Source organism: Eptesicus fuscus, chromosome 11, assembly GCF_027574615.1.
Source record: "Eptesicus fuscus isolate TK198812 chromosome 11, DD_ASM_mEF_20220401, whole genome shotgun sequence".
Taxonomy (NCBI): domain Eukaryota; kingdom Metazoa; phylum Chordata; class Mammalia; order Chiroptera; family Vespertilionidae; genus Eptesicus; species Eptesicus fuscus.
Genome location: NC_072483.1, coordinates 9,578,778 through 9,649,545, shown reverse-complemented (window position 1 = coordinate 9,649,545; position 70,768 = coordinate 9,578,778). Strand labels below are relative to the sequence as shown.

Here is a 70,768-nt window from a genome sequence, read left to right as displayed (position 1 = left end):
ATACTCAATGGGCAAAAACTAAAACCATTTCCCCTAAGAACAGGAACAAGACAATGCCCACTTTCACCATTCCAGTTCGACATAGTACTAGAAGTACTAGCCATAGCGTCAGACAAGAAGAAGAAATAAAAGGCATCCAAATTGGAAAAGAGGAAGTAAAACTGTCCTTATTCGAACATAGAAAACACCAAAGACTCCATCAAAAAACTACTAGACCTAATAAATGAATTTGGCAATGTAGCAGGATACAAAATTAACACCCAGAAATCTATGGCCATTTTATACACCAATAATGAACTCACAGAAAGAGAAATGAAAAAAAAAATCCTATTTACCATTGCACCAAAAAAATTAAGATACCTAGGAATAAACTTAACTAAGGATGTAAAAGACCTATACTCAGAAAACTACAGGACATTGAAAAAAGAGATAGAGGAAGACATAAACAAATGCAAGAACATACCATGTTCATGGATTGGTAGAATCAACATCATTAAAATGTCCATACTACCTAAAGCAATCTATAGATTCAATGCAATACCTATTAAAATACCAATGGCATATTTCAAAGATCTAGAACAAACTCTCCAAAAATTCATCTGGAATAAAAAAAGACCCCGAAATAGCCACAGCAATCCTGAGAAAGAAGAACAAAGTTGGAGGGATCACAATACCATACATCAATCTATATTACCAAGCCACTGTTCTCAAAACTGCCTGGTAACTGGCACAAGAACAGACATACAGACCACTGGAACAGAACAGAGAACCCAGAATTTGACCCAAGCCATTATACTCAATTAATTTTTAAAAAATATATATTTTATTGATTTTTTACAGAGAGGAAGGAAGAGATAGAAACATCAATGATGAGAGAGAACCATTGACTGGCTGCCTCCTGCACAACCCCTACTGGGGATCAAGCCCACAACCCAGGTATGTGTCCTTGACGGGAATCGAACCCGGGACCTTTCAGTCGCAGGCCAATGCTCTATCCATTGAGCCAAACCAGCTAGGGCTCATCTTTCTTTTCTATGTCTCCCTTTGTGGAGAGGGCCTCCAGTTCCAGGGCAGCTCCATGGGCCACAGCTGAGCAGGGCATCGGGACCCCATCCCGGCAGCTGCCCTTGCTGAAGACCACCCTCCACACCAGTCGTTTTTGATGAATTTGTCCCCATAGCAGCATCAGTCTTGATGTGGCTTCCTCTCTAATTCCCTAAATATAGGACTTCCATTCAGCCAGATTTCCGGCAGTTCTGAATGATGATTGCCCTGAAGCTTAGTTGTGATTTTGATGTGGTTGCTGGGAGAGGCGAGTTCTGCGTTTACCTTCTCCACCCACTTCACCAGAAGTCTGATGTCCCTCCATAGAGATAGAGATAGAGATAGAGATAGAGATAGAGATAGAGATAGAGATAGAGATAGAGATAGAGATAGAGATAGAGATAGAGATAAATTTCAGAGAGGAAGGGAGAGGGAGAGAGAGAGGATCATTGATACAGCTGCCTCCTGCATGTCTCACACTGGGGATCGAGCCTGCAACCTGGGCATGTGCCCTGATCAGGAATTGAACCCATATCTCCTGGTTCATAGGTCGACACTCAACCACTGAGCCACGCCAGCTGGGCTAATGTCCCTCTCTAGCTGCAGCCTCCAGCTGAGCCCACAACTTCAGGGCCATGTGCCCTTGTTGGTTTAAGTGGGATTTCACTTGTCTTACTCTGTGTGGTTTTTTTGTGTTTTTTTTTTTTTTAATCCTCACCTGAGGATATTTTTCCATTGATTTTTAGAGAGAGTGGAAGAGAGAGGGAAAGACAGAGAGAAATATCGATGTGAGAGGAACACATCAATTGGTTGCCTCCTGCACAAGCCCCGACCAGGGCCTGGGCTGGGGAGGAGCCTGCAATCAAGGTATGTGCCCTTGACCTGAATCGAACCCAGGACCCTTAAGTCCACAGGCCAATATGCTATCCACTGAGCCAAACCAGCTAGGGCTCACTTGTCTTACTCTGGACTCCAGCTCGCTAGCACCGCCTGGTGGCAGTCATTACGGTGGGGCAGCTGAGCTGCGCTGGGCACGCCTGAGCCTGTGGTCACAAAGGCATTGCCGCCCTCGGTGCCCTGGAGAGCCGCCGCTCCTCGCCTGTGCTGGTCGTCTGGGTGACCCCACTGAGACAAAGTGGACTGGATGGGCTTGGGGTCCCCTCTCAGTTTTGAAACAACACATTCCTTGCGTCTGTCAGGGAAGCAGCAGGAAGAGGCCATAATTTGTGTTTAGTCCTTGCTGGTTGTCACAGGTCAGGGTCCCCAGAAGCAGGGCCCGAGATGAGGACTCAGGTGAGTGGTTAAGGAGACACGAGAAGCAGTGGGGGTGCAGGACAGAGAAAGGGGAGAAACCAAGATGGCGCTGAGGGCACATGACAGGGTGCTACGACCATTAGTGTGGACACCAAATGCCACCACTGGCCTGCTGTTTGCAGCGATGCCACCTCGGCCAGCAGGAACTCTGACCTGCCCTCCTTCTAGGTGTCCCTCCCTCTAGGACCCAAGTCCATGGTGGGTGCCTCCCATCATCTGAATGGAGGACGCCCATGGCCGTCCAGCCGCCTGGCTCAGGGGAGCAGTCAGGGCCCGCCTGTCCCAGCCAGTCAGTCCTTGTCTCAGGGCTTCCCTAGGAGGTGCCACCACCCCTCGCTGGGTCCTCTGTGCACGTGTGCAGCAGGTGGCTCAGGTGCAGGCCATTCCACGCCAAGTGCTCAGCAAGCAGATATGGTGAAGGGGCCGAGGGGATCAGGACAGTGTCCCCTCCACAGAGGCGGTTACAAGCCTTTGGTTCTGGGCTCACTAACTACTCTGTGTTGCTCAGCCAGTGAAGGTCAGGAGCGGCCCGGGCCGCAGGGAGACAATGACCACCAAGGCTTTTGTTATCTTGTTTCTTTCTTTTTAAGTATATTTTTATTGATTTTAGAGAGAAGAAGGGAGAGGAAGAGAGATAGAAACATCGATGAGAGAGAAACATTGATCTCCTGCCTCCTGCAAACCCCATACTGGGGATGGAGCCCACATCCTGGACATGTGCCCTGACTGGGAATCGAACTGTGACCTCCTGATTCATAGGTCAACAATCAACCACTGAGCCACACCTGCTGGACAGCTTTTGTTTTCGAAGTCTGGGTTCCTGGCATTGACAGAACGGAATTCTCTAGAAGGAAAGGACACCAATGCTTGCAAAGGTTGGACTCCAGAGAGGAAAGGAGGATTCCGTCTTCCCCCGGGCCTAGAAGTGGAAATTTAGAGTTTCTGGGGTGGGTCTCTGAGCTGGCAGGAGTTGGGCCTTTGTCTGAACATCTTCCCAGGCAGACCAACACTTCATACAGGAGGTGCCTGCAGAGGCTGTCCGTAAGCCCTGCCGCTCCAGCCTCCGTAAGAGTCCAGCTTCGGCCGGTGTGGAAGCAGAGGGACACCCTGTGGGAGACCCCCTGAGAGCAGAAGACCAGAAGGCTTTTCCCCAAACACCCCCCGGGTGAAGAGCGCCCAACACAGGACAGACATGGGCTTCTCATCCAGCCTGACAGACGGGGGCTTGCAGCCACTTTAATTAGCTTTACAGCAAATAAAATAATGTGACATTCTTTCACTCCCAGCAAGACCTAACCCCTTTCCTCAGTGTGGAGTATACAGTATTTCCCTAATGTGGGTTCTTCGCATAACTGTCCTTCCTCCCTGGGAGACCCTGGTGTCCTTAGGGGAGAGATGACGATTTCCCACCGTTTCTGCATCCCACATACCTAGCGAGGGCCCGGCACACTGGGAGTCTGCAAGGAGCGCCATCTATTGTAACTGACCTTCCTCCACATCAGCACAAGGGACATCAGAGCTGTTAGTTACTTGCATTTCTACATCCTCTCCCTCCTCCTCACCTCATAGCTCTCTAAGCACAAAGAACAGTGTCTAGCCCAGAGCAGGGGCCCATAAATGTCTTATGAAAGAAGAAATGGATGGATGGATGGATGGATGGATGGCTGGATGGATGGACGGACGGACGGACGGGTCAGTGAGAAGCGAAGGAATGCTTGCTCCAGAATGATCTTTGGGCCTTGGCCACTTCCTGTTGACTGAGCAATGAGCATGCCACAGGGCCCATCAGCTTCACATGCAAGAGAGTGTGGCCAGAGGAACGCTCCCGCTCTCTCTCCTCTGCTCTCACAGCCGTCGCCCTGCAGGCTAACAGAGGCCCTCCACCAATCTGCCGTCAGGGGGGAAAAGCCCTGACAAAACACTTGGCATTCAGAAAACCAACATTTATAACACAGCCAGAGAACTGAGGCACCATCTCCCCAGCCAAGCACCAGGCAATGCCATCTTGCTGGGTCTGACTAGCACTGGCCAACCTGTTCGACCTTTTCTACCTCCCCCGTATCCCAAACACCCAGTACATGCGGCAGATGCTCTCATTCCCATCTGCTGCTCGTGGGAGTGCACACTGACACAGCCGCTACTCAAGAGCAATATGGCAATTTGGGTAACATTTTATTTCTTTATTTGTTTGTTTGTTTGTTTTTGTTAATCCTCACATGAGAACATTTGTTCCATTGCTTTTCAGAGAGAGTGGGAGGGAGTGGGTGGGGGTGAGAGAGAGAGAGAGAGAGAGAGAGAGAGGGGAAGTGAGAGAGAGAGAAACATCCATGTGAGAGAAACACATTGATTGGTTGCCTCCCAAACTCGCCTCTACTAAGGGCGGGGAGCAAACTTCAACCCAGGCACTGCCCTTGACAGGAATTGAACCTGAGACCCTTCGGTGCTCAGGCCAACGCTCTAGCCCAGTGATGGGCAACCTTTTGAGCTTGGTATGTCAAACTTCGCCAAAAAACTGAGCATAACTCGGGTAGTGTGTCACTTTGAGGAAAAAACATTATTTTGCAAATGTTTCATCCTCAGGAGCAGCAAATGTTTCATCCTCGGCATGCGGCCGCCTCAGCGGCCACGTGTCATTAGAAATGGCTACGCGTGTCAGTGCTGACACGCGTGTCATAGGTTCGCCATCACTGCTCTAGCCACTTAGTCACACTGGCTAAGGCATGCAATTGGTGTAACATTTTATTTTTTTAGAAGAAATTTCTTTTTTTAAACATATTTTTATTGATTTCAGAGAGGAAGGGAGAGGGAGAGAGAAATAGAAACATCAATGATGAGAGAAAATCATTGATTGGCTGCCTCCTGCATGCCCCCTATTGGGGATCAAACCCACAACTTGGGCATGTGCCCTTGACCGGAATCGAACCTGGGACTTTTCAGTCCACAGGCTGATGCTCTATTCACTGAGCCAAACTGTCTAGGGCTTGGGTAACATTTTAAATGGGCATTTCATCCAAGCACTCCACTTCAAAGACTTTAGCCTGCAAAAAGTCACATGTATATGTACAGAAACCCACAAACACTGTAAAAGCAAAGCATAGAAACCATCAAACTCTCATCAACAAGGAAATGAATTCATACGGCATGTCCTGCAGCCGTCACAGGAGTGAGCGCTGCGTGCTCTGATGTGGAGTGACCTCCAGATGCTTTGCTGAGCAGGAGCAAGGTGCAGATCTGTCCATCCTCTGCTACCCATTGTGCTGATCGTACCTAGCAGAGAGGCAAGGGAGGGGACGCCCTTGTGTTGTCACTTACTGAATGCAGCTCACGGAGGACGAGGGACGGGAGAGGACCGCACTGCTGTTCAGGTCCCCTTGTTGCCTTGGGACCCACAGTGCTCGATACGTAGCTGATGGGCAAAGTGAGCCCTTGGCCACTTTGCAGCCACATCCTTCTCTCCCGATGAGGTTCTTTTTGGTCCCCGTCTCTTTGTGATGCCTCTGAGCACAAAGATCAGAATGCCCACTGAGATGCCCTCTGGAGATGCTGGGAGACACTGGGCCAACGTCACCTCTCCAGCATTCCGGGAATGGAAGAGGCCAGCCCTGGGTCCAGGCTGGGCCTCCGGGGACTCAGTCTCAAGCTGCCTTCTCATGGGCTGTGGGTTCTTTGAGCTCGGGACCTTGTCCTACACAGAGTGGGTGTGGGAGGCCAGGCAAGTACAGAGCACACAGTCGATGGACCTAGTATGCCTCGGCATGTTTCAGGAATGGGCCACTGGGGAGATGGCCCCGCCTTGCTCTCCTTGGCCTGGGCCACTGGACAGCGCTGGTGCCCTAAGTTTAGATGATGGGAGGCTCCCACCAGTGGCATAAGACTAGAGGGAGGGACTCTGAGAAGCAGGGCAGGTCAGAAGCCAGCCGACTGCGGAGGCAGGAGCAGAGGGCCAGGGTGGCAGCTGGTGTTCACACTCATGGCCATGATGCTGTCACATGCCCTCAGCGGTCGTTTTGGTGGCCTGTGGTTCCTGCCTATTTCCCTTTGGGTTCTACGAGGGCCCATCTCCTGCCCCAGGCAGTCCGAGCCCAGGTCTGCTGTGGGCAACCTGGAAAGGTCACAGAAGACGAGGGAGGGAGGAAGGAGAAAACACGCTGCTGGCAGACCTCTCTGGCATCTGGGGGAGTTTAAGGCTGTTTCCAGCCGAGTTCCCACAGTCCAAAGCGGTGTGGGCAGACTTGCTCATGCCTCTCTGGTTGGCGCTCTGTTCCTGGCCCACTTGCTCCAACACTCATCGCCTCGCGTTGGTTAAACATCTGCCTTCTTCATCTGCTTGTGGGTGTTTGGAGGGCAACTTGTACTTCCTCGATGTGGGCCTCGACTCCCCCATCTTTAAACAAGAAATTAGGTAAGACTGTCCCAACGCTGCGTCCACTGATCGTCCTCTGGGTTGGTTCAGGCATTCGACCAATTAGTCATCAAGCCAGCCTTCTTGGTAGGTTCCAGCTGTGTAAAAAACAGGGGAAACTGAGGCCCAGAGAGAAGAAAGCTGACCTGCCTGAGGTTAGACAGAGCCAGTGCCCGGGAGGGAAGGAGCATTCATATTGCTCAGGACTCCCGTTCTTGCAGAGTGTGTGCCTGTTCTTTGACCAGAGCCTCATCTCTTGCACATAAGCATCTGTTTGCAGGTCAATACCCATCGACAGCGGGGAGGGATGCGCAAAGACTCTAGCAGGTCCCAGGCGTTCCTAGACAGGCAGTCGCCTCCAGGCGTGCCAAGAGTCAGGGAGGTGCGAGGAGCCAGCCTGCGCACCTCCACCCCGTCCCATTCAGGCTCTAGAGCCCCCACCGAACCCTCTAGGACTTAGCAGTGGCACGGGCCCCCTTTAGAACTGACATCACCCCTCTCCCTTTTTACTATAGTGAAATGGGCATCTTGATGACTAATTGGTCGAATGCCTGAACCAACCCAGAGAATGATCAGTGGACGCAGCGTTGGGACAGTCTTACCCAACGTGTTGAACGAAGGAATAAACAAACCTCACTTTCTCATCTCTGAGTCAAGGTTGGACTAGAATTAACAAGAAGCTCCTACTAGCTGCAGCTCTGCCATCTTCATCCATGGCTGTGGGGGGACGATTCTGCGAGGTCCTCCAGCCCCGGGCTGTTTGACGCGGCCCTCTCTTTGTCCCCATCGGCGTAAGGGTGTCTCTGAGGGCAGGGGCTGTGCCCACACTCGCTGGTGTCAGTCTGGGGAAAGTGTGTGGGGGTCTCGCCGTGGCCCACTGGGGCTTTCCCTGGCTATACCAGTTGCCTCCAGTACCCCTTCTGACTGAAGCCATGCCCGCCTGCCCTCTGCAGGCTTCCACTTCCTTTCCTGCCCCAGGGCTTCTCCAACGCTGTGACGCGAGGCGCCTGAAGCACCTGTCCCACCACAGGCCCTCACAGCTTGAAGTGCAGGGCCGTTAGGGGCTCTCCGCGCAGCCCTCCGCCGCAGGATGGGGCGGGACAGAAGCCTCTAGAACAGTGATCACCTCTACAGTACACGCTTGATTTGACTTGCTTTTCTCCACTTCACTCCTCCAGCCCCTCACAGGCTCTGAGCTCGCCTCTCCTCTGCGCTAAACCACACAGGCCGGCGGGGGGCCTGCCCTTACTGGGTCTCCAGGCTGAGGCATGAGCCCCGGGAGCTGGGTCAGGGCCAGAGGCTGGAGGGCACAGGGCTCAGGTGGTGGGCTGCGGCCAAGGAGGGCTTCCTGGGTGCCGAGTGGGATCTCTGGCAGCGGCGCTGGCATGGAGCCAGGAGGAGAAGCGTCAAGGCGAGCACAGCCGGACAGGAGCAGTTCTCCGGGGGGCTCTGCTTAACCCAGGGCTCTCCATCTATTGGCACCGTGGCCTGCACCCTGCTTGGTTGTGGAGGGGCTGTCCTGTGCACTGCAGTATCTCTGGTCCCTACCCACCAGATGCCAGGGGCGCCCTCCCAGCAGAGACAACAAAAAGGTCTCCAGACTTTGCCAGATGTCCCCTGGGGGCAGAGTTGGCCCAGATGAGAACCCCTGGGTTAATCAGAGATGATTTAAGAAATACCCTCATGGGTGATTGGAAAGCTATTCACTAGAGATAGTGGTTAAACCTGTGGAATCTGGGAGTACCTCAGTTTCCTCATCTGTAAAATGGGGCTAATGGTAATGGAACCCATCTATGGGTTTGTGATAGGGGATGGTACTTGTCAGGACATACATGACAGAGCCTGGCACCTGTAAGGGCCATGTGTGACCCCTCATTATTTGTCTTTCAAGAAGAAAGGACCCTAAGGCAAAATAGGAGAGTAGGCGATGAGGAACGGGCGTGGGGGGCCTTGCTATAAGGCGCTGAAGTTGTCGGGATGAAGCGGAGCCTGGGGCAGGCAAGAGCTGCTCAAAAGCAGCAGGATGGCGCTAGCTGGTTTGGCTCAGTGGATAGAGCGTCGGCCTGAGGACTGAAGGGTCTGGGTTCGATTCCCGTCAGGGCACATGCCCAGGTTGTGGGCTCGATGCCCAGTAGGGAGCATGCAGGAAGTAGCCGATCAATGATTCTCTCTCATCATTGATGTTTCTATCTATCTCTTCCTCTCCCTTCCTCTCTGAAATCAATACAAATATATAAAAAAATAAAAAAAAAATAAAAATAAAAATAAAGGCAGCAGGACTGCCAGGTGGCTGATGAGGCGGCCCCATCTGACAGAGGGAGACCACGGCCCTTGGGCCCTGGCCCCGTGTGCTCTCTGCCCCTGCTCTGGCAGGACCCCTGCCTAAGAGAGTTTGAGACTGGAGAACCTGGGCCGTTTTTCAGAGCATGAGCCAGGGTGAAGCCCTCTCGAGTGAGAGGGCAGAGCCTCGGAGGGGGGTCAAGAATGGCATTCCAGACCTGGGACTCCAGGGGGTCCAGGTAAAGATGCCCCGTGCTCAGGGTCACTGCCTCAAATACACTCTTGAGAAAGGCCGTGAGGGGCAGGGTCCATGTCTCTGCGCTCTCCTTTCCCAAGGACCCACAGCCCTGCCCACCCCCGCTTACCCCTCGGTGCAGCTGAGAGCCTGGGGGACGCTCCTCTGCGCCCTGCATTAGCCAGGCGGTGGCTAATGCTTCAGCAGCCGCTCGCCTAACTAATGGCCGGGGGAACGAACCAGCCTCCCCCCAGCTAAGTGCTCTGCCTGCCCACCTCTGCTCGGCTTGGGCAGGAAGCCCGGCATTGCCCCGCAGCCACGCTCACCACACTGCCCTCGGCTCCCATTTGCCCTCTTCAAGGACTTGGGCCTCTGCTGAGGGGCTTGGCATCTTATTTTGCCCATAATTGCACCTGTCCCTGTGTGATAAGCCTAGGGAAGCAAAACGTTGTCTTATTTCACTTGGGGAGCCAGTCAAATTCCGAAGTGAATGCTGCTTGGGAAGAAGCTCCGTGCCCCGAGGTTGAGGGGCGGAGACTGGCTGCTGGGCCTGGAGACCCTGCTCTGGCGCCGGTGCCACCGCACTGCCTGGCCCCTGATGTTGTCTCTCCACACTGTGCCTGGCCGGTTCCCAGGCCGGGGAACAGGTGGGCTATGTGGGTCTCAGAGCCCATCAGCCTGTCACCCCCTAAAAATGTGCCTATGCTTTTGAGGCTGAAATCATTCTAACACAAGCTCCTACACCACCTACCGGAAGGTTCTCGCTCTGGAGAATACCTGCCCCACCCCTACCACCGTTATTTCTGAGTATTTCCCAGAAAACTCTCCAAGTAAGGCCCTTCCTCCAGCCTCTGCCCCCCCCCCCCTTACCAATGACCACACGAGATGGCCACATGCCCACTTGTGTGGGCATAGCTCTCTCCACTGCGGACCACGAATGCCCCCACTTGCTCTAGAGAGGGAATGGGATCCCTGATTGGCCCCAGCATGAGCAGGCCCAGCGAAGACTCAGAGCTAAATATCCCTCAAAGCTCAGAGGCAACCCAAATCCAGAACTCTTAGTTCACACGACCTCAGTCTGACCTTACCCCACTCAGTTCTTGCCTGTGGCCCTCCCTCCCCCCATTCCCTGGAACTGGAGGGTGGACTGGGTGGGGGCTGGGAGGAGGAGGAAGGAAGTCACAGCTCAACTCTCACCAACGGGAACTCTTGCCCCTCCTCTTGCCCCTCCACAGTTGAGCAGTTGGGCCCAGAGGGGACCTCCTTGCCCAGTTCTAAGCCCCACCCCAGGATGCGTGCCTTTCCCCATGATTGGCTAATAGAATATCCATTTCCTGAAATAAAAACTCTACCCCAGCTACCCTCAGAGTGTGGTCTGGCCTAGACAAGGCCAGCTTGGGGAAGGAGCAACCGATGCCCCTGTGGCTAAAACAGACTTTATGTGCTACCACCTTAACGAGTGTTTCCATGCATTCACAAAGCACGTGCCCAGCCCCTCCCAAGTGCCAGGCCCCGGGTCTGGGAATAGAGAGATGGCTCAGAGGTGGCACGTTCAGGGGGCCTGACTCCCACTGCAGGGGCCCGCAGGCTCTAGGCGACATGCCCACATGTACACACACCCGGTATTTAGTTATTAGGTAGCACAGCATCGTAGACAGCGACGATGGCAAAGGGCATGGAATGCGATCAGGCAGGTCTGGACTGAATTCCAGCTCTGTCGCCTCTTGCTGTGTGATGGGCAGTTCACACACCTCTCCACGTCTCACTGGCCTTTCTATGGGTGAGGGTGTTGTCCTGAATCAGGGGTCAGTGCCTGAAATCTTCCTCTCGGGCGTCTCCTCGGTGCCCCTGGTGTTTCCTGCACAGTGAGGCCTACGCAGTGGGCCCTCCATAGTTGCTTGTCTCCTGCGTTAGCCCACTGAGAATGATTCTGACCAAAGGGGCAGGCCTCTCCCTGTGCAGTCCTCCTGGGAAGCAGAGGTGGGAGGCAAGTCAGAAGTAAAAAGGGGGTATCCCATCCCCACCAGCTGCCATCCCAGGGCACCCAGCCTAAGGCCAGCTACATTTGCATGTTATTTACATAAATTTGCATGAGCACAGTATTCATGTGTCTTGTAGCCAATTATTACATTCAGGTATCTCTGCATCCAGGAAAGGGCACCAGCAGAGATGTGGCCCCCTGGGCTTTGTGTCAAGAGGGCATCCAGGGCCCCTACTCAACCCCAACAGGAACTGGTCTCCCTTGGGCCTGCACCTCTCCTCCCCCCCACACATACCTGCTGCCTAAACCCCCCTTAGGAGCTACTGCCACTGCCTTTGACTTCCACCACCAGGGAAGGCTGGGTCTTGGCAACTCCAAACATCCCCCACTCCTGAGCGCCCTAATTTAACCAGATTAGTCTCTTAGATGTGAAGGCCACTTTCAGAATGTCTAACTCAGAGGTGTTCAACCTGATCCCCCTTTAGACAAGTAAGAGCCGTCCTGCTCTAGATGAGTCCTGGCAAAGTCTAGGCCCTCATCACACAGTGGTGTCTGCAGGGACCTCAGGCTCAGCAGAGCATATGAAACACCTCATGTTACATCTGGGGAAACAGAGGCCCAGGGAGGAAAGGGTCTCAGCCTCGGTCGCAGTGGCTGCAGCAGAGCCAGAACCAGACCCAGAGGAGCTGGTGTGCCTGTGCAGCTAGCAGGGGTGGCCAGCATGCCCAGGAGGCTCCAGGCCTCACAGAGCAACTTCCAGAAAAAGAGTAGCCAGATAGGCCCGGAGCACAAAGGGCAAAAGAGGGGTCCCATCCCCCTTCCCCTTCTGGGAGGATGAGGGTTTCTGGAACTCCAAGGAAGACTGAGGCCGAGAGCTGAGGGAAGACTGGCCCTTGCTGTCACCCAAATCAGGCCCTCCAGCCAAGAGGGAGCCATGGGGCAGTTTGCACCCTGGGGTAGGAAATAAGCATCTGTGATTCCTCTTCAGCATAGCCAACGTTTAATGGAGAAGACTAACAGCATGTTGCCAGTCGGTTACTGAATTTTCCCAGGGAAAACAGGATATCAGGAGAAGGGGAAAGAGTATCAGAACAAAGAACTGTGTACGTGAAAAGCAACACATTTTCCAGGAAGATCTGCCCACCACAACTAGACACAGGGAGGTAGAAACAACTAGAAAAGGCCTCAGCCTATATATTTTTAAATAACCCAATAGGAGACAAAAAGACCGAGGCAACATACGGGGAAACTGTTAACCACACAGTACTCAGCCAATGAGGAACTGGGGGAGGGACTCCGCACACTAGGGATAAATTACCTGTGATCACCACTCCGGGTGTGCCTGCTCAACCAGACACCCAATCTTGTAAGCCCGCATTAAAGGTCTCACTTTTACCATACGTTGTATCTCCGAGTCCATTATTTGAATTCGAACAGGTGAGTGTTTTCTCACACTGGGTCCGAGCATTCTCCTTCTGTCTCCTCGGGCTTCTGGAATCCATGGGGTCAGATTGTGGAGCCAAAGGAGTATAGGTGAGGGGAGGTGGGGGATTAATATGTGTCCAAGGCCCAACTGTACCATCTGCACTTGGCTTACTCCTCCTGCTGTCATCATCCCCATTTCACAGATAAGAAAACTGAGGCTCAGGATTTAAGCCTAGGTCCTTGTAACTTCAAAAGCCTTCTTTCCAAGTGTCAGTTAGTAGGTGGCCCAAGGGTCCTGCATTCACTTTCCTTTCTGGATGTCACAGTCAAGAGATATGACCTTGGATAATGGGCCTTTCCGCAGCCTTTCCACCCCAGGTCAGAGGCCTGTGGGCAGGCCTCCCCTGAGCTTGTCAGGTTAGCATGTGGCTCCCTTTTTGTCCACAAACAGAACCTTGAAGACCTACCTGGCATTCCGCAGACCTGCTTCCAGGCTTGAAGAATATCAGGTGACAAACCTGTGTGACAAGAGCAGAGCAAGGGGATGGGCCAGGTACAGAAACGCACCAGGGCGGAAAGCCCCGGATGCTTAGCAAGATACTTACAAAACTGGGAAGACAAGAGCCTGGCCCAGGGCAAGCTATCCGCCCCCAGCACATCACTGGCCATGCGGTTTGGAGCCCTGATCTTTCATATTCCTGGTCATGTGATTTAGACTCTTGATCTTTTCCTCCCTCAAGATAACATCTAGGCCTCAGTTGTATTTCAGCTCCAGGCCCAGAAAAGCAACAGAACCATCCAAGTGATGCTATGGCTGCCTCAGGCCCAGCTACATTGACTAATGACCCTCTGCCCTGGCACTGACCAAGCAGTGGAGACCATGACCCTGAAAGAGCACACCTGGAGAGCTAATGAATATTGATACACTCCCCTAAGATTCCACCTGCAAGAGAGAGATAAATACGCTCAGGGCAAAGGGCCCAGTGCGCACTCCCCTCCTAGGAGCACACCCGTGCCGTTCCCCCACAGGCGCGCATCCCCCAACCTCCAAGGGACCCCATGAGACTTGCAACCAGGAGAGCAATGAGCAGCAGCAGCTGGTCTTGGGCTGACTCCTGCAACCTGTCTCCAAGACCCCCTCTCCTCTGACTTCCCAGTCTCTCTCCACTAGCCCGCTCCTCATTTGGAGTGTACCTTCAACAAATCCCACTTTGCTTTACTTTCATTTTCGTTGACCTTAAGATCTTTGCTGTGTCGGTGAGAGGAACCGAAGTCCCAGCCGGTAACCCCATTAGGAACAAGCTGGTGGGACCTCGGGTAGGCAGGGCAGGGCTGCACTGGGAGAAGCATTTGGGAAAAAGGTCGCCCTGGTTCGTCTGTCACACACAGCACTGCTCAGCCCTTGCACCGAGCTAGCTCCAGTCCTTCACACCAAGCGGGCTGTCCCTGAAGGGATGTTGGCCACTACTCACAGGAGCCCTCCACCTGGTGAGGCAGAGGAGGCAAAAAGTGGAGTCGGGAGGACCGGTTTCAAACCCTAGCTCTGCCACCTCCTCCCTGCGTGATGCGAAGCAAGCACATTCCTCACCTGAAAAATGGGGCTGATCCCATTGCCCTGGCAGGGTCCGGTGGGGCCCAAAGGGGGCGATGTAAACAGGGCACAGTGCTTGCCTCTAGGTGAGACGTCAACAAATGTCACTTCCCTACCCTCACCTCTGTTAGGGAGGGAAAATTATCCTCTACCCTTCAAGGTTCTTCTGGCTGGACTAACGTCAAATTAACACTAGACAGATTAGCAGTAGAGAAACAAATTAACGTTTATGTATGAAACCTGACAAGCTCAGGGGAGGCCTGCGTGGTGGCCTTACAAACTCAGAGGCCTAAAGTAAGCACAAAGTTTAAATTCAAACTTTTTTAACTAAAAGCAGTTTAGGGTGGGTAGTCATGTCCTAGGCTGGTATCTTCCCTGAAAAAGGTCAATCTTTACCTTAACTACTGTCTTTTGCATCTATGACAACATTCCTTTGGAATGTCAGGGTAACCCCCCTTTTTCCAGACCCCCACTGGGTAAATCCTCTCATTGTTTTACCATGTTAATTGTTGACTGGGAACTATCTTGTACCCACCTGTGTAAAAGAGGTATGTGTCTATGTCCCATGCAAGTTCCTCAGCCAGGGACTTGACCCCTCTGGGTGCAGGAAATTGGAAGAACCCATGAATGACCATAGGTAGGTGGGAAGTGCTTTATTACGAACAAAGCAGCAACAACTGGCTGGTCAGCGGCACCTTATACACGCGCTCAAACGAAAGAGGCCTCCTGCCAATTAGTTTCGTCCGTGCTACATTAACATAAGCGAGTTATTTAAGGGTGCGCCTGCGCAGTACGTACAGTGCTACTGCTGAGTCATTGCCTGCACCCAGGCCTATGGCGAGCTGGCCTTTAACCTCCGGCATACTCTCGTCAGGGCCCCCACAGTCTATTGTTTTACTTTTTATCCAATCCCAGAGGTTTCCCCTCGTGGTTTCTCCTGCCTCCCTACTCTATCACCAATGGATTTCATGCAACCCATTTACGTTTCCTCCTTGGATGGAAATTTATAAAACAAGGTGAAAAACTGCCATTCTCTGGGGCATTATCCCAATACACTGAGATTCTGCTTCCCGGCAATTGTGGACAGTTTGGCTCAAATAAACTCACAAAAATTCTTCACATTTCTTAATGTTTCTTACGCTGACAAGTTTAATAACATGTATACCTCCTGTACACATGGGAGTGGCTGTAGCCATCGTCTGAAATGTCTGAAATACCACCTTCAGCTAAAGACAAAAGATGGTGCTGGGGGCGGAGAGTCGGTTGTGGGAGGTAACCAGGAAGAGCACCGTGACCCAGGGTAAGGCTGCCACTGGGTTCCAGTGCAGGCCTGGCTCGGAGGCAGAGCCCCTTACCAGGGAGATTCCCCTTACAAATGTAAGCCTCTCCCACGTCTAAAGATAACATCTCCCTGAAGATGACATCTAGGCCTCAGTGGTATTTCAGCTCCAGATGACGGATGAACCAGGGGACTTTCTTCCCAAATGCTTCTCAAACTTTGTGCTTACTTTAGGCCTTTGATTTTCAGAGCCTCTCCCATGTCTGCTGTTTCTTAAACTAACCAGCCTCAAATAATCACTACCCCCAAAGAGACATATTTTGGGGTGGCAAGCTGCTCCCCTTCACCCCCCCTTGGGAGCCAAGACCCAGGAAACATAATTGAGCAAGTTGAGACATCCCCAGGCCTGGAGGGATGTGTGCGAACCAGTTTGTTTGTACATAGTCTGAGGCCACTGACCCCACCTGTGCTGGGCGATGACATGACCCTCCTGACCTTGAGCAGCCTCAACTGAGTCCACAGTCCACACTCTGCTGAGTGAGCGCCAGCTGCCCAGCTGCAGGCCCAGCGGCAGAAGGAGCGGCATTTGGAGAGATGGCAGCTGAAGGCCCTGGTGAACAGGACCCTGCCCTAGGCTGTGGAGAGTCCCCCAACACGAAGGACTCCCGATCAGGTGAGATGGGCACTGGTGTGCAGAAGGGAAGCTGGGAGGGACACAGAGTAAGCACCCCAAGTTACTGGTGAAGTTGAAACCTTGGTTCTTTTTTTTTTTTTTCTTTAATGTGTTTATTGATTTTAGAGAGAGGAAGGGAGAGGAGGAGAGAGAGAAACATTGATCTGCTGCCTCCTGTACACCCCTTTTTGGGGATCAAACCCACAACCCAGGCATAGGCCCCAACTAGGAATCGAACCAGAAACCTCTGGGTGCATGCGACTACGCTCAAGCAACTGGGGCCAGGGCAAAAGTGTCCTTGGTTAGAGAAGAGAGGATTTGGGGGGTTACTAGTTGGCTGTAAACTGTGTGACCCTTTAACTATTTGTGTTTTCCTATTCTGCTTGTCCCGGCTGATTAGCCCGTCTCAAAGTGACCTCTAGCTGGTTGGGTTTTCTTTTCTCCTAAGTCGGGATAGCAGTTCCAAGACATGTCCTTCTCCCAACCCCTCCATCCTCTTCTCAAACAAAATCCAGCAGAGGACGTGCCCTGACCTGGCCGTGACCATGAAAGGGTGATGGCCACGCAGGCAGGGGAGAGGGTTTGCTGCTGTAGCACACAGCCGTTTCCAAGTCATCTGACTCAAACAATGTGCTGTTTCTAAAAGCAACTTAAGGTCGCTTATAATGGAAAGCTTGACAATAAGGCTAATAGTACACTAGGCACAAAAAGCATAGATCAAAGGAAAATAAAGTAGAATGTAAATACAGTTGACAAGGTGAACACAGTCATGAATATGGGTCTGAGTATCATAGTGGCCATGGTAAAAAGGGAAATAAGATCAGTTATTGGAAAGGAGTAAGCATACTAGTCTTTTATCTTCTCCTTGAAGCTTTGCATAGCAGGCATTGAGTGTTGTGAAGGACAGAGTCATTTACTCCATATTTATAAAAGTTCAGAAGCAGCCTGGCCAGATAGCCCAGTTGGTTGGAGCTTCATACCAATAGCCCAAGGTTGTGGGTTCGATCCCTAGTCAGGTCACATACAAGAATCAAACCAATGAATGCATAAGTAAGTGGAATGGCAAATTGATGTTTTTCTCTCTCTGTAAAATCAATTTAAAAATATTTAAATTCAGAAGCATATTAAACAAGTCTATTTGGCTCACAAGGACCTTTAAGAAAACAAAGGGTACGAACATTATTGAAGTGCGACCCAGTGAGGATGAGTGTGGCCCGGTATCGGCTTTCTGTCTTGGCCTAGGTGTGCAAGGAGTTGGGTATTTCCTCGATTGCACTGTAGACCAGCATTTCTCAAACTTGCATGTGCACAGTCACTGGCAGTTCCTGCTAAAATGTGGTTCTGATTCAGGAGGTCTAGGCTGGGCCTAAGGCTTTGCAATTTAAAATCCTCCCAGGCCATCATGTGCACCACACCCGGAGCAAGGGGCTAAGGCCCAGACTTCTGGAGTTGGTGCCTTTGCACTCTCCCCCAGCTGAAAGGCAACACTAGGCTCCCACACTCACAGGAAGGACCTGCTCCTGGGCTCACTCAATGCTCCCTGGAGGTTCTGGGCCAGCTTCCTACATTCCCGTTGGCCAGCGATGGCCTAGTCACAAGCCAAGACACTTGATCTCACACAAAAAGTTATTAAGTAAGTACTGTGGACAAAAAAAAGGGGGGGGGGGGGGGCGGCGGGGGCGGTTCTGTAGAAAGTAACCCCAAAGGGTGATCTGATCTTACAGGTCATGGTAGGTAAGTCATGCCTTAGGCTTATAACTTCCCTAGTAAAAGGTTATCCTTGCCTTAAGCAAACTCTGCCCATGGTTTGTGCATCTAGTTAAGGCACCTTTGAAAAGCTTCTTTTCAGACCCCTCAAGGAAAACCTCCCTCAAGAGAACACCTAATGTTGTTAACTCTCCGGTAATCCAATCCCTGCCTCACTGCCTCCCATCTTCGGGGAACCTTCCTCAGTTCCAAATGCAGAAGAGCAGCTGCAAGCTGCCCTTCGAGGAAGCATTTTCTCAGTCTGTTCCTGTCTTGTTTCCAGGCATATCCTCTGTGTGGCTCAAATGAATTTTTATAAAAATTCTGTGTAGGTGTGGACTTTCTTATACGGACATACCTACTATGTGCCAGGGAGCAAAACACCCCACCCCCAGGTCTTTACCCACCCTGCCCTTCAGCAGCTGCCTTCAGAGCCTTCTCCACACTTGTGCTGGCCACAGCTACAGCTCCTCGACTGCACTGTAGACCAGCATTTCTCAGACTTCCCTGTGCACACAGTCTCTGGCAATTCCTGTTAAAATGTTGCTTCTAAGATAACATACCTCCGAAATGTCATAGTAATCTTATTTTCCACAGTCCTCAGGGCACAACCTCCCACCAAAACAGGAGACATGGCTCCCCAGTCCGCTGAGCTCAGAGAACATTTCCTCTTGGGAGAGTTCATGTTTCAGCCGAGGACCAGACGGAGGGCAGCCTTATGCCAAGCTAGAGTACCAACCTCAGGTGCAGGGAGATTGATGTAGGGGTGGGTACATCTCAGTCTCGAAATAAGGTGCCATGTGAGAACAGAGCCTGTAGCTAAATCCCAGGCCCCAAGCACACCTGTGCCAGCTTGCCTCCCAGTCAGTGCCCCTCCCTCACAGGCTATGCCCGTTGCTCACATACCTGAGCTCTGGGAGTTTCTGACATGACTTAACCCACTGAGTCATCATGGTGGCAGACAACCCTCCATTTGCCCAAATCACCCTCAAGACCCCTTGAATTTGTGGATGAAAAAGGGGCAACATACTGAACCTGACAAGCTTAGGGGAGGCCTGCATGGTGGCCTTACGAGCTCAGAGACCTAAAATAACCACACAGGATGGTCTGAACATAAAAATTCCTAGCTAAAGGAAAGGGGGTGGGGGAGGTAGAAGAGGGTAAAGGGGGATAAATGGTGACAGAAGGGGACTTGACTTTGTGTGGTAACACAATACAATATACAGATGATGTATTATAGAATTGTACACTTGAAGCCTATATAATTTTATTAACCAACTAGAGGCCCAGTGCAGGAATTCATGCATGGGTGGGGTCTGGCCAGCCTGGCTCCAATTGTCGGATCAGGGCCAGGCCTGTTGGGAGGAGGAGATGGAGGGAGGTTGGCCGGCCGGCCCAGCCCTGATGGATGCATGATCAGGGCCAGCTGGCTGGCTGGAGGGATGGGCCGAGAGCGATTGGTTAGCCATCCCCACCCCTGATTAGAGTGGGGAGGCCAATTGGGTATGGGGCTGCCATGGGGAGGGGCTGTTGGCAGTGGGCCAGCCAGCCCTGCCCCCGAATGGGGTGAGGGGGGGCCGATCGGGGGCCAGCAGCCTGGGGGAGAGACCATGGGTGGTTGGCTGGCCAGCCCTACGCCTGATCAGAGTAGGGGGGCCCATCAGGGATGGAACTGGCTTGAGGGAGGGGCCGTGGGCCAATCAGGGTGGTGGGGGCCCATCTGGGGTGGGGCCAGCCAGGGGGAGGGGCCACGGGAGGTTGGCCTACCGGCCCCACCCCCGATCGGGCTGGTTTGCTGGCCCCAGTGGGTATCATAGTGACCAGTCGTTCCAGTCATTCCAGCATTCTGGTTGCTGGCTTTTTATATATATATAGATGTCACCCCAATAAATTCAATAAAAATTTTAAAATTAATAAACATTTCTAACTAGAAGCAAGCCATGGCAGGGACACATCTTAGGCCTGTAGCTTCCTTGACAAAGGTCAGTCTTGACCTTAACTGAGCCTGCCTATTGTCTTTTTGCATCTAAGATAACATACCTTTGAAATGTCAGAGTAATCTCCTTTTCCAGACTCCTTAGGGCACAACCTCCTACCAAAACAGGAGACCACAGACTCCTCATTGTTATCTGTTCCCTGCATAGCATCTCTATATACTGTGTTACCCAGCCTGTACCCAGCAATGTAGGAGTATGTGTCTCTCTATCTGACTCTTCATCCAATCCCATCGATTTCCCCCTTTGCTTTCTCCCTCCCCCTAATCAACCAGCGATGGATTTCATGTAATCCCCTGCATCTCCTCCTTTGACTCTAATGTATAAAATAAGCTGTAAAACTGCCATTCTCCAGAGTGTTTTCTGTCTGTAACTGCACAGTCAGTGGGTCCGTGCTGCCTGTCACTACTGGAGCCAATTAAGCAGAGACAGGGTCGAATCAAATATGAGCGTTTATTCCAACACTGTTGGCAGAAGGTTACCCACAAAAATCTGCTCTTCAGCCCCCCATAAGCCAGCTGCTTATATAGGTAGGACAAAGATTACATGGGGAAGTAGGAATTACAGGCATGGGGAAGTAGGCTATGCAGGCTTGGGTGGGACCCCATTATTTGGGCAGCAAGGTTTTTAATCTTTCCATGATAATAGGCAGTTCTTTTTAAAATATATATATTTTTATTGATTTTCAGAGAGGAAGGGAGAGATAGAAACATCAGTGATGAGAGATAATCACTGATTGGTTTCCTCCTGCACACCCCCTACTGGGGATCAAGCCTGCAACCTGGGCATGTGCCCATGACCGAAATTGAACCTGGAATCCTTCAGTCCACGGGCAAAAATAGGCAGTTCTTGAATGAGAATGGACCACATTCCCAGGTCCAACGTTGACTCCCAGGTCTTGAGGGTGTACAACTCCCAGCAAGGTTAGAATGTCCTATTTTTAATATATATATTAAAAATATATATATATATAAATATATATATATATATATATTATATATATATTTTTTTTTAATATATATATATAAATATATATATATATAGTGAGTGGAAGAGAGAGGGAAAGACAGAGAGAAATATTGATGTGAGAGAAACACATCAATTGGCTGTCTCCTACAAGAGCCCCCGCCAGGAACCGGGGCCAGGAAGGAGCCTGCAACTGAGATACATGCCCTTGACCAGAATCAAACCCAGAACCCTTGGGTGCAACGCTCTATCCACTGAGCCAAACCAGCTTGAATGTCCTTTCTTTAACCAGCACAAGGCAATCATGGTTAACAAAACATAATTCGTATTTCCCATAACCATAGCTAGTCTCCAATATTCTATTTTTGCCCCCTAACAAGTCCATTGAGATTTTGCTTCCTGGCAATTTTCGGTTTGGCTCAGATAAACTCATAAAAATTCTCTAAGGTCTTACATGGAGAAATTGCAGCCCCACTCCCTCCTCACATAGGGGAGCAGCTCCCTGTGCCCACGTTTGGAGGCGTCTCCCCACGCTCGGGTGAGAGGAGAGGTGAGCGCAGGTTAGGGTGCTGCCCGTGGCAGGACTGGCTCCCGTGGCCTGGCTCCCAGCCAGCGCTGTCAGAGTACATCAGGGCACACTGCTTTTCCTGGCCATCACGCTTTAATAGTCAGTTAGAATATTTATTTTGTAAAATGGATGTGCGGCCTATAAATGTTGCATCAATCTGAGAAGCTGAGAGGGAACAACAGCCCTCTTCTCTCTGACCCGAGTAGGACGTGACCCTAGATTCTCATCCCGGATGCTCCTGTCCTCTTAACCAAAAGGCTACCCTCCTGTTTAGGAGACAGGAAATCTCAGGAGGTGGCAGCCACAGGCTCCCTAAAGAGAATACCCAGCAACTCCGGTGCCGACATGCATCAGAGGTACTAGTACACTGGGCACTCCTCAGTCCCCAGCACCCTACCAGCTCTGGGGCAGGCAGGGGAGGGAGGAGGCCAGAGGAGGGCAAGAGCCATGGGGGAGCTTCCCAGAGATGCTGAAGGAGGTGAAGAAGGGTGAGAGTGGCAGTGCATTCATTCAACAACTATTTGCTGAGCACCTACTTATGTGCCAGGCACTGGGAATACAAAAGTAAATGAGACAGAAAAACCGCCTGCCCTGCGAGAGCTCACGTTCTGTGAGAGAAACACTTCCTGTGCCTGGTGTGGTTGCCCACCTGGACCTGCCAGTTAAGAATTTACCACCAGATCACCTGCGAGGTTACTGTTCTCACAGCCTGTGCCAGTTCATCTTTCAGATCTCTCTCCAGCTCCCGGGAGCCCCACAAAGATGCCTACCAGATCTCTTGGGAGGAATGCTGGATAGATCCAAGGATCCTTCCAAAAATGCTGGGAGACTTTAGCACTCCGTTTTCCAAGTTCCATGTCCTGTGCCACCCATTGTAGTTGCAGGAAGGATGCTCAGAGAACCCCGTCAGCTAGAGCCAGTATTTGGAGAGCACCTACTCTGTGCAGGGGCCCATGCTAGGGGCACCAAGGGGGGGGGGGGGGGCGAGAAACTGGTTTCTGTCTTCTTAAACTTTACAACTCATTGCAGAGGCAACTCACCATCCAAAGGCAGGGACCAGGTGATGGGCACCTGTGTCCCCAGCCCTTGGGACGTTGTGTGGCACTGCAGGGCTCCCTAAGTGTTGAATGGATAAAGGACCTATAAGACAGAGGGAGATGCCCCGGGGCAGGGTCGGGCAGGAAGGTCCCAGAAGAAGACAGGAGAGGACCTGGGCCCTGGGGCCAGGCAGAAGAGAGGGCTGGGAAGGGGGTTTAGTTTAAACAGGAGAAAACCCATGGAGGCGGGAAAGCACTAGATGTTCACGGGTGGGTCTTGGAGGGGAACCGGGGGAGGAGAGGCCCCTCACAGCAGCATTCCCGCCACAGGGCTGTGAGAACTCTGCCTCTTCTTCGCACTGTGCTCTCTGAGGCCCAGCCAGCTGCCTCTGCCTGGGGGTTCAGATAACCCCTGTTAGGGCTTATCTCTCCAGCACAGGTTTGCTTCCTGGAGTACTTTGAAGGTCTTTACCAGGGGCTGGTGGACTATGCCCCCAGCAATATTCCAGAGAGAGTCCCGGGGATCAGATAACACGTGAGCCTCCCTGAGGAGTGGCCTTGTGCCCAACTTCTCCCGCCGAGCCGTGTTCTCTCCAGTAGCACCCCGATGTGAGGTCCTGAGTGAGATGGGCATCAGATGAAGGCGCAAACCTCTAGGGAGCGCCCACGAGATGCCCCCCCTCGTGCCGGCTGTGCTGCCTTCAGCATGGGGACGGAGGCCGGGGAGGGAGGTGTTTGGGGTCCCCGGAGTCCAGGCCAAGGCAAGCTGCCAAGTGCCCCGCAGCTCCGGAGGCCCAAGCACCTGGACACCCCGCCGGGGACTATTGGCCCCAAGGGTGGCCAAGGGACAGAGATGGGGCAGGACCACCAAGGCCGGAGGGCAGGCTTGGCGAGGGGCCTCTGCTGCTTCCAGCGCAGAAGGACGCAGGGCCCACCGGCCCGCTGGCTCTCCCCCCTGTGCCGCCGCCGAAAGCCGCTGGGAACTAGCGTGGATTCGAGTGTCCCCCCCCCCCGCCCCCCCCGAGTAAGGGGGCGGTCTCAGAAGTCACGGCCTCCACCACCCCCTCGTGCTGGTCAACAGGCGGTTCCGGAGTTCTGCACACTTTACGGGGGAGCGACGGGGCAAACCGGGAAGCTGCGGGACTGGCCCGAACACTGGGCGAGCGGGGAGGGTCGCAGGTTGCCGCCGCCGCCGGGGCAGCGGGCAGCGCGGACAGCGGACAGGCAATTCCCGTCCCCGCACCTGGGAGGTGGCCGAGCCGGATCAGCGGCAGCCGCGGGCGGGCGGGCGGGCGGGGCGCGGGGCCGGAGGAGGAGCCTGGGCCGGGCCACCGCCTCCGTCGCGGATCCTTCAGCGGCTGCTGGGAGCAGCGGGCCGGAGAGGTGAGTGACCCGTCCCCTGGACGGTCCCCGGGCCGTGGGTTGCGCCCTGGCCGGAGCCCGCGACCCGGCGCTGCCCCTTTGCCCCCCTGTGCCATGGCCGCGCGGAGGCCGGCAGCGCCCCAAGTGCGCAGGCGGCTGCGGCCGCCGGGACCCACCACGTCCTGGTGCCCACGCCGCGCGCCCTGCTTCCTCCGAGCCCCGAGCCGCGTGCGCCGCGGGGGTGGCAGGGCTGGGGGGCTGGCGGGGCGACCCGCCGAGGTGACCGGTCCCTGCTCCCGCGGTCTGTCGCCGGCCTCCGGGAGGGCCGGGGCAGTGGGCTGGGGGCCGGGGGCCGGGCTTCCCCGCCAGGGCTTCCCCGGCTGCTCCCTGGCCCGGGAGGCAGCGGTCCGAGGCGCCGACCTTGGTGGGAAGGAGGCGGGGGCACTTGGCTAGCACTTCCCTCTCCCGTGCCTTTCCCTGAAATTGGGGTGGGCTGCCGGAGGCGTGGTTGGAACTTGGGGCACTCAGGAAGGGAAGGCACTTGCGCGTGTGCGAAGCTAACACAGGGGTCGGCGAAAGCAGGTCTGCCGGTGTAATACAAACAATACAATAACAATACAAAGTAAACTTTCGGGTATTCACAACTGTAAGCCTACCTTTGCCCACCCCGAATGTTGTTCAGGGGGCAAGAGGCGGGATCGGAGCCTGGCAGAGGGCACTGAGAGGCCTCCCAGGGGCCAGGCCACCTCCAGGACAGGCTCCAGAAGTGGGGTGTGAGAGCCCCTTTCACGTCCCGCGTGGTTCAGGGTTCGGGTTCTGGAGAAGGCCGCACACAAATGAAAGAGACAGAAAAGTATTAATTTGGGAATATTGGGGGCCAGGCGGGGGCCCACCTCTAGTGGGAGGACTACTCTAGGCTCTGACCTTGCTATCCCTTTTATTGAGACTATGGGGTACACCCATAGCCCTTAGGCAGGCAACTCCAGTAACAGGCAGACTGTCTGATCAGTAAGGATTTACATGATTATTTGGTGGGGAAGTTGCCTCAGTTACCATTGTCTCAGTTAGATAGGGAGTGGTTGGCTCTGACCTTTCAGAGCTTCAAGGTTGACCAGCCTTCCAGGTTCCCTGTCCAAATCTCTCTATTAGTGGGACAACGATCGGTTTCCAGCAGTGGGGGTTCTGACACCCGCCCCCCCCCCCCCAGGGAAGCATGTCTGTCCATGCATGCAGTGATGACAGAATGAATAGTAGACATTTATTTTGCATCTATCTGTGCAGGCAGCCTGCTTTGCACACAGCCTCAGGACGGGAAGGCGCCATTATTCGCTGGTTAATGATGGGGAACCGGAGCCTCAGAGAGCATGGGCGTTTGCAGGGGTACACTGGTAGCGAGGTGTAGAAGAGGACTGTACAAAGCCTGACGTGGGAGCCCAGAGGAGCCTACTCGTGGGAAAGAGGCATGTTCTTAGGATTGTGGCTGCCCAAACGATGCAGGTGCTGGCGGCCAGAGTGTTCACAGACCAAATTTCTCACCTGGGTGTGCCCCTCAGTCACCTGCAAGGTTTGTTAAAAGTACAGACGCTTAGCCTGGCCAGTATGGCTCAATGGTTGGGCATCGACCTGTGAACCAGGAGGTCACGGTTCAATTCCTGGTCAGGGCATATGCCCAGGTTGTGGGCTCGATCCCCAGTGTGGCATGCAGGAGGCAGCCAATCAATTATTCTCTCTCATCATTGATGTTCCTATCTCTCTCTCCCTCTCCCTTCCTCTCTGAAATCAATAAAAACATCTTTAAAAAAATACAGATGCCTGGTCCCACCCCAGCCAAGGGAATCCCAATCAGCAGGGTGCACCCCCAGCCCCACACCCAGCCAAAGTCACCCAGGGGCTGGCATGAAGCATATGCTTAGTCAGTGTCTGATGGATGAGTGGACTTAGTGGGGCGGGGGGGCGCCACTGATAGAGAAGGTTTCCTGAAGGAGGACTCAAATGGTGGGCCCTGGCCTCAGAGCCATGAGTGCTGGGCTCCCCGGGGACTGGCCTGGTCACACTGGGACCACGTCTCTAGCCTGGAGATGCCAAACATGGATTCCTCTCCTGTCCATGTTAGCCGTCCTCGCCCCATTGCTCTTCCCTCCTGGGATTTATCAGTTATGGGCAGGGCTCCGGGTAATTAAAAAGTGAAAGTGAATGACTAAAGTCCACAGCTGCGCGCCTCACCTCCGTGGTAGAGGGGTGAAGCGGCTGAACTGACTGTAGGGAAGGGCTCCTGGCTTTGGGATCAGATGGACCCAAGTCTGAATCCCCACAGCTCTGCCTTGTGATGACCTTGGCAGTCCTCAGCTCTGAACTTGTTTCTTCATCTGTAAAACCTTGCTAAAGGCTTTGCACCTGATATTCCTATAAATAGGGTACAATATTGCCTTCCTGGGGGATTAATTATGTGAAGGGCAATGAGTTTAGGAGTGCAATATCAGATACTTCCCCCTTCCTCCCTCCCCCTCCCAGGGGACCTTTCAGGCTCATCACTGTCCGAGTCTGAACCCCTCAGTTCACTAGAGAAGGTAACTAAGGCCCAGAGAATGGCCTCCATTGCCCGCTTCTCTGTTGCAGAGCTGGCCTCAGGCCCAGCCCCAGGACTCCCTGTTCAGTGTCCTGGCCTGGGCTCCCACACTGGGAGAAGCCTGCCTCCTCCTCATAGAACCTCAGCAGGTGGGTGGTGTTCAGGTGGGCTGGGGTAGCGGAACAGGCTGTGCAGTAACATCCAGGCTCCCTGGGCCCCACCTGAGGCCGGATCCACCTTTTCTGCCCTCCCCACCAAGCACAGTGGCCGGGTCTTCCTGGGCGGGGCAGGCTGAGCCACGTAGGTTGAGCACTCCATGAAATTGCTTTCCAGCATCTGCACCAGGGATGGGCCTCGATTTAAAACAGAGACACTTGCCAGTTTAAGTAGTTTTAAGAGCCTAAGGCCAAGCTGGCTCTTTTCCTCCCTCTTGGGGTTTGGAGAGGTGAGTGTCTCTTTTCCCCCACACACTCTGCCCTCGCCAACCCCATCCAGGAGGATGCGAGCCAGGAGTCAAAACCGGAGACAGTGGTTCTCAAAGGTTCAGCGACAGAAGTCGCACTTCCTGCTACAGCAGGGCCCACCTCATGTCCAACTTGACCTCCTCCCAATCTGAGGCCTCTGCATGTCAGCCCTTCACACCCTCGCCATGCACCCTCCTGCGGGAGCCGCGGAACCACTTCCATCACGCCTGAAGTGACAAATCTCCATCATCACTGGACACTCAGCTTCCCACGTGCCAGGCCCTGGGCCAAGCATGCTGTATGTGTGAGCACATTCGAATCTTCCGATCCTTAAGACATAGATAATGTTCTCCCAACTATTTAACTTTCCCGAGAACACACGGAACTCCAATCCATTCTTTAGACCCCGAACTTTCGACTCCTAACCACTAACTATATATCCTTGTCCAAGTTCTGTCTCATCATTTATTCATTCAACAAACGTCTCCTGAGCCCCAAGAGCTGGCTGAGTCCCACTTCTGGCGGGATGAGTGTCGGTTGTCATTTATGACCCTGTGAAAAACCCACTCCCCCCACTTTTTTCTAAATACAAGTGAGGGAACTGTATTTCCCAGGTCCCCAGCTGATGCGAGCCAGGATTCACAACCAGAGACAGCTCCCTGCTGAGCTGGAGCTATTGACCCCCGCCTGCTCTCAGGGCTCCATCGGTGACAGGTGATTTATGCGAGACCGTGAATTCCTGAATTGTCACTTCAACCCAGGGCTCAACTCTTCCCAATCAGCCTGTCCTCATCAATCACCATTGTCACCTGGCAGAACATGCAACAGGTGACACTAATTGTCCTGCAATCACGCAGCGGCTTATTCTTGTCTCCCTTTTCCGCTTCATGAGAGCCAGGTGGGATCTAAGCAAACAGTGCATTTCTTAAGCCTCCTGGCGCTATCAGATCAGGAGATTAAACTAAAAAATAGCCCCAAGATTATAAAGTCAGTCACAGGTGAATGTAATGTGGGGACTGGCGAATGTGCCCGCTAAGCTTCCCGGGTGGAATGGACGCCCAGTTTCTGTGTAGACAGCAGGTCCCAAAGATGGTGTGCTGGCATCTGATGGAGTGACCCTTCCTGTAGCCATAGCACCCGATGTGTGTGGTGGCCGAGGGCCTGTACCGAGGCTTTCTGGATGACCCGGCCGGCAATGGGTCAGTCGTTGTGCATTGAACGCTCCGAGTGGGGTGGGGGTCCGTCACCATTTCCAGCAAATCAACTGCAGCCTGAGTGGGCTGAGCAGCGCAGGAGGCGAGACCCGGCCCTCTGTGCTGGTCCATGGAGATGGCTCCGGAACGGCCATGTGTGGCACCTGGCACTGGAAGGGAAGGAACAGGACAGTGCCAGCCTGGGCAGCCGGGATGGTAAGGGGCGTTGGGGTGCTTCCCCCCGCCCTCTGGCCTCCCAGGATTGGGAGGTCGGAGGCCTGAGCATGCTCTGCTCTTATGAGTTCTGGCATAGCTGCTTTCTCTCCTCCCATAGCTTCTACAACTCTTCTTGAACATTCTGATCTGGCCTGGCTGTCTATGGGAGGGGAATGGGGTTCCCAGGATTGGGGGAGCTCAGGGCACAGGTAAGGCTCAGTGAGAACCCCAGGGACAGATCGCAGCTGACCAGGATGACCCCAGGAACTGTGGGGATGCTCTCAGAGCTCCTGCCCCCCACCTGGAGGGTTTGCTTTCAGAGGAAGTGTGGCTCCTGACAGGACGGTTCTCCAAGGGGCTCAGACCCCCCGAGCTTTGATAGAAGCAGAGTGTCCGTGTTCACTGCCTGAGCCTGTGGGCCCAGCAGGCATCGACAGACCCCCAGTGAGCAGAGTGCGCTGGGCGGGACTGTGCAGAGAGTTGTGGCGGGCAGACCGGTCCCTGCGCTCCTGGAGCTTAGAGTCTAATTGGGAAGCTGAAATGTGAGCATGCTCAGAGCAGAGCACAGCAACTGCGAAAACAAGAGAGTTCTAAGGTGTGGCTTTGGGGGCTTTCAAGTTCCCTGTTTTACTTAATCATCCGGACAGAGAAGGAGTAACCTGCCCAAGTCTCAGGGCTGGTACATGGCCGAACCCGAATTCATACCCAGGTCTGTCCCACTGGATCCACCAATGAACACAGCTGCTTCTCTGACTTCAGACCTGGAGAGCTGTGTGGGGCGGTGGGGCTGGGAAGTGCCTACCTGCCCAAGGCCCTTCAGGGCAGGGGGTTTGGATGGCCAGGAGGATGCCCAGACGTCAGGCGGAGGTAGCAGTGCTGGCAGGAGTGGGGAGCGGCAGGGACCGGAGGAGAGAGTGGAAGATGAGCTAAGGCGGCATCAGTCTGCATGTAGGACAGCGCTGGACTCCGAGCTGGACTCCAGTAGCTGTGCATTGGACGCACCGAGTGGGGTGGGGGATTAAGCATCTGGGCCCACAGGAGGCTTCTGTCCAGCAGAAGAGCGACCCTGGCCACAGCAGTCAGCCCTGCGGGCCCCGTTCTGTTAACGACAGAGAAAACCTGTCTGAGCCTGTGGTGTATGCTCCGGTTATCAGATGCCCAACGTTACTCAGAGCTACGATTCTCCAAGATCACCAGTTTTCAAACAAGTTGAAAACAATCGAATACTTGTCCTAGGACTGAAGTTGGCATAATTTGCGTTAATGATAGAGAAGCCTCCAAACCGCTGGCCTCCCTGTGCTGTGGGCGTGGCCTCCAGTCCAGTGGGAAAGCCCCTAGCAGCAGGCAGGCGCCCCAGCCCGCTCGGCCCCGGGACAGTGCTGGCCTGTCTGTCTCTCCCCACCATCGCGGTGACCAGCAAGGAAAGACGGCCAGGAAGCCTTTGTTGGCACAAAAATGTGGAGAGAATTATCACTAAGCCTGTGACAGCCACAGTGATTGCAATAAATTACCTCCTCAGCAATTTATAAACTGCCGCTTTCTATAGCCATTATGTTTGGCTTTGTATCCCAAAGTATAAAAGCACCTTCTCTCTCTCTCTGTCTCTCTCTCTCTCTCTCTCTCTCTCTCTCTGTCTCTCTCTCTCTCTCTCTCTCCCCCCACCCCCTCTCACACACACTCTGTGGTGAGGCAGTCTGCCCTGCTTGGAGGACATTTATTCATTTTACGTGTCCTGGGTTCTGCTGGCTCTCCTTCTTTAGTTCCTGGAGCAAACAGACTGAGTCTGAGCCCTTACTTATCGTCAGTGAGGTTTCCTCCCCGAACAGGAAGTGTGGGGCCAGAACGCTGTGCAGTGCCCTCTGTAACCCATCATCGGTGACCGCTCCTGCGCCAGCCTGTGGCCGGGAGCCGGAGTGCAGGCCGAGGGGCAGCCGCCCGCTGTCCCAGCCCCTGGGAGGTCCCTCGCCTTCCAAACAAGAGTCAGGCTGCCCACAGGTGAGAGGGAGACCCGGCAAGAAGGGGGGCCTGGGTCACAGTGGAGTTGTCAGGACTGGTGCTTCAGACCCTCGTCGCCAGATGTGGTGCCAGCCTGTGGTGGGTAAATGGATGAGGGCAGGTCCCAGACGGACCCTGGGAGTGTGCAGCCCCTTCCCACCTGCCCCACCAGCCCCTGGCCGGATTGCTGTTCCCTGTCATCACGGGGTCCCAAGGCCCTGAGCTGCACGGCTCAATTCAGGCGCCGCAGATTGGCGACTGGCAGCATAGAGGGGAATATAATGAAGTTCTTGCCAATATAAAATGGGAAATATCATCTAAACCTTAAGCCAGGAGCCTTGTTAAAGTGAAGGGCTCAGGATTTATCACACAGCGCCTTCGGTGAGGGAGAGCCATGTGGGGTCCGGCGTGTTAGAGAAAAAGTCGTTAATGCCTCTGATGCATTTCTGTGGAGACAGACCCACTGGGAACTGTAAATGTTATTTATTGTAACCATTTCCGGGTGGTTTGTCACAGAACTGCTGCTGCTGTAAGTAATCGAACCGGATTTTTCTAGAATGGTTAGAAAATCTAGATGTTTGTAAAAAGCCCTATAAGTTATGCACGCACTTCTATTTTGCAAAGCGGTGTAGTAATAAACTGCCCTTTTCTGTTAGACCAAATTTGCACGTGTGTGCATTGTGTGGGGTTTGGCTTATATGTGTGTGTTTGTGTGTGTGCTGAGCTTTTTGTATTCTCTTTTGTAGAAACTTCTCCGCCTTCCTTTTAAAAATATAATGATTTTTTTATGATGTCTAAGTAACAATTCCAGGCAGTATTACAAGAAGTATAACAGGAAAATGTTTGTGAGAGTCCATCAGAAAGGGACCATGCCCACAGAGAAGGTAGAAATGCACCAATTAAGATGTGTGTGGCTCTAATCCCGCTTTTAAGCCCCAATTCGAGACCAGCATCTTCCACCCTGTCTCCCCTCGGGTCAGCTGTGGGGCCCGGGTGGGAGGCGGACTCAGGTGGAGCCTCCTTTATGCCTCCTGGACCCCTTGGCCTAAGAGGGAGGGGGAGGGCCTGGGGCCCTGCGGCCATGGTCTGGAGTCCAGGATAGAGGGTGGATTTGCAGAGACAGCCTGAGAATGAGGGGCTAGACAGTATGGATTCAGGCAGCTCAACAAGGTGGAGGGATGGCCAGGAGGAAGGGAGCAGACCCATGGGGACCAGCTGACGGCTATTACTCATGCCACGGCAATGAGCCGCCCGCCCTCACCACCCTGCAGGAAGCTTGGATGCAGGGACTGGATGGGACCAGGGCAAGAGCCAACTTTGGGGCCTTAAAGAAGTCCTAACTGGGCCTCAATTCTCTCATCTGCAACGCGGAAGTCATGAGAGCTTTTACACGTCAAAGCCAGAGTCGGGATCTTTCCCTGTGGACCTCGCCTCACAAAACCTTATCCTCTGTGACTCCTGAATTCTGCCCACGTGCCCCGTGCCGAACACTTGCTGGCTGCAGGGCTGTGACTCGCCCGCTGCCTCGCTGCAGGGGCGGTGACTTCAGAGCTGGGGAAGCCCAGGGTTTCTACAGGGAAGGGGAACTCCAGACTTCCCTGAAAGCAGCTTCTATTTGCACAGCAAAGGCCCGCTTTTTGCTTAGATTATTTCAGATCCATAAAATGGGGAGGATTTACAGGAGCTGTTAGTCATTTTACCTGGCTGGGAAATGTGAATTACTACATGAAAGGGTATTAATGTTAATATTAACGTTTGCATGTGGGAAGGAGTAATGGAGATTATGGGGGAGGGGCCTCTAAGGGAAAGGGACGGGGAGAGGGATTAATCCTGCCGCAAGGAGGTGAGAGCTTCACCGAGGTGGCCTTTCTGCTCCACCTAGGCTGCCATCAGTTGGAGGAAGGGACTTGACCGAGAAAAAAAATTAGGGCTGTGACCATAGCAGGGGAGAGCCTGACGCTTGGGTTGGTGGCCACTGAAGGGCCAGGCAGGACTCGGGTGGGAAAGGCCAAGGAGGCAATCTGCCGTGGCCACAGCTGGGCCTCGCCCGCCCCTGGACACCCTGCCGGATGGAGACTGGGCAGACTCCTCCGCATGGCTGCTACCTGCCCCCCATCTCAGAAGCCCGCGGGCCGGGGAGCCACTGACCCAGCATTCCTGCAGCCTCCTTCCCTGGACGCCCGGGTACCCACGTACCCAGCTTCCGCTGACGTGCCTCACGTGTGTGTTTGGCTTTCCACTCTGCCTGAGCTGCGTGAGTCCATTGTGTTGTCTGTTTATTTGCAGCGTTTAAGTACATATGGGCATTATTTGTCTTCCGTGTTATTAAGTCTATCAAACAGGAAGTGCCTGGCCAGGTCCAACTATATTGCCAGGCTGCGGTAGGGATTAGAAACGCGCAGTATTTAGTCACCACTGGGTACGGGAGGGACCCCGCCAGCTTCTGGGGAGAAGGCCTGACGCACAGCACACTGCCCTCAGCCAGTCCAGCAGCGAAGTCCTTCAAGCTACAAACAGTGATTGGGCACCATTGGTGCCAGGCCCAGGCTGGTTGCTAGAGACACAGAAGTAAGAAGTGACCCCTAGTTCGGTGGGTGACAGACAAGTGAGCCAGTGTGTATCGCCAATGGTAACGTGACAGTGCAGCGTGAGTCCACGGAGGAAGCCAGGAGGCACTCCCGGGGACTCCTGCAGAACTCAGTCATGCGTGGGGCTGGCACACGGCAGGGCTGGTCCCGGGGACTCCTGCAGAAGTCAGTCGTGCGTGGGGCTGGCACACGGCAGGGCTGGTCCCGGGGACTCCTGCAGGAGTCCAGAGGCCACTAAGCGTCAGCAGAGACCTCCCTCCCCCTCAGAGGCTTCCTGGAAGAGGTGGCCCATCCGCTGGGCAAAGCAGGGCAGCATGCATCCCCAAGCCTGGAGTCAGACCACGTGAGGCAGCTGAGCTCCTTGGCGGAAGCCCCTGGAGCTGCCCCCGTGTGGCTTGGCTGCCTCTGCCCCTTTCCCTGCACCCACCCCTCCCCTGCAGGGAGCAGAGCTTCTAGCCCTGATTCTGCAAACCTACACCATGGCTAGGGGAGCGGGTGGGGCAGCCACAGCCCACAGAACCTATCTGGCCCCAGGGTTTGCGGCTCCAAGTGTCCCTGGAAAGCAAGAAGGCACCCACCCAGGCGCTGAGGCTGCAGCTTCAGCTGCTCCCGCCTGGCTGCATTAACCAGCCCAGAAGGAGCGGGCTGCCACCCCCCATGCCAGCTCCCTGACCTCACTGGGTGGAGGTCAGCTGCTCCGCACTGGCTCGCACAGCGCTGGGTGTGCCATCAATGAAGCACTTCAATCCTTGCTGCAGTGTGTCTCCAGCCTTTGCCCTAGTGCCTTGCTCCATGCGGGGTACACAGTAGGTCTACAGGGAATAACGAATGAGGAAACATTTCAGATGAGGATTACAGGACCAACTATCGCCTAAAACCGCACAGCCCCAGAGGTAAAGGGATTACAGTGTAAATGGTGCCCCTGGGTTGTACAGCATGGGGACCGTGGGCCTAAAGCATCTTCACTGCCTGGAGCTCCTGGCCTTGGTGCTGACCACTGGGCCTTCCTCCCTCCCTTTCCCAGCCAGCACTGGCCTCCCTCCTGCCTCTGGTGGCAGTGGCTGGTGATGACGTGTCCAGTGAGCAGCTCTTCCAGGCCCCGCCGTCAGTAGTGAGAGAAGTCCTGCTTGTAGAGTAAGGCCATCTGAATTCTTGGTCATCTGAGAAACGCAGTCTTCGGTGAAGATCTCCCTAGTTGGGGTGCAGGGGTCCTCAGGATCTATGATGTCTCCTCGTACCACTCCTCTGTTCTCCCTCAGCCCGCAGTGGGCCTGACGACCCGTGCACAGGAGGGGAGGGGGCTATGGGAGCGTCCCTGTGGCGTTGGCCTCATTGGCTCAGCGACTAGGCTTCCATGGTCCTGCCTGCCTTCTCCTCACCACAGAGACCCAGCTCTGACCCTCAAGGCCTAGAGGAGCACAGGAGAGAGCACTGCTGCCGGGGCCTGGGGGTCAGGAGGGCTTCAGGAGGAGCCTGAGTGTGAGGACCCAGGAAAAGGTCGATGTGGAGTGGTTCTTGCAAGTGATTTCCTTCATTCACACCTTGTACAGACCTTCATTGAGCTTCTACTGCAGTGGTTTTCAGAGAGTGGTCCTGGGACCAGCAGCACCAGAGATTCTGGGGATGGAGCCCAGCAACACATCTTAACAAGCCCTCCCGGTGGCTCCAGTGAGGCTCAAGTTTGACCTCACGCGTGCCAGACCCTGGGCCAAGCGCGGGGGGTGCCAAGTGAGTTTGACTCCATCCCTCCCTGGTGGAGCTTGGAGTCCAGGGAGGAGGCAGACGGGACAGAATGAAATACTGTCAGCGGGAAAGGGGCTGCTGTCAAAGGGGTGGAGGCAGAGAGGCGGCTGGCATGGGTTTGGCCCAGGAGCTGGGGTCCTGGCAAGGAGGGGGGCCTGCAGACCCTCATGGCATGAAGGCCGTCTTGGCAAGGAGTCTGGTGTTGGGACCAGCTGCCCCTAGAGGGCTCATGGGGCCCATGGCCTAACCCCAAAGCACCCTGGTGCTCTGCCCCTGACCGCTAGCCCTTCCCTTCCCACTCCCTGAGTCGCAAATGGCAGCAAGTCGATTTCTTCAATTGTCCTGGTGGGAAATGTGTGCGAACCTCCAGGCCATTACCTCAGCGCACATTTTTAGAAAATTTTAGAGCCAGTTTTTCCATTCAGCAGGGAACATCATGTATTGATTTAGGAGCATCTATTTCTGCTTTACACAGACAAGAGGTTTTTAAAAATGCCAGATAGAGAGGAACAAAATGAAAATGAGTGAACTTAATAGGCTCAGACCGTGGCACTTGGCGTATCTCATATAATCGTGACTATAGCTCATTACTGCAACAGCACTCTCTTGTACAGATGAGGAAACCGAGGCTCAGAGGGGTAACGTGACTTGGTGAGGCCACCGGCTCTTAAGTGTGGGCTGCACTTCGACCCCGCTGCCTCCCAGCCTGTGTTTTGCTGTTTCCAAAGGTACCTGCCGTGGAGTAAATCCAGCACATCCTGCGTTTCCTGAGCCCACACTCTGTGGCTGCGTTGTGGGAGCCGGCTGGCTCACAGGGGCTGATTCTCTGTCTAATTAAAGAGGGGATGAGTTGGGTGGGGAAAGGGGAGTGACTCGGACCTAAGGCCCCCACTAGCAGCTTTGCAGCTGTGTGCCCTGTAAACCCCCAGCCACTTGGGTAATTGGCAAATGATACCTCCCACCACCCTCTTACCAGACCGCATCTGCCTTGTTGGCTGACCCACTCCGGGAGCTGGGTGGGTTGGCCTCAGACCTCAGCACCCTTCTCTGCCAGCCGCCCCATGTGGCCGGGAATGTCTACCTGCTTGCGTGGGGTGAAGTACAGAGAAGTAGCTGTGTGAGCAAAAGCTGCAGGGCCCATTCAGAAGCTGAGAGGCCTGCTTAGCCTATTGTACCACCTCCCCTACAACAACAGTTAATGGTGTTGATTATGTGAGCCTCACTTTTCTGAAGGTCATCGGGCTTAGAAGCCTCAAATATGTGGAAAACAGCTAGGAAATAACTTTGGAAGATCATAGAACCACCAACATGAATGTCCAAAATCCACACATTAAGCTCGTGAAGAGTCCTGAAGCTCTCACTCAGACTATGTTCGGGGATCATGACTATGCTACTAGGAATGTTGATGTTCACATTTTTGTGTGGAAGTATGTTTTCATTTCTCTTGGGTATATACCTGGGAGCGGAATTGCTGGGCCACATAGAAACTCTGTTTAACCCTTGAGGCACCGCCAGACTCTTTTCCACACTTGCTGCACCATTTGACATTCCCACTAGCAGTGGATGCAGGTTTTGACTTCTCTACATCCTTACCAACGCTTGGTATTATTTATCTTTTCGATTATAGCATCCTAATAGGTGTGAACCGATGCCACATGGTTTTAATTTGCATCTTTTCATGTGCTTATTGCCAATTTGTATGTCTTCTTTAGAAGTGTCTATTCAAGTCCTTTGCCCCTTTTTATATAGGTTATTTGTCCTAATGTTTACCTCCTTCTGTTTAATTTTTTAAAAATCTTCATTGATGTCAGAGAGGAAGAGAGAGGGAGAGAGAGATAGAAACAATGATGAGAGAGAATCATTGAATGGCTGCCTCCTTCATGATCAGGGATCGAGCCCACAACCCGGGCAAATGCCCTGACCAAGAATCGAACTGTGACCTCCTGTCCTGGTTCATAGATCGATACTCAACCACTGAGCCATCGAGGCAAGGCTTTCTTTTCATTTTTATTCATTGATTGAGAGAGAGAGAAACATCAATTTGTTGTTAACACCCATCCATGCATCCTGTGTGTGCCCTTACCGGGGATTGAACCCAAAACCTAAGTGTATCAGAACAACACTCCAACCAACTGAGCTACCTAGCCAGGGCTGTCTTTTAAATATTTAGTTGTTAGAGTTCTTTATCTATTTAGAAACAAGTCCCTTATCAGATACATGATTTGCCTAATTTTTCTCCCATTCTGTGGGTTGTCTTTTTACTTTCTCAATGGTGTGTTGTCTGTATTTCTTGTTCACAGCAAATTAGCAGGACATGGGTGGGAAGAGGGGAGATTTTAAGAGGCAAGTTGGCTTGGTGATGGAAGGAGACTTGACTTAGGGTGGTGAACACACAATACAGTGTACAGATGATGTATTATAGAATTGTGCACCTCAAACCTGCATAATTTTGTTAACCAGTGTCACCCTAATAAATTCAATAGAAAGGGGGCGGGGGAGGCAAGAGGCAGACAGACAGCTGTGATCACTGTCCTGGCATCCTCTCTTGTTGAGAGCAGGTTCTATAAAACAGAAGAGAAGACCCACGAGCATCTCTTGCAGCTTGGGTGATCCCTGCCTTTCGGGTGAGGATCTGACTGCCTTCTCTTGAAATACACACTGCATTTTGAAAGGATTTCTGTCCCCCAAGGATAGAGTGAGTTTTGAAGCTGTAAGTTCCAGAGATGTGTGCCTTCATGGAACTCCTATCATGTGCCAGGATGGTGCTGGGTGCCAGGGGGACAGCATGGAGCACACACAGCAACCTCTGCCCTCCCCAAGGTGACAGGAGGGCAGGGAGGCAGACAAGCATGTGAGCCAGCAGACAAGGACTTCAGAGAAGTTTCCGGCCACAGAGCAACGCCCCGGTGTGACAGCCCTCGCTGTGCCCACTGAGGGCAGCTGGGCAGCTGTAGGCATTCCTTTTGTACAGATGAGGAAACTGAGGCTAGAGAGAGGAGGACTTGTGGTGTCTCCAAGTGAGGAAATCATCGGATAGGACCAGAGTTTCAGCCTCTCAGATTACTCCTTCCAACTCTGCACTTTTTCGGCTTAAACAAAGGTCTGTGCAAGAATTTGTGTTTTCACTTGTGGCTTTTGCTGAGGCCCTGGTGCTGGCGTGGGCACACACCAGTTTGCCCCAGGGAGCCGAGCCCTGGTGGGTCCCTGCGCTCTGCCCTTTCCAGCCACCGGCCCTCTTCCAGGAGTGCTTTTCCCGGTTCCTCCTCACATCCCTCAGGCTCGGCTCAGGCCCGCCCGCCCAGTTCCCCCTTTTGAAGCCAGTGCCCTCTTCTCAGGAGACCTGGTTCAACTTCCTCCTGTGCCTGGCACTCGCCCTGGGCACAGGTCTGCGGAACGGGTGCGAACTCCCCAGGGACGAAGGAAATTTAGAGCTTCCATGTGTATTTAAATTCCAGCGTATCCCTTTACATTTCTATTTGTTTCTATCTGATTTATTCTGTATATCACGTTATACTGCACAAATTATACATTTTAAATATATTTAACTTATACGCAAATGTAGCAATAACAGGAATGTATCCCCCAAATTTAATTTTACTATCAGATAACATTTAAAAATAAAGCTTGAAGGTAACTGTGGGCCGCATGAGGACATGAACTGTGCCCTGTCCTCTCTCCGTCCCATGGCCAGCCTGGGCCAGAAATATTAGCTCCATTGGCCTCTGCTTGGGAGGGGGAGGAGGCACCCCACTTGGCCCGAAGGCCATCTCTCCATCTAGCTGCAGGGCACCACAGCCAGCTACCCTCAGCCCCACCCACGGTGACCCCTTTGTGGCTGCTGCCCGCCCAGCCACTTCAGCCTGAGGGTTGTCTGCTGCCCCTGCAGAATTGTGGGGACTGCCCACCATTAGTGGCCTGCCTGGGAGCTGGCAGGAGCTGGCAGGCAGGCCCATGGGCCAGGCGTGGCTCCCAGCCACAAACAGCCCTGCCATGCCTCTGCCAGGAAGTGGGAGGGAATGGGTGAGCCTGGCAGAGACCCAGAGGGGCTAGGACCTGTGGTTGGAGCTCCTGCAGGCCTGAGTGTCTGGTTTTTTGCTGGAAGCTTGGGGGGGGGGGGGGGGGAGGGGCGGGGGCAGGTCTGTGGGTAGGCTGGGTCTCAGCCCACCCAGAAGCAATTTGATCCCCTCCCACTCCCCTCCCCCAGATCTGTAAATAGAACAACCTGGGAGCCAGGGCAAAGCCAGGATTAGTCTCCACCAGCAGCAGGCCTTGGTCTGGGCACTGGGAGGGCAAAAGAATTTTGAAACGTGCCCGCTGCCCATGAAGCACCCCAGAGAACAGCCCGGGCACACACCGGCACATGCGCCAATCAGAAGAGAGGGCTCTGAGCTTGTGCACGAATTTCCTCCTTTCAGCTCACAGCACCCCGTGTGGAAAGGTGCAATTGGAGTCCCCATTTAAAGGCCCTGGGGCTAAGGCTGAAAGGCACCAGCTCATGAGTGTGGCTGTGGGTGTGGCTGTGGGTGACCTCAGGCCTGGCCCCGGGGCCGCCTGTCAGCGCTGCCCAGGAGCAGCCCTGGGCGGAGGCTTCACCGGGAGGCCTTAGCACCTGGCCGCTTCCTGTCCTAAGGACCGAATCCTGATGGCAAGAAGCACAGTAGAGATGCTTTATGTTTCCTTTCCATCCTGGGCAGGGCCCCTGAGGTCCATAAGTCAGGACATCTCTTAGCTCCCCAGCCTGCCGGGGGAGAGGGGGGCAGGGGGGTAAGGGAGGAGCTCTGAGAGGCTCTGATGTTCCAGAACCCACCCCGAGAGGCTTGGCAACTTTCCCATGTCTCAGGGCCAGTTTGGGGCAAAGCTGGGACCAGCCCCAGGTCCCCCCAGCCCCTGCCCTCTGTGCGGCCTCTGTCTCAGCTCCCCCAAAGGAAGCAAGTACCCAGTCGGGTGCTGAGCACTGAGCCCCAAGAGCCAGCTCCAAATAGCTCCTCCCGCTCGCGCTGGAGGTTGGGGTCAACGTGGACAGCGCGCCGAGTCCGGGCCTCACTGTCTCTCTTTCTTCCGGTGGGTGGGTTTTGCTTTGAGTCTGTAAACCACTGGGGTTCTTCAGGGACCAGCAGGTGCCACGTGTGCCATGAAGCCTGACGCTCCGGCTCCCGTGCTGCCCTGTGTTCCGCCCTGCACGGGCGCGCCTTATCTCACCACTCGCACACACACCGCTGGAAACCAGACAGTACACCGCCTGAGTGGGACCTCGTCTTCCCCACTTTATCCTCCGAGGGTTCCCATAGCAGTTACTCAGGAGACGGAGGGGGAAGGAGAATGTGCTCCTGCAAGGTGCTGGCAGATGTGGAGAAGATGGTCTGGAGGCGGTGTGGTTACTTTCCTTCCCCTTGAGGGCAAAGCTCGCCCAGGGCTGGTGTGTCCAGGGCCGAGGCAGCCACTCGGAAAGGTGCCCGCAGACCTTCTCCAGCCTCAGGCCGCTGCGGGAACGCTGGAGTCCGGGCAGTCAGCGCTCGCATTCACCTTGGCCCCATCCCCTAAGCTGCCCTGGGAGCCCGAGGCACCGCACAGCCCCGGCCATGCAGCGCCCTCTGCCCCACGCTGAGGAGGTCCCCGGTCTCCTGCGTCCTTCCTGCGCCTGGCCCTGCTGCTGGTTCCTGCCGGCAGCCAGTATTTATGTCGTAACTACTGCCCCGCATCTCTGCGTGCTGTTGTGTGCTGAGCGAGCACTGTCCTAAGCGCTTCCCAAATACTGAGTTATTTATTCCTGTGATCTCCCCATAGGAAGGTCTGATTGCCTCCTTTGCATAGCTGGGGAAACTGAGGCACTGAGAAGCCCAAGGTCATATAGCCAGCAGGTGGCAGTCAGAATTAGAACCCAGGCAGTCTGGCCCCAGAACCGCCACCCCCTGCCCCCGCCCCCGCCCCCGCCCCAGCAGCCATGGGCTCAGCTTCCAGCCTGTGCACAGAGGAGTCAGGGGCCTCCCTGCCCCCACAAGGGCTGCTCCACTCGAAAACCTCCCCCAGAACCAGGCAGAAAACACCAGGGAGGGGCCGTTCCCTTCCTTGTCCACAGTCGAGTCCGAATGAGCAGGGTGGGGTCCCGACTGGTATTGCATGTCTGTGTGAGCGTGGCCCCTCCATCTGTGGGTCCCCACAAAAATAACCCCGAAGAGGCTTAGCTCAGCTGGCCCCTGATGTGCTGTGAGGACAGGGAGATGCTTTGAAACCACATTAAAGTGGGAGAGGCCGAGGGCCTAAGTTCCTCAGCCTCTCTGAGCCCCGGGTCCCTCCTCTTTAAGTTGGGGGTAACAACGGTACCTGTTTCGGGGAGTTCTTGTGAGGACCGGGCGGCATCGCTCCCAGAAAGGCAGTGTCTGGCACGTAGTGGGCATCTCCTAAGTCCATGCCACAGTTCTCAAACCTTTTAGGTTTGCTTGTCTGTTATCTCTGATGGAGACTGTGGTTTCCATTCACAAAGGTGGGATGCCCAGAGAGGCACAGGGGCTGGTCCAAGGACACACAGCTGGTCCATGGCAGAGCCTGCCACGGGCTCCTGGCCCCCTGCTGCCCCTTGCATTAGACCCTGTAACCCCCAACCCACCCACCCACTTCACCTGGTGCTGAGCCACCTGGGAGACTGCTGTGGAGCGTGGGAAGAGGCAGGCACTGCAGGTGTTAAAGCCGGTTCCAGGCAGTGGTTTTTAACCCTTCGATGCCAGGAACCCCTGGGGACCCACAGCTGGTGAAGCCCCTGGACCTCCGTGCAGAACAGTGCAGGAAATAAAATAACAGGGTCGAAAAGAAAACCAGCTATTGAAACATAGCTTCTAGATTTTTTAAAAAAGGATGTGCTGTAGTAATATGCGTGCTTCTTTATTAAATAACACAATCTAGTGACTGGTCTAATATCTACTACGATTTTGTTTATTTTTCATCCCCCCACACCTTTAAGGAGGTATGCTTGACAAATCAACATGGTTTATATGTAAGGTATGCAGTGTGATGTTTTGATATAGATATGCATTGTGAAATAATTACCACAGTCAAGCTAATAACATGTTCATTGCCTCACATAATTACAACTTTTGTGTGTTGGGAACTCTGGAGATCTACTCAGCAAATTCCACGTGCACAGTACCGTGCTATTCCCCGTAGACACCGCGCTGGACGTCTCATCTCCAGAACCTGCTCTCTTATAAGTGAAAGTTTGTGCCCCTTGACCAGCATCTCCTCGTTTTCCCCACCCCTCAGGCTGGTGACCATTCCACTCTCTGCTTCTGTGAGTTTGACTTTTTTAGATTCCACATGTGAGATCATGTAATATGTCTCCCTGTGTTTGGCCCATTTCACATGGCATAATGCCCAGAGGACTTCCTTCTCTTTTAAGGTTGAATAATATTCCACTGTGTACACGTACCACATCTTCTTCATCTGTTCACCCATCAACAGACACTCAAGTTGTTCCCGTATCTTGGCTATGTGAATACTGCTGCAACGAACATGGGGGCAGAATTCTCTTCAAAATAGAGATTCTAGCCTGGCTGGCGTGGCTCAGTGGTTGAGCATCAACCTATTAATCAGAAAGTCACGGTTCGATTCCAGGTCAGGGCACATGCCCAGGTTTCAGGCTCAATCCCCAGTGTGGGGCATGCAGGAGACAGCCAATCAATTATTCTCTCTCATCATTGATGTTTCTATCTCTCTCTCCCTCTCCCTTCCTCACTGAAATAAATAAAAATATTAAAAATATATATAGTGATTCTATTTCTTTTGAATAAATACCCAGAAGAGGGATTACTGGCTCACATGATGGCTCTATTTTTAATTTTTTGAGGAGCCTCCATACTGTTTTCTGTATTGTCTGTACTAATTTACATTCCTGTGAACAGCATACAAGGGTTCCCCCTTTTTCCCTCACCTTTGCCTACATTTATTATCTTTTGACTTTTCGATGATAATCCTAAGAGTTTTGTTTTACATTTCCCTAATGATTAGTGCTGCTGGTCATCTTTTCATGTACCTATTGGCCATTTGTATTTCTTCTTTGGAAAAATGTATATTCGGGTCCTTTGCCCATTTATTTGTCTCTTTTTTTAACTGTTGAGTTGTATACAAGTAAGTTTCTTGGATATTATCAGATACATATAGCTGGATGTATAAGATATAAGCTTATCAGGTAACTTATTTACAAGTATTTTCTCCCATTCCACAGGTTGTCTTTTCATGTTGATTGTTTGCTATGCAAAGACTTTCTAGTTCGATGTAGTCCCACTTGTTTGGTTTTACTTTTGCTTGCCTGAGCTTTTGGTGTCAAATCCAAAAAATTCACGATCGAGGCCAATGCCAAGGATCTTTTCCCTATGTTTTCTTCTAGGAGTTATACAGTTTCAGGTCTTATATTTAAGTCTTTAATCCATTTGGAGTTGAATTTCATGTATGGTGTGAAATAAAGGTTCTATTTCATTCTTTTGCGTGAGGATATGCAATTTTCCCAACACCATTTATTAGGAGACTGTCATCTCCCTATTGTGTATTCTTGGCACCTTTGTCAAAGATTAGTTGACCTTATCTGTGTGTTTATTTCTGGGCTCTCTCTTCTATTTCGTTAGTCTATGTGTCTATTTTTATTCCAGTATTTTGATTATCATAGCTTTGTAATATAGTTTGAAATCAGCCTCCAGCTTTGTTCTTGCTCAAGATTGCTTTAGCTATTTGCAGTCTTATATAATCTTAGATTTATTTTCTCTATATTTGTGAAAAATGTCATTGAAATTTTAATAGTGTTTTGAACTCGTAGATCACTTTGGGTATTATGGACATTTTAACAATATTCTTCTGATCCATGAACACGGATATCTTTTCATTTATTAATGTGTTTATTTTTTCAGTTTCCCTCATCAATGTTTCATGGTTTTCAGTGTACAGGTCTTTCACCTGCTTGGTTAAATTTATTCCTAAGTATTTTTTTTATTTTATTTTTGATGGTATTGTGAATGAGATTTCTTAAAATTTCTTTTTCAGATAGTTCATTATTAGTGTCTAGAACTACAACTGTTTTTTTTTTTTTACATTGAGTTTTGTATCCTGCAACTTAACTGAATTAGTTTTTTAGCTTTAACAAATTTTTGGTAGAGTCCTTAGGGTTTTCTATATATAAGATCATGTCATCTGCAACTAGTGACAATTTTCCTTCTTTTTCAATTTGAATGCCTTTTATTTTTTTTTCTTGTTTGATTTTTCTGGCTAGAACTTCTGGTACTGTGTTGAATAGAAGTGGCAAGAGTAGGCATCCTTGTCTTATTCCTGATCTTAAAGTAAAAGCTTTTTATCATAGTACTAGTAGCCCTGCACACGAATCCGTGCACCAGTAACTCGCCCGGTAGCTCTCTGCCACCCTGCTGTAGCTCTCCCTCCCCACTCCCCCCTGCCCCGCCCCCATAGCTTGCTCCCTGTCCCCTCCTGTAGCTCTCAACCACCTGCTTGTAGCTCGCTGCCCTGCCCTCCTGCTGATCCGTGATCCGGTCGTTACATGGTCGGTCTTTATGCTTCATGGCATAATGACCATTTGCATATTACATCTTTATTATATAGGATGGTGTGAGGTGTGGACTTGTCATATATGGCTTCTATTATGTTGAGATACATACCTTTTTTACCTATTTTCTTGAGGGTTTTTATCATGAAAGGATAAATGCTCTTTTTTGCATCTATTGAGGTGATCATATGATTTTTATCCCTAATTCTGTTAATGGAGTGTATCGCATTTATTGGTTTGCAGATGTTGAAACATCCTTGCATGCCAGGGATAAAATCCCACTTGATCATGGTACAGGATTTTTTAATATGCTGTTGGTTTTTTTGCTAGGAAATTTGTTGAGAATTTTTTTTTCCATTAGAGATATTGTCCTGTAATTTTCTTTTCTTACAGTGTCCTTATTTTTTGTAAGCGTTGGAGAAGGACTAGCATTAATTATTTTTTGTGTGTTTTTATTGTTGTTGTTGTTGTTAATCCTCACTCAAGGATATTTTTCCATTTCAGAAAGAGTAGAAGGGAGGGGGAGAGACAGAGAGAGAGAAACATTGATGTGAGAGAGACACATTGATTGGTTGCCTCCCACACATGCCCCTACCAGGGCTGGGGAACCTGCAACTGAGGTACATGCCCTTGTCCTGTAATCAAACCCACAACCCAACAGTCCAAGGGCCAGTGCTCTAACCACTGAACAAAACAGGCCATGGCTGGCATTAATTCTTATTTAAATATTTTGTAGAATTCACCAGTGAAGACATCAGTCCTGGGCCCTTTCTTTGTTGGGAGATTTTAAATTACTGATTCAATATCATCACTCATTATTGGCCTGTCAGATTTTCTCTTTCTTCATGATCAGTGTTGGTAGATTGTATATTTTTTTAAGGAATTTATCCATTTCTTCTGGGTTACCCAATTATTGGCATATAATTGTTCATATAATCTCTTATGATTCTTTATATTTCTATAGTATCAGTTGTAATTTCTCCATTTATTTGTTTTGTTTGTTTTGTTTTTTTTTATTTTGTTTTGTTAATCCTCACCGAAGGATATTTTTCCCATTGATTCTTAGAGAGTATGGAAGGGAGAAGGGCAGAGACCCAGAGAGAGAAACATTGATGTGAGACACATTGATTGGTTTCCTCCTGCACAAGCCCTGACTGGGCCAGGGATCAAGCTGCAACCGATGTACATGCCCTTGACTGGACTTGAACCTGCAACCCGTCAGTCTGCAGGCCAACACTCTAACCACTGAGCTAAACTGACTAGGGTTCTCCTCTTTTATTTTTTACTTTATTTATTTTTTTATCTCTCTTTTTTTAGTCTCACTAAAGATTTTTCAATTAAAAACAAACATATCTCACTCTGCTTATGCAGCCTGTAATGTTTACACTGTCATAGACTAAGGGAAAACCAGCTCCCTTAGAGATTTAAAAAAACAGGTCTCAGTTTTGTTGATTTTTTTCTACTGTTTTTCTCTCCTGTATTTCATTTATTTTCACCCTGATTTTTTATTTATTCTGCTAACTTTGGACTTAGTTTGTGTTCCTTTTCTAATTCCTTGAGGTGTAAAGTTAAATTGTTTGAGTGTGTTTGTTTTTCTTAGTCACTAAAATATTAATAACCTCTTAGAACTGCTTTTGCTGCATTATATAAGTTTTTGGTTTTCATTTTCATTTGTTTCAAAATACTTTTTTCTCTCTTTGTATTCTTCTTTGACTCATTGGTTGTTCAGGGTGTGCTGTGTAATTTCCACGTACTTGTGAAGTTTCCAGTTTTCTTCCTGTTATTGATTTCTAGTTTCATACTGTTGTGGTCAGAAAAGAATCTTGATATGATTTCAATCTTTTTAAATTTTTTAAGATTTATTTTGTGACCTAACAAATGATCTGTCCTGAGGAATGTTCCATGTACACATGAGGAGGCTACAGGGCTGTCCAATGTGTCCATGCTGATTTTCTGTCTGGATGATCTATCTATTGTCGAAAGTGGGAACTGTATTGCTGTCTATTTCTCCCTTCAGATCTGCTAATATTTGCTCTATATATTTAGGTGCTCTTCTTTACAATGATTTTTAAATTAGTGACGAATTTAAGCAGTATTTGGAAAACTTTCACAATTAAATTTGTGCTGTCACATTGGTCAGTATGGGTGACAAGCTCACTATGAATACTGTTGTGGTTTGTTGCTTACTTTCATGCATAAGGAAATAGCAAATTTCAGTTAGAATTTGGTAACAATTAAAATGTAATTTTTCCTAATAAGTTTACTATAAACTCCTGGTAACTCCTGGTTCAAGTCCAGGGTTTCATCCTTGTCCACTCATCCCTCAGGCTCAGTGAGGGAGATCCCATTCAAAGTCATGAGCCAGCCTCCCTTACCCTTAGAGTAAGTATCACTGCAGTATTTAGTCATTTATTCGACTAATATTGAGCACCGGCCCTGTGACAAGTGGTGAGATCCAAAGTCACATAAGATGAGGTCCTTGCCTTCAAGCTGTTCACATCTACTTAAGGAGAGCATCAAAGGTTCTATTCCAAATGCAAAATGTAGCCGAGCAGAGGAACACGCCTACCCTTCCTGGTAATCTAAGATAACACCCAGCGATGGTGAGGCTGGGCTCAACAGTCACTATGGATAGTCACACTGTCCACCACATATTCCTTTGAAAATGAGCATGGCATTGCCTAGCACGGTATTGGAAATTCCATACCCTCCTTACTCAGCACTCTCACTCTTGCGCATTTGTCCCAAAGAAATAATTCAGTAGGAAGGACAAAGGTTGGAGGGCAGAGGTCCTTCCCCCTCCTCTCCCTGCACATGTGCCCTCCTCAGGGAAGGGCTGGGTCTCACTCAGCTTGTCGCTCCATGCTGGCACCGCTTAGCACTCATGAAGGCCTGTTGGGTGAATGTTTGACCACCATGCAGTGAACAAGAGACAGAGCTGACAGGAAGGGCATTCCAGGAGCCCTCCATTGACCAGGTCCCTGTTTTCTCTTCTAGCCACCAATATGCCAGGAGAGATGGACAAGCCGCTGATCAGCCGTCGCCTGGTGGACAGTGATGGCAGCCTTGCCGAGGCTGCCAGTGGGGCCCCCAAAGTGGGCATCCTGGGCACTGGGGACTTTGCCCGGTCCCTGGCCACACGCCTGGTGCGCTCTGGTTTCAGCGTGGTGGTGGGAAGCCGCAACCCCAAACGCACGGTTGGGCTGTTCCCCTCGGCAGCACAAGTGGTGTTCCAGGCGGAGGCGGTAGACTCCTCTGAGGTCATCTTTGTGGCCGTGTTCCGGGAACACTACTCCTCGCTGTGTGGGCTCAGCAGCCAGCTAGCCGGCAAGATCTTGGTGGACGTAAGCAACCCCGCAGAGCAGGAGCACCTTCAGCACCGTGAGTCCAATGCCGAGTACCTGGCCGCCCTCTTCCCCACCTGCACAGTGGTCAAGGCCTTCAATGTCATCTCCGCCTGGACCCTGCAGGCTGGCCCAAGGGATGGGAACAGGCAGGTAGGTGCGGGGGGCGGGGAGGGGGGGTAACAATCATCATGACAGTAAATATAATGGCTAGCTTTCCTTGAGGGCCCTCAGCACACAAGGCTCTCTGTGCTCATTGTCTCAGCTCGTCTCACATCCCTGGGAAGTTCCATTTCACAGACAGGAAACTGAGGCTCAGAGATATTGATGAATTTACGCCAGGTCCCACAGTTGGTGATTTTTTCTATTCTTTCTTCTATGGTACCATGTTACCATTCTTTTTTCTATGGTAACTTGCTTACCTAGGGAGCACGTAGGAAACGGTTGATGGCTTGTCTATTTTTTTTATTTTTAAATAATTTTTTATTATTGAAAGTATTACATATGCCCTCCTTCCCCACCCCTCATTAACCCCCTCCAGCCAATGGCTTTCTTTTTATGTTTAGAGTCAAGAAGGGAAGAAACTTTGCTTTTAGAATTGGACTCAGAAGAAGGAAAGGCACCCACGTATGTGCCAAGCCCTGAGGAAGTGTGTATGTCCCAAAGTTTCATCCATTTATTCAGAGGGCTTCCCAGCACTGAGTGCGTTTCTCAAAACAGTCTCTAGCAGGTTTTTCTGACGGTGGAAATGGCTCCGGAGAACGGCCGAGCTGTTCCCAGTTCTTGGCAGGAGGAGCTCTTACCAAGACAAGGTAGTTTTTAATACCAAGAGGCCAAGCATTTTCCTGGAGGAAGGGGCCAGGACCCACATATGTGTGAGAACTCCCACCGCTGAGGTCAGGCCAGACGCTGCTGCAGAGCTGCCTGCCAGGCGGGGGGAGAGCCCACAGGGGCCGGGCCACCCCTGTCTGCAGCGCCCTCTGTGCAGCTTGCATCCTAGGGCTCCCATGTGTGGACAGGCCAGGCACCGTGGGTGAGTGTGGGGTGGCAGGGATTGGAGGAAAGAGAGCTAGCGGCTGGCTGAGGAAGACTTTGAGGTCGACCTTGGCCTTGGCCTTGCCCACATCATGTTGTTATGCATAGTGAGCAACAGGGCATTTCGGGCTGAGGAGGCAACCTGCGAAGTCATAGACCTCAGTCTCCTCACCTGAAAAAATGGGGACAATGGTACCGGGCAGGGGTAAAGCCCGGAACACAGTATATGCCGAGTCGGTGTTGGTAGAACATGCTGACATAGCAGGGTCACCAGGCCCATGGAGGGTTTAGGGACAAAACCAGGGTGCGTGCATGTGAGCTCACGGTGGGGAGCCGTGAACTGAGGCTGGGGCTGGCTGTGTGTTGGCTGAGGGTCATAGGGCTGAGGAACATGATCCAAAGGGACACTCTGGACTGAGGGGTAGAGCTGCACTCCCAGCTACATGTACAGCCCAATTGCCAAGTGCACAGCCCTCGATGCAGCTATCCCCAGGCCCCGCAGGGGCCGCCGAGGCGAGCACTGTGCTGGGGAGGCGGATGGTAACGACCTGGGCGACACGTTCGCTGCTGGGTGGGCCCGGTGCTCTCCTCGAGTGGTGGGCATTGCTGGGCCAGAGTCTGGGAGGCCACAAAGGGGCGAGGGAAGACCCCGGGCCTGGGTGTCAGAGCCACCTCTGTGCCCAGCTACACTGTTAACTGGCACTGCTGGGCCTCGGGTTTTCAGCTGCTCAGCGGGGAGTTTGGCCCTGATGCTCTGAGGCGCTGCCCACCCCAGTGACCTGTGACCCGGTCTGACTCCCCTTCGCCTCCCTCCCGCAGGTGCCCATCTGCAGTGACCAGCCAGAAGCCAAGCGCGTCGTCTCAGAGCTGGCGCACGCCATGGGCTTCATGCCCGTGGACGTGGGGTCCCTGGCCGCGGCCCGGGAGGTGGAGGCCAGGCCTCTGCACCTCTTCCCAAGCTGGAAGGTGCCTGTCATCCTGGCCCTGGGGCTCTTCACCTTCTTCTACGCCTACAACTTCGTCCGGGATGTGCTGCAGCCCTACGTGCAGGAGGGCAAGAGCAAGTTCTACAAGCTCCCCCTGTCCGTGGTCAACACGTCGCTGCCGTGCGTGGCCTACGTGCTGCTGTCGCTGGTCTACCTGCCCGGCGTCCTGGCGGCCGCGCTGCAGCTGTGGCGCGGCACCAAGTACCGCCGCTTCCCCGACTGGCTGGACCACTGGCTGCGGCACCGCAAGCAGATCGGCCTCCTCAGCTTCTTCTGCGCCGCCCTGCACGCCCTCTACAGCGTCTGTCTGCCGGTGCGCGTCTCCTACCGCTACGACCTCGTCAACCTCGCCGTCAAGCAGGTACAGTCCACGGCACCAAGGCCGGCCGTGCCCGGGGGTGTGACCCGCCAGTCACGGTGAGCCGCAGGGCATTCCGGGCTGAGGAGACAACCTGCAAAGGCTCAGGCTTCAGTCTCCTCACCTGACAAGTGGGGACCATGGCACCCAGCTATAGGCCTGTGGCAGGGCTGAGGGGTCGCGGGGGGAAAGCCCGGGACACAGTACGTGCCGAGTCGGTGTGCCTCTCGATTCTGCCCTGACCCGGCAGAACCCACATCCTGCTGTCCAAGATTTTGAGTGTCCGTGAACGAACTATGAAAATCCCTGTGCTCATGGGCAGCCAGGCAGGGGGACTTGGCCACATACAGCAGTAAGTTACAGAGTGCTTTTAGAAGGTCTGGGAGCTAAGGGGGAAAATCAAGCAGGGGACAGCGGTGGGGTACAGTTGTAATGGGTGGTCAGGAGGCCTTGCTGAGGGGTGGGGGGAGGAGAAGTAGGGAGCAGCCAGAGCACAGGCCCTGGGCAGGGGGAGGGGGGAGAGAGAAGCTGCCTGGCACATGTGAGGAGCAGCCAGGGGCCCCTTGTGGCTGGACCCGAGGGAGGGGGTGGCGGGTGAGGCCTGATGGGTTGGAGCCAGACCAGGGAAGCCTGGGAGGCTGAGGGCGGGCTCCGGCCTTAGACTCACTGAACTAGGGAGCCAGCGACGGCCTTGAGTAGAGGAGTGAGGATCCAGCTGATGTTTCCACTGGCTCACTCTGGCTGCTGGTGCAGAATAGACAACAGGGGTTGGAGGCAGATGCTGAGAGAGCAGGTAGGCTGTGCGGGAGCCCAGCTGAGAGGCAGGGAAGGTTTAGAGGGGCGGGCAGTGGAGGGGCAGGACGGCACTGAGGCAGGTACACAGACTTGTGTTGGACACGGGGCGGTCAAGGGGACTCCGAGCTTTGGCCTGAGCACCTGGAGGAATGGTGTTGCCATCAGCTGAGGAGAGGAAGGCCGCAGGAGCAGGTATTTTTTTCACAGGGGGAGTATTCATTCACTAAAGAAACCACACGCTGCATTCTTGCCAGCAGGATTCCTGTGAAATGGGGGCCTTCATGCCGAGGCAGGGAGCAGCACAGACAGCATCAGCGGGACCTGGACCCACAGAAACAGGCCCCCTGATGCTGTCTCCTGGCTGACAAGCTCATGGGGCGCAAGATCAGGTCTTCAAGTGACACAGTCTTTCTGTCGGTTCCCCCACCTCCCTAATCCCACCTCCTGCCTCTGTACTGGTGTATGGTTCACAGGCAGTCACCCAGCAGACTTTGGCCCAGGTGCCAATGAGACACTGCTCGTCCGTCCCTCTTTCCAGCCCCGACGGTCCCTGCAGTGTCTGTTCCAGCCTAGGGGAGTGCAGGGATCGTGGTGGGGCCGCACCCTCCCCAGGTGCACCCCGCCGCAGCCATCCCCTCACTGGCTGGGCCACATCCCAGAGCAGGACCGGGAGGCCAGGCTGGGTCACGGCCTGTAAACCACAGACCTCGGCCCCTGCTCATTCTCAGCCTCCCTGCTGGCAGCTTCTCCAATGCCCTCGCCCTCCCACCCTCCGACTCCTGGCATCGCGCATGTGTGGGCGTGGCCTTTCGTAGGAGAAGGGACACCACACTTGAGGCAGAGAAGCAAGATGCCTGCTGGAAGTGAGAGGAAGGGGAAAACTGTAGTCACAAACCTTTCAAAAGAGCTTCTGTGTTCCAGGCGCTGTTCCCAAGGCTTCACACCCTCCGTGTGAATTCACTTAACCTTTCTCTCACCCCTGTAAGCCAGTGTGCTGTGCTACCTTTATTTTGCATATGAGCCACAGAGAGGTTAAGTAACTTGACCAAAGTCACACAGCCAGTAAGAGGCAGAACTGGGATTCAGATCCAGCCGTCCCCTGGTCCATGTGCATAACCAGACCGCTTTCTGCAGGGGAAACAAGTCCAGATGAAGAGCTGAGTAGATGAACTCGGGTCTTTATCTCATTCATTCCCCGAGCACCTTCACTCCGGGTCCTGGGGTCCCAGAAGGGAACAAGACGAGACAGCCTTGTCCCTGCGCTTGGCTGGGGCGGGGACCGGGAGGGTCTGAAGGCCAGAGCCCCTCTTTTGTCCTCGGGCCCTGATGTGGATGTAGACCAAGGTCTCCCCTAGTGCTAATGTGTTTGATTCTTTGATGACATTTTCTTCTAAAAAGGGCGGCTCTGTGCGGTTCCTCTGGGACTGGCACCGTGTTTGCTGCCCAGGAGGTGGCAGATCTGAGTGGCAGGCATTTCAGGCAGTGGGTGGGGAAGAAGGTAATGCTCCTCCCCCCAGAGCCCAAGGCAAACCCCTGCCCCACCCCCTACGCAGCCTCCGAAGGCCTTTCCCCAAGTTCTCCGCCCTGCCAAGGCTCCCCTTGACAGGATGTTCACCCAGTGCTGCCAAGATGCAAATAGTAGGGCACAGGGGGGCACATGCCACGCAGTTTCCCTGAGTTCCGAAGCCCGTAGGGCTGGAGGCCCTGGTGGAGGTTGCCAGGCAACCATCACTCCCAGAGGACTGGATCACTCTCCGAGTGGGAGTAGGAAGGCCTGTCACACAAAGGGGCCTAACCTTGGTCCGCAGAGTCTGGAGGGCAGAGCAGGGGTGATGTCGGGAGGGGGTAGAGGAAGGCGGGGTTAACAGAGTGAGTGGTGAGCCGCCTGACCTGGAGGTGCCCTAGCAGATGCTGAGTCTGCGGGTCAGCCTTGTTCTCAGGCGCCGAGACTGGACATCTAGGCTGTTCTGCAGTCAGCCGGTCACAGCAGGGTCTCCGGGTGCCTGGAGTGTGGCTTTCCCATCCTGCCCTTGGGCCTCCCCTCAGGGCCTCCAGGTGGGCGCACATTCACCCTCCCGCTGCCCTGCTGGGCCTTTGCGGGAGGGGATCGCATTAGCCAGGGCACTGGAGACGGTAAGGTTTCCGCCAAGCCCCTGAACCCACAGACTTGGAGGCAGCGCTGCATCCCGGCTGCAGGGAAAACCTCTGACCATGTTTATTGACTGTATTACTACGAACAGTAACTAATATTTGCACCGTGTTTTAAGGTGCTGTGTGGTTCCCCGAAAATGCATTTCAAGATTGAGATCAAAGAAAGTGTTTAACCAACACAGTTTTCTTCTCCCCGTCGCCCCGGATCTAATCTTGGCTGTCAGAGAGAACTGTCTAAAACTCACATTTGACCATGTCACTGCTGAAAAGCGCTCAGTGACGCCCCACCGCCCTGGGGTAGTGACAGACTGTTCAGCATGCAGCCTCCTCTCTCCCAGCCGCGTCTCCCCACTGTTCCCGTGACCCGTGACCCGTCCCACTAGGTCCCACACTGTCCTATGACTGGGCAGAGCTCATTCCTCTTGGCCTGGGCTCCCCACCTGGAGACAACTTGACAGCCTGACAAGCTCCTGTTCACCCTTCAAAACCCTCCTGCTGTTTCGCTCCCAGCCCATCTCCCCCATTCTCCATGCTCACCTCCATCACAGGCACGCTATGCACACTTCTATGATTTTTCTCATGCAACACTGTGCTCACTCACTTGCACATCTGTCTTCCTCCAGGACTGGGCCTTCACCACTGGAGGCCCATGTATGTGACACAGATTCCCACCATATGTTCACTGAGTGGCTGGTTGTTAACGTGGCCACACAAAGGCAACACCAGGTGTCTCTTAGTCCATGTGGGACTTGGAGCAAGAGCTAGCCCACCTGCCCGCTTCTCATTGGAACAACAGCACCAGCCGCTGACACCAATCACCTGCTGCGTGCCAGTCACCTGTGACCTGTGCCACGAACATCCTCCTCTTAGTCCTGGCGATAGCGCAGTGAGAAAGAGACACCGCTGCCATTAGCCAGGGCCCCGGGACTGCCCCAGGCAGAGTGGGCATGGAACCCAGGCCCTGGGACTGTGAGGCCGTTCCCCCCACCACCGCAGGCTGCCCCTTCCACATCCAGCCTCCCCCTCCTCCGGGCCGGCACCACTCTTGTCCCATCCGTCAGCCACCCTTAGGACACGGAGAGGGGCTGGTGCTGCAGCCCCGCTGGTCCTCCTGGCCCTGCAACCTACAGGGGAGGGAAATCCACGTGAATGCCGCCACCATTGTATCGTCTGCTGATGAACAACTCTCATCAGTCTCCAGGTGGCCGCCTTGATTAGCTCTAGAGGGAACTACTAGGGGGAGTGGAGAGCTGACAGCTGTGTTCCAGCGTGCGCGGCGCTGGTCACTGGGAGCCCCGATTCCAGCAGTGGGGTTCAGTAGGTTGGGCGAGACTCACAGGCTATGAAAGGGAGCTGGATCCAGATCCTCACGCAGGCTCCACACCACCCACTGCACCCTCGTGACCCCCCTTCGCCCTCCCCGCACCCCTGCGGAGTGGAAGTATTAGAGGAAACGCAAGACATTTTGCAAGCAACTGTGGGGTGTGTGTGATCATCCAAACTCCGACTGGAGACATGAGCTGCCTGATCTCACCGCCGTGCAAAGGCAGTGACTAAGGAAGCAGACTCAACGCACAACCTGCCACTAGACGACTTTGCGGTTGTTAGCGCACGAGGGTGTGGGTAAGACCTCTTTGCCGTCTGCCCTCGGTGGTAATGTCAGCCACCTTGCCTGCTAGTCCGCTAGCAGCAGTCCAGGGTTTTAGCCGTGACCTCACCAACACTCTCAGGTGGACGGATGAGGCCCAGACTCACACATGACTTGTCAGGATGAGAAGCCGGGTCCGCAGGCCCCTGGTTCTTTTGAGGCTTACAGACACCAACGTGGGCCAGCCTGCCCTTAAATGAGAACAGACGCCATCATTTTCTCAAATTGCAGGAGAAGTACCCAGTGGGTGGCATTTTCTCCATTTTTATGCTTTCTCTCATAAGCTACTCAAGCATTCTGCTCAGCCCACTAGATTACTTTTTAATGTTAGATCTGGTTGCTGGGCTTGGGTTGCTTTTCCTGCTGAAATACTTTCTCAGAAACCTGTGTGAGTCACTGTGTTGTGCGAAGCAGAGGCCTGGCTGCTGACGCATTGTCACCGTTCCCGATGGGAAGACTTCCTGGTGCTGCGGACACAGCACCAGCATGTCACGGTGTTTCTCAGAGAACACCGCGACTTCCAGGAACTCTGCCACCTGGTCGCGGTGGGAAATGGCACTTCTAATGGAATGACCTTGATAAAAGCTCCTCGTGTGTATGCTGTGTGCCTGAGTGTCAGCCGGGCTGGGAGGAGGCTCAGCTAACGACACTCTGGGTACGGAGGTGGGTAGACACCTCCAAGTCCACGTGGATCCCTGATTTGGAGCTCAGGGGGAAGGGCGGGGGGATCCAGAGCTCTGTGAGGACAGGTATCCTTGCTCTCTGCAGCCCAGGGCGTGATACACAGTAGGTGCTTTATAAGTGCTTGCTAGAGTGCTTGCTGAGTGTGTGTCAGTCCCTGTGGCCCGGCAGTGGTAAGCCAAAGCCACATGCCTCCAAAAGAAATGGGATCTGGGTGGGAAGGTGGGAGCTGGGGCGCTAGTGTCCATGTGTCTCTGTGTGCCCCTAGTGCGAGGCAGTGACAGGGCGGGTTAGGGGACCAGGAAGGCAGAGGGTCAGAGAGGTGGCAGAAACAGCGGTCCATCTGGCTGATGGGAGTCCGAGCTAGGAGAGCGTCTCCCTCCTTTGGGGGACTGGGTGATCCGGTCGTGTTCGCAGGGTCTGCTTGTCTGCTGACTTCTCTGACTCTCACCGACTCCTGTGACCGTCGGGCTGGCTGGCCCCGGCAGATCGGTGAGAGCCACAGGGAGGGAGCCCAGGTCTTCGGAGCCAGTCTGCCTGGGTCCCGGTCCCAGCTCGCCGTCTCCTAGCTGGTGTGACCCTGGGGAAGGAACTTCGTCTCTTTGCCTCGCTCCCCTGTTCTGTACAACGGGGAGAAGAGAGACCTCGGCCTCGGGGGTGGCTGTGAGACTTCGATGGTCTGATACCTGCAAGCGCTGAGAGCAGAGCCAGGCACGTGTTGCGTGTGGTTGGCCGTGACTCTGTGTCTGGCATCTGAAGGTACCGCTGGCCGCATCCCAGGGCCCGGTGTTCACGTTCTCCTTCCATCCCCATCAGGTCTTGACCAACAAGAGTCACCTCTGGGTTGAAGAGAATGTCTGGCGGATGGAGATCTACCTCTCCCTGGGAGTGCTGGCCCTCGGCACGCTGTCCCTGCTGGCCGTCACCTCCCTGCCGTCCATTGCAAACTCGCTCAACTGGAGGGAGTTCAGCTTTGTTCAGGTAAAGCAGGGCTGCCTGCGGCAGTGAGCCTCAGCCGGCCTCCCCTCGCCTCGCGTGTGCCAGCACCTCCCCCTTTGCCAACGGCCCCGGTTGTGATAATCTACACAGCAGGACCGCTCAGTCAGGTGCCAGGGCTTCTGGGCCCGTCCAAGTGCCTGATAAAGGGCTGCCTGGGACCAGCTCATTCTCCTGGCCTCTGGGGAAGCAGATATAAGTGTGTGAGAAGAGTAGACAACAGACCAGGGAGCCCTGGATTAAGCAGGATCCATTTTACAATTCTTGAGCTTCCCAAACAAAACCTCATGATGTACAGTCACTGGGCATCACTGGCGGGGAGTCACTGTGCCAGGGAGTGAGCCTCGCTGAGCACCTCCTCTCCACCTGTGGGTCCTGTAACCCCGGATCTGAGCAGGACAGAAGGGAGGTGAGCATTGGGATCGCCAGTTCATAGCGGATGAAACACAGCATCTCCCAAGGACCCATTCCTGTGAGAAACCCAGAGGAAAGGAGGTCGGTGGTCAAATGAATCTGAGAAAAGGTTTGCTGCCCTCCAAGAGAGAGACAGTGCACTTTGGCACACTGGAGATTCTAATGTCTACAACACAAACCTGGATAACCAGACTTTTTAAAAAAATATATATATATATTTTTTTATTGATTTCAGAGAGGAATGGAGAGGGAGAGAGAGATAGAAACATCAACGATGAGAGAGAATCATTGATCAGCTGCCTCCTGCACGTCCCCCACTGGGGATTGAGCCCATGACTCAGGCATGTGCCCTGACCAGGAATCGAACCCAGGATGCTTTCATCTGCAGGCCGACGCTCCGTCCACTGAGCCAAACCGGCCAGGGCAGTAACCAGACTTCTTTGAGCACTATCTACACTCCACAGAATACACTGCTTGTGACAAAAGGTTTTTATGCATTTATTCATTCAGTAACTGTTTATTGAGCATTTACTGCATGCCAGCCATCGGGCTAGGCCTGGGATGTGACAAGGAACAAGACAGGCCTAGCCAGTTTCCATGATAAGGACAACTGAGACGGACTGTTTTTACATGGCTGGCATCTGCCATTGTTCCCCACGCAGAAGGCGTGGCCAGCTCCCCGGTGTTGGTAGGTTGACTCTCCCCTCCCACGGAGGGAGCTGACTGGGACTGGATTCTGCCCCCCTGTCGTGGCAGGCAGAGGGCAGCTATCACATCCACCCCCACTGTCAACAAAAACCTGTTGCAATCTTCTCTGCAGTGAGGACACAGTACAGGATTCACAGAGTGTCGCCGATGGTGCAGGGCTCTCTGGAACCCATTAATTGCCCCTGACTGGGACCACTCACCCAGCTCAGAATCCACCAGAGCTGTGGCGGCTTCCTTTTTAAGTGTGTCAGTTTCTGAATCTCACTGGCTCTGCTCATCTCAGCAGGCCCCTGGAGGGATGCTCAGGGCTGACACATGCCGGCATTAGAGGGGAACAAGAATTTCATTTATTGGCCCCTAATCCTCATGTGTCGCACACCCAAAGCTGGGATCTTCCTGTTCCTGCCCGAGTACCCTGGGGTGCATGGTTTATCCACAGTTAAAACAGATGCAGTTGCTCCTCTCTCCAGAAAGTTGCTCCCTTAAGCAGCCGCAGATTACAAGCCGGCCGCCGACTGCCCAGGAAAGCCGGAGGATTAGGATTTGTTAGCCAAACGGACCGGGGCCTCAGCAGCCACGCTCTGCTTTACATGTTGAAGAGTCGAAAAGACAAATATGCAAGTCCCCCTGCCACTGCAGGAGCAGCGGATTGGCGGGCGGGAGGTGGGGAGAGAGGCAGGGCTTTACTTGAGGAGATCAATTGCCCGCATTCTGTCCAGAAAAGCAAACGCCCTGTCTCCCCGGGGGTGCTGACAAGAGGGGGAGCTGTGAGGGCCCTGGAGCCCGGCCCTGGCTGTCACCGGGGACAAGGCACATCCTCCCAAGCCTCTTGTAAAATGGAGCCAGTGCCCTACAAGGGTGCTCTGAGCCACCGTGAGGGGTTCTGTGTGAGAGAGGAAAAGCATTTTGCTATTATTCTTACAGCATGTGGCCGCATTTCCATTATCCCCGACTAAGCTACCCATCAGTAGGGGGCGGCGAGGGAGGTCAAGGAACTCCGACCCTGGGCAGGAGAAGGCCCAGGTCACTGTTTGCAAACGGTGATTGATACTTATTGGTGGCCATGAAATCAATTTAGTGGCTCACAGCCAGCTTTTTAAAAACATGAAATGAATAGAATGGGGAAGAAAGCATCAGAGTGCTTTGCATGTTGCATTTTTTAAGTTGCGTTGACTCAGTAGTTATAGATACACGTGTCATGCCTGGTTGTGTACTGGGCAGTGATGTGTGATTCTTACAGTGAGCCAACATCAAAAAAGTTTGAAGTCACAGAGCTCTCTTTGAGAAATACGCAGGCTCATCCCTGACCTATGAGCTCCGATGCCTGGGGGTGGCTTGGATGGCTCTGAAAGTTGGTTTTTGCTGGCTCCTGGGTGCCTTTTAGGTGTGCATGATGCAGTCCCTCTGAGGGAGCGGGGCACAGACCTGAGTTTTAGTCCTACAACCACCACTCTGTGGCCATTAGACAGTGTTTTAGCCTCTCAGAGCATCTGTGTCCTCACTTATGTCTGTGTCCGCGTCCTGTGGTCATTGGTAGTATTTGAGTTGAGGACAGGAGAGTGCATGAGTTGAAGACGTGTAAAAGTCACAGGCCCAGCAGTGGTTGCCTGACTGCTGAGGCAAGCTGCCGTCTTCCGTAAAGTTAGCACTGCCAGTGAGGAGCAAGCTGACCCCATCTCTTTCCCCTGCTACACACGAACCAGCAAGCCACCTGACTTCTCAACCGGCTATGGAGATGCCATGGCTCTCAGTGGGCCCAGCTGACCCCTGCCTGGGTCCTTACTGATTTATTTAGCTAAAAGCTTTCAAAACAGTGCATTGTTCCATAGAGGTGACTTGTGCTTACATTTATCCTTCTGTTCCCGAGGCCATTTTCAAAGTATTAAATTTGGATTTTTGTTTGTCTGGGTGGTGGTGGGGGTATTGTTTTAGTTTGGTTTGGGCTATGCTAACTGCTCCTAATTAAGCCAGTTAAACATCATTAGATTGCAGGAGAGGGCCCAGGATGGCAGAGTAGGTGGATGCTGCACTCACCTCCTCCCATGACCACATCAGAATTGCAACTAAATTACAGAGCAATCAACCTGGAGAACCATCTGAAGACTAGCTGAACAGAAGTCATATACCTAAGGATATAAAAAAGCCACGTCAAGGAGGGGCAGAGACACAAAACGGGCTGGCCCCATACCCATGTGTGGCAGCTGAGAATCCGAAGGGATGTCTCAGTGGCAGAGTCCCCCCTCCTCCCCGCCCCCCGAGGAGTGAGGGGTGTCAGCCTCATGCTGGGCCCTTGGACGAGGCCCCAGAACCAACACACCCCGTGGCTGGCTTCAGACCACAACAGAGCACCACTCAATTGGTCCACAGGTAGCACACCCAAAGGGAGGACTAAGCAGGTACCAAACCCTGCTGAGGCAAATTCCATGTCATGGGGTCAGCTCCACACAGTAGCTCATACACTATGGTGATGGCCTATCCTCACAGCCAGCCAGTCTGAGGGTCAACCACACGCATAGACATGCTAACAGCAATCAAGGCTTAACTACAACCAGAGGGCCCACATAACCCACACAAGGGACTCTCCTAGAGATCCCGGCTCAGAGGACCAGGAAACTGTGCCACTGGGCCCCACAGGACAACTACTACATACTGCCACCATGCCAATACTGAAGCAGATCTACCGAATACACAGAAAAGACACAGAGAGGCAGCCAAGATGAGGAGACAAAGAAACACGGCCCAAATGAGGCTGACCTAATCTGTCCTGAGCTGGGAGAGTTTTCCTCAAAGGATACAACTCCAGAAAAAAGAACTAAACGAAATGGAGGCAAGCAATCTACCAGATACAGAATTCAAAGCACAGGTTATAAGGATGCTGAAGGAACTTAGTGAGAACTTCAACAAAGAGATAGCAAGCATAAAAAGGACATAGATCCCATAACAAAGAATCTGTCATAAATGAAGAATATAATAACTGAAATGAATAATACACTAGAAGGAATTAACAGCAAATTAGATGAAGCAGAGGATAGAATCAGCAATTTGCAAGACAAGGTAGCAGAAAACACCCAATCAAAACAGCAAAAAGAAAAGGAATTTAAAAAATGAGGATACTTGAAGGGACTTCTGGGACAACATAAAGCCTAACAACAGCTGCATCATAGGGGTAGCAGAAGAGAAGAAAGAGGGTAAGGGATTGAGAACCTATTTGAAGAAATAATAAATGAATATTTCCCTAACCTGGTGAAAGAATTAGACACACAAGTCTAGGAAGCACAGAGAGTCCCAAATAAGATGAACCCAAAGAGGCCCACACTAAGACACATCATAATTAGAATGCTAAAGGTTAAAGACAAAGAGAGAATCTTAAAAGCAGCAAGATAGCCACACTAGCCGGGTGGTGAAGGGATTTAGAAGTACACATTAGTAGTTACAGAATGGTCACAGGGATGTAACGTATACCATAGGGAATGTAGTCAATAATATTCCAATGTATGTATGGTGTCAGATGGGTACTGGATTTATCTGGGTGATCACTTAGTGGGTTGTATGATGTCTAATCACTGGCTTGTACATCTGAAGCTAATGTATGGCAACTGTAATTGAAAAAATACAAAATTATTTAAAGTCAAAAAATAAATTAAAAAGTCCTCTGCTAGCCACCAAAGGTACGAATAACAGTTACTTTAGTGAATCCTTATGAATCAGTCAGTCCTTATATACCTTCAGGGTAGAGGTATTATTTCTGTTTTTCTGTTGGGGAAACTGAGGCTTAGAGAGTTTAGGTAGTGATAAGATCATGTAGCGAGCAAGTGATAAGGCTGGATTTGAACCCAGAGCCTTGACTGCTAAAGCCACACTCCTTCCTTCCCCTCTGCCGGGCAAGCAGTGGGCCATTGATGGACTCTGTTTCTGCCAGCCCCTGGCCCTCACTCCAGCCTTCTCTCTTCCGCAGTCCACTCTGGGTTTCGTGGCCTTGGTGCTGAGCACCCTGCACACGCTCACCTACGGCTGGAACCGCGCCTTCGAGGAAAGCCACTACAAGTTCTACCTGCCTCCCACCTTCACGCTCACCCTGCTGGTGCCCTGCGTCGTCATCCTGGCCAAAGCCCTGTTCCTCCTGCCCTGCTTAAGCCGCAGACTCTCCAAGATCCGGAGGGGCTGGGAGAAGGACAGCGCCGTCAAGTTCATGCTGCCCATGGACCATGCCCTGGGCCAGAAGACGAGCCACTTGTGAGGACTCGCAGCTGGCTCCGGAAACCAGCCGCGGCAGGACAGCTTTCCTGGTACGGTGTAACTGCACAAATCGATGGTTTGAGGCTCGGATTCCTGGGACGCAAATGTATTTAGTAATATTCAGAATGACACACGCGTGTGTGTGATATGTAGGTTCATATATATTTCATATGTATAACAGGGTTTGCAATTATACTTCCTAGCTAAAATATTCAGGCCCTGAGATGTCAACCTGCAGATCTAAAAGCGAGTGCCAGGTGTTAGGAGAACAGCGGCTCCACTGGCGTTTGCAGAGATGCACACACACTTTCAGCCCAGGAAAGGCCATGAGGGGCTTGTCCTTGGTGGAGGCGACCCATTTGTGCCTCGCACCCCTCTTTGCTGCTTTCCCAAGGCGTTTACAGAGCTGGGCTCTAAGGTGGCAGGGCAGACAGGGCTGGGGTGGGGGGATCCTGGTGTCTGTGCTTTGGGAACCAATTGAGGGCCTTCCTTTGCCAGGTGGGGAAGGGGAAGGAGGAAGGTTGGGCTGAACGGCTCCCCCTAATCTGCCCTGAGCTGGGAGATTTTCCCTCAAAGCCAGGCGTTGCCACTACACTGAGGATGGATCCTCCTGTGGGCGTGGGAAGGCACCGCCCTCCTGGCGGCACTAATCGGCCATGTCTTGGGAACAAGTGGAATGTCTTTCCTCCTTTAAGCTGGTGATGACCGGTCCTTGGACCACGGTGCCTTCTCCCTTTAGATCATCAGCTTGAGTGTCTGCAGGGAGCCTGGAGCAGGCCCCGCCACGTCCCTCCGTGCATGGGGAGGTGACCTAGGCTTGCTCAGCATGGCAGCCTCTCTCAGGAACCCCCACCCCACCCCCCGCAGGGCTGCAGGGCTGAACTGGCCCTGTGGGAAACACAGGGGTCTCTTCCAATGCCCTCTGCTGCCCCGGGGCACAGAGCCTGCCTCTGAGCACCCAGAAAGTTCCAAGTTCCTCTTAAAGGAGCGGTACATTTCAAAACAGCTGGGGCGTTTTTTCCACCAAAGCTACAAACTTGAAATTTGCTGCCACAAAGCATAAGAGGCTGGACCACAGCCAGGGCCACAGGACATGTGCCCTTGAGTCATATGCCATCCCTGCCTGATTCACCCTGAAACTGTGTTTACTTCCCCTGTGAACACACAGTTCTCCCTGAGCCCGAGCCCCCCTCCCCCCCACCCACCCCCACCCCCGCTCCTGGCAGAGCCAAGGTGTCTGTCATTTCCACACAAAGCCCCTGAGACACAGGGCGGGAGCTCCTGACGAGACCAGACCTCAGGGAGACGCACTGCGCTCCTCTCCGAGCAGGGAGTGGGGTCACACCTATGTTGCTTAGGTCTCCTGGGCCAGAGGGCATCTCAGGATGGAAGAGTCCAGGTACAAAGGCTGAGCAGGCAGCGCTGCCGGGAGAGGGCGCCCTGCCTCCCCGGGGAGGCTCCGTGACCTCATGTCTGGAGCTCATTGGGTCCTTAGTGAAAAGGGGGAAAAAGACAAGTGCAAGACATCTCATTAGGCCAGTGACGGGGGGGGGGGGGGGGGGGCGCGGAGCTAGCAAAGCTGCCGCTTCCTGCAGATGCTGCCACCTGCCACTCCTTGCCTCCTAACGGGCCCTGGTGGAGCGGCCTCAGTGGCCCGCAGAGGTCTCTGCGGGTAGGCGGGTGAAGCCGCAGTTTCAGCACTTGCTGGGCAACATGAGGGCCCATGCTTCCTGCTGACAGGTGGCAGGGAGAACATGGGCCGCTGCAACCCACCAGGCCGCCAACCCCAGTGGCTATTGGCTGCCTTGCTCTCCGCGCCTCCCTGGGCCTGGGGACGGGTCCTTGTACCAAAGATGCCGACACAGCCAAGCCCAGTGCGTGGCCTCCCTCCCGCCACTTCCCACTGCAGGCGCTCAGGAGGGAGAGGGCGCCCAGGCGGGCGGCGGGAGGAGCAGGCACAACAGAGGACCTCCCCACCCACCAACTGGACAAGCAGCTCATAAAAGGCAGGTGGGCTTGGGCTTGGTCTTGACCTTGTGTCTGCTGCTCTTCCCTACCTCACCAAGCAGCTGGCAACAGCATCCCCAAGAGAGCGAGCCACTCTCAGAGCCTGGGAAAGTCTGTATGCCTCTGGGTGCACAAGTGCCTGAACCAGCGTGCTCGGGGAATCCAACTGCCACGTCAGAGGTTACGTTTAAAATGGATGCATTGGAAGCCATTTTTACCTGTAGAGCTTGTATAAGAAGCAGCAAAAATAAATATCTACGCTTTGAATTTCAGGCTTTCATTTCTGTCCTGTCGCTCACCTGCCCACTCCTTCCTTCCTTCCTCGAGTTAGGCAACGTGCAAGGTGAGCACAGAATGACCCGGGCTACAGCTCTCCTCTGAGGAGGGGCAGAGGGCAGACCTGCAGCGACGACAGGCCAGTGAGGAAACCTGAGGACCCAGGGGACAAAGTGCAGGGGGCGTGAGAGGAGCACCAGGCCCGCAGAGGGCTGGGAAGGCTGCCCGGAGGGAGAGTGTGTGCGCGGCGGTCCGAAGCTGCAGCCGGGGATGTGGGCTAGGGCAGCAGCGCTTCTGGAACTGGACTGTGCATGAAAGTCGCTTAGGGGCCTTGCTCACACACGTTCTGGTTCGTTGGCGGAGGCCCGAGACTCTGTACTTCTTTCTCTTTTCATTGAATGTACTGGGGTGACACTGATGAACAAAATGATACAGGTTACACCTGCGCAATTCCACAACACACCACCTGTACACTTCATTGTGGGTCCACCACCCAAGCCACGTCTCCTTCCATCACCATTTACCCCCCCACTCCCTCCTCCAACTCCCCCACCCCACCACCCAACACTGTTATCTGTATCCATGAGTTTTTCTTTTTTTCCTTTTTTCCTCAATCCTTCCACCCCGCCATCCAGCCCCCACCAGCTGTCAGCCTGCTCTCTGCCGACGGGTCTGTCTCTACTTGGCTTGATGGCTCATTTTGTTCATTAGACTCCACACAGGAGTGAAATCATATGGTGCTTGAGGCTGTGCATTTCTAATGAGCTCCCAGGTGACAGGATGGGCTTGATCGGCAGACACTGGGTAACAGGGTTTAGATGGATTCCTTTGTCGGCTGTGCTGTACCCAACAGCCCACAAACCAGTGACACAGTCCTCTCTGCCCACGAGCCTTCCCCAGGACCCTGGTGCCCTGGCTGTCCTGGTGAGCCCTACCTCCGCACATGGCCCTGGGGCTGCAGCCTGTTCTCTTAAAGGAGGGAGGAAGCCGGCAGAGGCAAGGCCCTGTATGCCGATGCCCCCGGTGGCCCCACCCACGGGCCTGGGTCCACCAGGAGAACAGTCACTTCAGAGACCACCCATCATGCATCAGGCCACTCCCGGAAGCAGCCAGAACTGACTTCCTGTGCAGGGAGGGAAAAGGGAACCCCTGTGCAGGAAGCAGACTAATGGCTAAAACCATTTCTTGGGAACAGTAATCAGAAAGAGGGCCTCCGTTCTGAGCCCATGATAACCGTTCTCCAAAGAAAGAACCGTGGCCGGAAAACAACCCCACCACAGTGATTGTCACCGGAAGAGGAACCTTGCGCTTGGAGGTTCATCTTCTACTCTGTGTCTTCCCACGCATAACGCTGGGAGAGTTAAGTGTAAAAAGAAGTGACAAAATATTTTGATGAAAAAAATCACTATTCAGATAGCTGACATGAGAACTAAGGAGCAACCAGAATAACTCATATTAGTTAAAGAGAGAAATTATCATTCCGCTATTTGACAAGTTGAATCTCTTCCACAAGCACTGAAGTGGCCCTCGGACATACGGCAGCGCGCCTGCCCGGGCCACTGCCCTGGACTCCACAGGAGAGAGCAGAAACGCAGTCCCACCCGCCCTCCAACTTTCCCTAACAAATAGGTTGAAAATCCCTTTTCACTAACCTTAAATGAAATTCAGAAAAAATGTAACCTACCTATACATATGGTTTTTTAAACATCAATTTAAGGTCTTCATTGAAATAAAAATTAGAAATTAATTTAGTCTAATATATACTAAAAATGAATAGTAATTATAAGTAATGTCCTTGCAATAAATGAGTTTGTTTTACAAGAAATACAATGATATTCAATGAAATATCATTTACCCTCTTTATAACTGACATTTTAAAATAAGGATTAAAGGGGTGTGTGTGTGTGTGTGTGTGTGTGTGTTTGAAACTGTTGGAGACTGGGAGAAGTTAAGAAGAGTGAAGACAAAGAAATGTCCACTGGATTTGGAAATATGGAAACTTTATGGTGAGAACTTCAGTGGAGTGTTGGGGGTGAAACCGAGATTGGTAGGTGATGAGTGAGACGTGGGGACATGGACTAATTCTGCCAGCTGCTGAGCGCTGCTGTGCAGTAGCGGAGGGGGGGTTGGCCATGGGAAAGCTGGAGGGCACAGAGTGGGCGGGTTATTTTTCCCTGGTTCAGGCATGAGCATGAGTTCAGTTTCTGGAGAAGAACGCGATGAACAGAACTGCTTGACACTGAGAGAGAATGAGCACAGGAAGCTCAGCAAGGAGCAGACCGACTTTCCAAATTTCGAGAAAAGGCCGAGCACAATGAGGGGAGGGTCTAGCTGCGAGTGTGAAGTCCTCTTCTGATCGATCATGTCTACAGCCTTTCTCACAAAGTAGCCAATGCCCCCTTCTGAGAGTGACAGGGAAGGGAGGAGGTTTGGCTCTGAGGACTGAAAAGGGAGGAAAGGTTAAAACAAATTGTTGGAGGAAGTGAACAGGGAGCTGACCAGAGAAACATGGTAGGGTTAGACAAAAGCAAACAAACAGGGTTATAATTTTTTTTTTTTTTTTGTCTAAGGTGAAACATACTAATTGTATTTCCTGGAAAGTATGCAAAGTGGAGTTTTTATTCAGTTAAGTTCCGTTGGTCCCACCAATTTCTGTAATAATTCCAGGTAGTTTGTTTTGGTTCTGTTTGATCTCTAACAGCTGCTCAAAGTGCTCTGGCTTCCTTTTTGTTTTCTGTGTCGGGAAAGGAGCGAGCACACACGGAGCCTGTGGAGCACTCACCAGCTAAACAGCCCACTGCCAACCCGCCCGCAGCGTGAACTATCACCCCTGGCTCAGGTGCTGATTGCACTTCTCGGGCCAGAAACCTAGCATATTTGTTCCCACACAGAACCTACTCTTGAACATTTAATTTTACTCAACAGTTAAAACTTTTCCCCAATTAGAGAATTCACTAGGGCCTTCACTTCCTGAAGAGACTTCCTGTACAAAGCAACTCGTTCCTGGGCAAAGGACATACTTTTTAATGCTGAACTCTCCGGAGGTAAGAGAAATCAGGAGGGCAGAAAACAAGTGGGACACACACACACACACACACACACACACACACACTAGACAAAACCAAACTCTCTTTGACTCCTGGCAGAAGCAAATTCAAGTCCTTTCTGGAGAAAAACAACGTCAAATTAGATCAACCAAATAGGAGCTCAAATTTAAAATCAACAAAACGTCACTGAGAAATTAGCAGAAACACAACCCCCCAGGACATCAAAGAATAGAATTATCCAATGTAGAATGATGCACCAAATACAGAAAGAGTAAAATAGAGAGTCATAAAAACAAGCTATAAGACACTACGAAAGTGTTGTAGGCAGTGGGAGCAGCACCAGGTGTTAGACCTGTGGGGTCAGACCAGACCTGGGTTCAGCAAATCAGTCCTTGAGTTCTGGCTAGGAGAGAATTCAGAGCCAAGACCCAAACTATAAGAGAACATCCTCTCTAATAAAATGGTAATATGCAAATTAACCATCACTCTGCTACATAAGCCTCACCCACCAGCCAATCAGGGCAAGTATGCAAATTAACCCCAGCCAAGATGGCTACAGCCACAGAGAGCAAGGTTTCCCAGGTAACAGAGCAAGCCAAGCTTTCTGCCAGCCGTTGCAGGCCTAAGCCTCCACTCAAGCTACAAAGTTTCAATTATAGAAGGTAAACAAATTCAAACAGAAATGGCGGCAGAACAGAGCTTGAGAGAGCAAGCCAGGGTTGCCGGCGGCAACAGGGGAAGCAAAGCTTTCCACACACCCTGGACGGACTCATCCACTTAAGGCTACAAAGTTTCAATTGTAGAAGGTGAATTAACTGCCACAGAAATGGCTGCCGCCCCGGAAATGGCTGCCGCCCCAGGCTACAAAGTTTCAATTGTAGAAGGAAAATAAATTCCAGATACCAGGGCGTGGGGTTGCCAGGGGGCGTGGCCGGCCTGCAAACCACCACAGGCCCCTCGCTCAGGCTGCCCCACGCCCCAAGGGAACCCCATCCTGATCTGGGACACCCTTCAGGGCAAACCAGCTGGCCCCCACCTGTGCACCAGGACTCTATCCTATCTAATAAAAGAGTAATGTGCTGATTGACCATCACTCCAACACACAATATGTCTGCCCCCATGTGGTTAAAGATCCTGCTCCCAAGTGGACACAAGATGGCCACTACAAGATGGCCAACAAGAGAGGGCAGTTGGGAGGCACCCATCCTGCAAGGGAGGGCAGTTGTGAGGGACCAGGCCTGCAAGGGAGGGCAGTTGAGAGGGACCAGCCTGCAAGGGAGGGCAGTTGGAGGTGATCAACCCTGCAGGAGAGGACAGTTAGGGGTGACCAGGCCGGCAGAGGAGGGAAGTTGGGGGCAAACAGGCTGGCAGGGGAGCAGTTAAGCATCAACCAGGCTGGCAGTGGAGTGGTTAGGGGGTGATCAGGCTGGCAGGCAGAAGTGGTTAGGAGCAATCAGGAAGGCAGGCAGGCAAGCAGTTGGGAGCCAGCAGTCCTGGATTGTGAGAGGGATGTCCGACTGCCCGTTTGGGCCCGATCCCACCAGGATCGGGCCCAAACGGGCAGTCGGACATCCCTCCAGGAGTCCCAGATTGGAGAGGGTACAGGCTGGGCTGAGAGACAACCCCCCTCCGTGCACGAATTTCGTGCACTAGGCTTCTAGTTTACCTAGAAAATTGCAGAGGTACAAGAAGTAACTCAAAAGAAATGGAGTGTTAGGGGCAAAGGAGCTTAGGAGTGAGGAAGGTAATAGTAACCCAAAGTGCCTGAGGGGCAGGGAGGGGAGAGGGAAGGGAAGGGTTCGGGAGGGGGAGTACACTGGGGTCCTCAGTCCTAAGGATTTTAAAGACAGAGATTGTAGGGGAGGTCCCAGGAGAAGACCTCAATAGAATAGTCAGCAGTTTTCCAGGTGTGTCCTTTCAGGGTTATGGTCACCACTGACTGGCGGGCACCAAGGCAGGGGGTCATTAGTCAATGCAGCTGGTCCTGAGGTTGCCTGTGGCTGGTTTTTTGCTCTTCTGGGCCTAGAACTAAAATGCAACTGAGGCATAGATGTTATGTGAAGGGTGAAAAGGTCAGGGGGTCCAAACCACATGACCAGCGAGAAAAAGTCACCCTGGGGGCGAGGTCCCACCTACAATTGATCATCTATTGCTAGGCACCCGGGGCTTTCCACCCAGGTGACCTTCTGTACCTGGCCCATTGTCCTTGCTCTGCTCATGTCTGTCTATCTTGCCCACCACAAATGCATAAATAAGTAGAACAAGTCAAATCAATGTCTGTCTGTCTCTCTCTCTCTCTCTCAAGTGAATTTTAAAAAAAGAAAAATAGAATCTTCAGAAATGAAAAATTGTTGGAAACTAACATAATTTGATGGGTTTAACAGCAGATTGTAGAAAATTAGTAAATTCTAAAATGGAGCTGAAAAACATTACCCAGAATGCAAAAAAAGAGACAAATGGATAGAAAAAAATATGACAGGTTTAAAAATCTAGAGGTTAAAACGAAAGTGTCTAATATACAAATAACAAGTTCCAGAGAGAAAGCAGGTGGGGAGGCAAATTTTAAAGAGAAAGGCTGAGGATTTCCCCACCATAATGAAGCACTGGGATCCAAAACAGCAGAGAGTGCAGGGCGTGTCATCAAGAGGAACGCAAATTTACAAAACAAAACCACACAAACTAAGGAGCTCTTACAAGTGGTGCAGGAGGTATTAATGGACCAGTTTTCCCACGAGTGGGAATGAGGTTCTTGTGACATCTTTAGGAAAGGAATGGGATGTGGAAGAAGGTTTTATTGGTGTGGAGTTACATTTCTTGGATTCCAGAGTCCCCTGTCCCTTAAGCCAGTCCTGGACGAGGTGTAGCTGGGAGGTCAGTGTCCAGAGCTTCCGTTTCATGTTGTGGCTGGGTGTGGCTCAGCATTCAGGCCAGATTAGTCTCTTAGTCCATGTGTGGGGTGCAACATGGCTGTGCACCACGTGGACACAGCCATATGGGCGCAGGGAGAGCATCCTCTGCCACAGGAGTCCCCAGAGGGAGAAGAGAGAGAGCCAGAATTTCCTTTGTTTGCAAGTTTATATATTACGTTTCCTGTGCTTTCAGTGGCCATGCCTATTCTGGCCACCGACTCACTCACAGGTGTGATTGATGGGCAAGCAGGTAGGCACCCTCCCTCATCACTCAGACCTTACTTGGCATGTGTCTAACTTGCCTTTGTCCAGTCCCTTCCTCCATCCATCAGTGGGGGACAGACTGGAAAGTGTTAAATGCAGCTTTTGGCAAAGCTGTATAAATGGCATCCCTATATTATCTGGTCTCCCCTTTCAGTCCTTTTCTACTAAATGATAATTAGGTTATTATAATGGCATCAAAAGCAGCCAGAGAAAAATGACAGACCCTTTATAGTTGTGAAATTATAATGGACTTCTTAACAGTGTCAATGGAAATCAGAAAATAGTGGCCTAATGCAGAAAATTCATTGTCAACATAATATTGTAAATCCAGCAAAACTGATTTTCAAGAAAGAAAGATAAGCATATTTCAGATTTGATAAGAATATTTCAGATATACAAAAATTTAGAATTTCCCAATAGTTCTTACCCAAAGAGCTTCTAAAAAGTTTACTTCAAATAGAAGAAAAGTGATCCTAGGTCCTCCAGGGTCAGAACAAATATCAACACAGGAACTATCCCTTCAAAGGAGCCACACTTTGATTGGATTAGTGTATGGAACAGTTTATGTCCCAGGGCCATAAACTGGGTGTGGCCAGGGAAAGAAAGAAAGATAGCCCTACCAATACCACTGCGACCCCAAGGCGACTGGGTATGCACAAACTGAGCCTCTCTGAGGAGCAATGATAGAAGCTGGGAGGGAGGAAATAGACACT

The 70,768-nt window shown here is 52.6% G+C and overlaps 1 protein-coding gene across 1 annotated transcript; it reads left to right on the top strand.

The window, feature by feature from the left end:
* The first annotated feature begins 23,895 nt into the window (after nucleotides 1-23,895).
* Nucleotides 23,896-63,078, top strand: STEAP3 (STEAP3 metalloreductase). The gene is made up of 5 exons (XM_008143450.3): nucleotides 23,896-23,918; nucleotides 47,198-47,697; nucleotides 49,399-49,926; nucleotides 56,015-56,179; nucleotides 61,272-63,078. The coding sequence occupies exons 2-5, from the start codon at nucleotides 47,206-47,208 to the stop codon at nucleotides 61,551-61,553; spliced, it is 1,467 nt and encodes a 488-aa protein (XP_008141672.2). The 5' UTR covers nucleotides 23,896-23,918; nucleotides 47,198-47,205; the 3' UTR covers nucleotides 61,554-63,078.
* The last annotated feature ends 7,690 nt before the right edge of the window (nucleotides 63,079-70,768 follow it).

Coding starts and splice junctions, on each gene's coding strand:
- STEAP3 (XM_008143450.3), top strand. CDS start 47,206: ATGCCAGGAGAGATGGACAAGCCGCTGATCAGCCGTCGCCTGGTGGAC. Junction 49,927..56,014: donor TCAACCTCGCCGTCAAGCAG/GTACAGTCCACG, acceptor CATCCCCATCAG/GTCTTGACCAACAAGAGTCA. Junction 56,180..61,271: donor GGGAGTTCAGCTTTGTTCAG/GTAAAGCAGGGC, acceptor TCTCTTCCGCAG/TCCACTCTGGGTTTCGTGGC.